We start from the raw sequence: 57,459 nt of genomic DNA, 5'->3' as shown, positions 1-57,459 counted from the left end.
GGTTTCCAGCGAGATAGTCTTTCAACAAATTTGAATGGAACTGAAAGGGAGAAGAGCCATTGAAACTAAATGTGGTAGGGGGTGAACCGTTGAACGTTCTTGACTTTTGATTCCCTTAAATTTATTCTCAATCTTTCTGTATTATGAAATGTAAATGTGATGTAAGGTATTGTATTGATGTTAATCCCCAGTTTTTTTTTTATCCCAAAATGATCTAAATTAAGATGTTAAATAAATAAATAATCAAATATAGTCCATTAAATATGAAATAAATTAGTGTTCAGGCTTTTGTGACCACACGAACTTACAGTGCCTTGCGAAAGTATTCGGCCCCCTTGAACTTTGCGACCTTTTGCCACATTTCAGGCTTCAAACATAAAGATATAAAACTGTATTTTTTTGTGAAGAATCAACAACAAGTGGGACACAATCATGAAGTGGAACGACATTTATTGGATATGTCAAACTTTTTTAACAAATCAAAAACTGAAAGATTGGGCGTGCAAAATTATTCAGCCCCTTTACTTTCAGTGCAGCAAACTCTCTCCAGAAGTTCAGTGAGGATCTCTGAATGATCCAATGTTGACCTAAATGACTAATGATGATAAATACAATCCACCTGTGTGTAATCAAGTCTCCGTATAAATGCACCTGCACTGTGATAGTCTCAGAGGTCCGTTAAAAGCGCAGAGAGCATCATGAAGAACAAGGAACACACCAGGCAGGTCCGAGATACTGTTTAAAGCCGGATTTGGATACAAAAAGATTTCCCAAGCTTTAAACATCCCAAGGAGCACTGTGCAAGCGATAATATTGAAATGGAAGGAGTATCAGACCACTGCAAATCTACCAAGACCTGGCCGTCCCTCTAAACTTTCAGCTCATACAAGGAGAAGACTGATCAGAGATGCAGCCAAGAGGCCCATGATCACTCTGGATGAACTGCAGAGCTCTACAGCTGAGGTGGGAGACTCTGTCCATAGGACAACAATCAGTCGTATATACACACAAATCTGGCCTTTATGGAAGAGTGGCAAGAAGAAAGCCATTTCTTAAAGATATCCATAAAAAGTGTTGTTTAAAGTTTGCCACAAGCCACCTGGGAGACACACAAAACATGTGGAAGAAGGTGCTCTGGTCAGATGAAACCAAAATTGAACTTTTTGGCAACAATGCAAAACGTTATGTTTGGCGTAAAAGCAACACAGCTCATCACTCTGAACACACCACCCCCACTGTCAAACATGGTGGTGGCAGCATCATGGTTTGGGCCTGCTTCTCTTCAGCAGGGACAGGGAAGATGGTTAAAATTGATGGGAAGATGGATGGAGCCAAATACAGGACCATTCTGGAAGAAAACCTGATGTAGCCTGAGACTGGGACGGAGATTTGTCTTCCAACAAGACAATGATCCAAAACATAAAGCAAAATCTACAATGGAATGGTTCAAAAATAAACATATCCAGGTGTTAAAATGGCCAAATCAAAGTCCAGACCTGAATCCAATCGAGAATCTGTGGAAAGAACTGAAAACTGCTGTTCACAAATGCTCTCCATCCAACCTCACTGAGCTCGAGCTGTTTTGCAAGGAGGAATGGGAAAAAATTTCAGTCTCTCAATGTGCAAAACTGATAGAGACATACCCCAAGCGACTTACAGCTGTAATCGCAGCAAAAGATGGCGCTACAAAGTATTAACTTAAGGGGGCTGAATAATTTTGCACGCCCAATTTTTCAGTTTTTGATTTGTTAAAAAAGTTTGAAATATCCAATAAATGTCGTTCCACTTCATGATTGTGTCCCACTTGTTGTTGATTCTTCACAAAAACATACAGTTTTATATCTTTATGTTTGAAGCCTGAAATGTGGCAAAAGGTCGAAAAGTTCAAGGGGGCTGACATGCATGCACTGTATGTAACGTAATCTAAAGGCAGTTCCAGAACCTCGCCTCTCCAGACCGGGGAGCACACCGGCACATGCTGGTTCTGTAGCCTTTTTGAGAGAAACTAGTACTGGTACAGTAACAACAATGGGCTGTCCGAGAAGACTACAACTCCCAGACTACAACTTCAAGCTTATTTCTCACACCTGTCCAGTTGGAGATAGGGCAAGTCAGGCCATCAGAACCATGAGTCAGTCTGGGTATCCACTTTAGCCAGCATTCCCTCCATGACCTGCCAGGAGGGTGATGTCTGACTGTAACCCACCCAGCACCTATTGCACCTGAGTTACTGCTGCTGCTATATCAGCCTCTTCCATCTCATCCGGGAGTGCTGAGGAGGACCACCAAGGCCCTCTGTCATGCAGTAGTCTCCAACCCTGGTCCCGGAGAGCTACTGGATGTGCAGGCTTTTGTTCCAGCCCAGCAATGATTCAGCTCTGAGGTAGAGGAACGTAGTGATGCCCAGTGCACTGCCTGTAAAAGGGACTAGAGAGACAGACTATAGAGATGGATATTTACGGTGACACATTGATAAGCAATGTAGAACACTGCCATAAGCTCAAAGCACAAACAGACTGGACAACCAGGCATATTGCCCTTTGCCCTTTAGCCTCTGCACTTCAGGACCAGTACTAGACATGTCCCAAGCCAGGCTCCTCCGCAAAACATCATCCCAATAATAATGTAGAGGTACTTTCCTTATATTTGTGCGGTACGCTATTCAAACATGTTAATGGCAATACAAATAGCTGACACGAGGATACAAAGGCGACAAACCAGCTCACGTTATTATATAGAGTCAAAGACAGTTGGGCTTGTGATAATATTTCCATCATTTTGTATAGCAAGAGAAGGACAATAGGGCCAACTGCTTTCAGGCATACTCGGCTTATGAAAGCTAGTTGGTCATCTAGCACCATTGTCTTTTATGCGCCTGACACACTGACTAATATGTCACGTGGACTAATATCAAAGAGTTACTAAATTATCTCTGTATACTATTTATCATCATTATTGTCATCATCCTCATCATCCTCAAAATCTCTGTCAACAACCCACAGCTCTCACGTTGCTGGTTGTGGTTGTTCCCAGTCGAGAATAGTGAGTTATCTCATGGTTGCTCTCTACATGGCCAATTAGGAGCAGGCCCCAATCTTGAACCGCATTAGGTTACTAAAATATAAGCTGTATACCAATGGGGGGTTAAGGGAAATATAAAATGATCGAGAGAGAGAGTGAGATGAGGAAGGAAGGAAAGAGCAAGGCAGCAAAAACAGCACTGTTCACCAGACATTGGGGCGGGGAGGAGTGTGGCTCCTGGCTTTCACTATTGCCGACAATGGAAGAAAGAGGGGCATGATCTGTTCAACATACATTTTAGTCTATATACACAGCAATTACACACACACAGAACAATGATATATTTTACATTTTTACGCATTAATGATGACTGATATGGCAGTTGTTTGTCCTGTGTCACATTATCCACAAGAGCGAATACAACATAGCCGCTTTCCATCCATCTCATACCACGAAACGCATCATTGGAATCAATAACTGATTTTTGGCAGCTAGGCAGACAGAATGAAAGAAACGGAAACCAATCAAACATGCCTTTAATCGCATCCCCGATGGTGTTTCAGTGCTGAAAATGACGCGTTTGGACATGCTAGGCATAGATATACCTCCATTTCTGAATGTATGGAAGAAAAAAGACGATTTGATAAAACACAAACAGCCCCAGACAACTACTACTACATTCGTATAAACGAATAGCCTCGACGCACTACCTGTATTTGTCCATGATTTTGAGACATGCCTATGTTCATAAAAACATCCGCAGTTTGCATTAAGATATCTCGATGGTTAACTCTCATCATGGCATAGGATATAGGCTACTCGGTGTATGGACAACAGAAATACACAGAACGGGTTCGAAAATTGCATGTCACACATTTTGGATACAATTTAGTCCAGAGACAAACAAGAGACAAGAATGGTGATAAGAATATTCTCGGAATTGGTTGCTTCCTAAAGGTAGCATATAGGCTACGATTTTTCGTTTATTATAGGCTTATAATAAACTAGGCAATGCATATAACGGCTACATATGCTGTTAAATGTAGACAACATTATATTTATCTCTCTCTCTCTAGGTATCACCTCACCTAACTGTATGCAAACGCAAAAGGGAGCGAGCGCGCGCGCCCTAAATAAATCGCGGTGTGTGTTGCTAACGCACCTGTCAATGCCTGACATTCCGAGCATTGAATCATTTATTTGATTTATTTCCCTCCCTCCAAAACGCTTTCCCCCTCCCTTCCGACAATACAATAAACATAACTGGTTATCGGCTACACACAAACGCGCACACATTTTCACGGACTCATTTGGACCGTTACAATAACGCGTGCATATTTTCTCAATTCATGCCATAAAAAAATGGGTTGCGAGGAGTGGTGGAAGTTCCATCCTTACCACATTCACGCGACATCCATATTGTTCAAATCTGACGTTAAATATTCTTCGGATCCATCTCCGCTGATTTTGCCTCTTTCAAAAACCCGGATATATGGTTCCCCCCGTCTCACTCCTTTCCACAAACGGCATAAGGGAGCGGGGAGCAACACTACACCACCTTACCATAGCATCCCCCTCTGTCGGATTGGAAGGTAATGGGTCTTAAAGAAACATTCTCTCAGCATTCTCCGCATCTCTCTGTGATTTACGCGCGCGCGCGCACACACGCACGTACACACACACACACAGGCCAAACAAACACCTGATTAATTATAGTCTACAGTAAATGGCTATGAGAGACAGCTAGGCCATGTTGACAGACAGACAAACTTAACCATCGTACATGGACCACACCATGCATAATGGAGACTTGTGACATCCTCAATATGATACGAACGGAACGAATGAAAGTGAACAAGGTGTGCATTAGGCCAGTTGGCACATAGTTTATAGCCCTTCTTAGACACATATCACCTATGTTCTGGTGTCACAAATGTTCGCGATTTGACTGCACCAGATAAGTCATTTTTGTGATGGTGTAACCACATCAGAATTAGGCCGCAGGAATGAGGAGATGCGGTGCAAACATCAAAAGCTACACGCTACTTGTACAAACAACACTTTTAGTTTTGAACATAGGCCATGATATTTGTATTTTCACTCACGACACCAATCAAGAGTGAATATATAACAGAATGTACATTTCTAAATAGTTGTTTGTGCCTTGATCTGACCTGGCCAGTTCTTTGCATAGCAATGAAATTTAGATGACACGTATTTATGTTGCTAATATTATGCAGGAGTAAGTGTTTTTTTTATTTGAAGACATACACGACACAAAAGTATGTGAAACTATCCATTCCGTGCCGAGCATGGTAAGAAAACCAATACAGACAATACAATATGACAAGAATGCTATTATATGTTTATTACATCAAGTGAGCAGTTTGTACATTTAGTTACCGTGTTGTTTTATGGATATGTTGACGTGTGAGTAGAACCACATACCATGTATATACAGTATACTAGCCTATGTTCAATTTCATTGCATGTTCCTGTAAAATAAATAAACAAACAAGACATTGTTTGATATATAGGTTTATGAAGACATTGATAGCATATCTCAGGTAAACAGATGAGCCGGGTTGAGTCGGGAAAACAGAAGGTAGGGCTGTCTTTAAGAGCGAGGAAGCCCGGCAAGAGGTGATGTAATGTGTTCTCAGACAATGATGTCATCGACTGAGACACAGCAAGGATTTAAAGTGACAAAGGCTTTATTGAAAACCCAGTTCCATTCTGCGTTAGGCCTGGTCAGAGAAGAGTTAATCAGAGGAGTAGCAGTCTAACGGACCAGTGTTGAGGAAAGAAAGCGCTATTGATGAAACGAGAGGAAATATGTCATATATATATATTCGTAATGTTATAATAACACAGCCTTAGTGCAACATATGGTAATGCCGGACATATGTTTATTAATTAGGACATTTGAGATACAAAACGCGAGCACAATTCATGTTATATAGTGAGAACAATAATACGTGTTATTGGTGAACAATGAACAACCATCCAACTGTGATACATAGGGGTGTATTTGCTCAGTGTTAGATATGTAAACCGGGTGGAATAATTGTGTAACCTCGGCTGTTTGACATGTACTGTGCATGCGTTTATTGCTAGTACTGTACCCTACATTGTATTCACACGGCATATGATCACAGCATATACGCACATGCAGGTCTTGTGGTGAATTCCATTTTCTGTTGGTAGCATATCCTGATTATCGATTTATTTTCCGATCACACACTTTTCCCGGACATAACCTTTAAAATAACTTTAGATGTTGAACTGTTTTCATTGGGAAACATCATCATCATTCTCCTTTCCCAGATATCTCCCTTCTCTTCTCCTCAATACACAATTTCTCTCTATCACTTTCACCCCCCCCCCCCCCCCCCCATCTAGCTCACTCCAGTCTCTAGTCTCTTCCTTGTCTTCCTCCATTTTTGTAGTCCCTCTATAAACTTGTCCGCAGTACTGTTACTCTGCCTCTTCCAAAGGAGGCACTTCGATCCGCCCTTTCCTCCTCGTACAGGCCTAGCGAGTTGGTTTTGGATGGGCTCCGTCTATTTTGGACCGCGTCGTTTCTCTCTCCACTTACACTGCTATTGGCCACCTTCAACTTTCCAGTTCCCTCCTGTTCTACCTTCATATCCACTGTTCCACAATTCTCTTGTCCTGTTTCTGCCCTTCCACACATATACATAAAGGGGTCCTGTTCTGATTCAGGATGATTCCACGATTCGGGATTAGGTCTCCTCCATTCCTGACTTTGCATGATTTTCCCTTGACTCTCCTGAGCGGGTTCCTCTGTTGCTTTGGGCAAAGCGTCATTGTCCGATATCTCTTCATAGATGCATAGGTCATGTCCTGGTTTGGATGAGACGCACGATGTTTGATTAGCATATAGTGGTGCGTTCCGGTCCTCAGATGTTAAATCTGGCTGCTCATTGGTTGTAGTGATGTCTCCACTATCGTCTGTGGCTATACTATGACTTGTGGACGATTCTGAATGGTGGCAACCTTCGATTTGTTGGTCTGTTGGTCTCGCCACCCTATAGGTCACTTCATCTGCTGTTGAAATGTCATTGGTTGTCCCCTCAATCTCTTCTCCCTGATTGGATACTGATTGTCCATCAGTCATTGTAATGTCCGTGTCTGACAGATTGATGTCACTTGTGATTTTATAGAAGAGTGAATGATTTTCCAACATTTTCTCTAAACTTTCACTTACAGAAAATGTGTCACCATTGGAATCCGTTCCTGCATCATGAGATGTTGGATCATTGTCCACATTCAAGGTTTCCTTTTGGCACAATGACTCTATTCCGTGGTCTCGTAAAGGTATGAACTCTCGCCACTGATTGGTTGAGAGGAACCATTCTGCTTTCAGATTGGTGGACAGAGAACTGCTTTCAACGTGATAGGATGAGAGTTCCTTTTGGTCTTCTTCCTGTTCTTTGTCTTCACACCTCTTGAATTGCAGGCCTCCATCAGTTTGGTATACAGTCATCGAGGAGATCTTATTGGAGGAAGTGGATGGTTCCTTTTCTTTTTTACATTTCATGATACCCTTTCTGTCACCGTGACCTTTGTGCAGTGTTTTGTTCCCAATATGACCCTCATGACCTTTAATGTGCCCCTTCCCCTCATCTTCATAAAGAGGTTTCTCTCCAGGGGTCGGAGGTTCTACTGTCCTGTTACTACGTAGAGCCCTCCCGTCACTATGACACCAGCCTCCGCAGACATCCTCATAAGGCCCAGAAACTGAAAAGTACAAACATTTCTGGAATTGGTGTGATTCTCTGACAGTAGAAGAGTGTAGACTGTATAATTACCGAGAGCAACGAAGCAGAAAGCCCAAACTTTCAGCATACATTTATCAAAATAACTCTTATCACATCAAGCCAGCATGAGTGTTTGTACCTAGGCATTATGAGTGATTCAGAGGGGTTGGGTTAAATACGGAAGACACATTTCAGCTGAATGCATTCAGTTGTACAACTGACTACCTATCCCCCTTTCTCTTACCTGGCATCTCCCGGCTCTTTCTGGCCTTGTCATAGGTCTTCTGTGTAGAAGGGGTGTTGTGGAGCTCCTGTCTCTCCATCCTGGTCAGTGGGTGTCCGGGCACCACGGCACTCTCTCTGACTGCACTAAGTGAGAGAGGGGAGGAGATTCAGAGGGAGAGAGAGAGAGAGAGAGAGAGAGAGAGAGAGAGGGGGGGGGGGGGGAGAAGAGAGAGAGAGAGGCACAGGGAGGCGGAGGGACAAAAATAGGAGGTGGAAGGAAAGCCCCTGAGATTAAAGCTAGATTCGTAGATGCATGCAAACTCATAAAGAAAACACATGACAAGAACGTATAGCAACACAGAGACAGGTATACACAATCTATCGGTGGAGGCTGGTGGGAGGAGCTATAGGAGGACCGGCTCACTGTAATGGCTGGATTGGAGTAAATGGAACAGAGTCAAACGCGGCTTCCATGTGTTTAATGTGTTTAATACCGTTACATTTATTCAATTCCAGCCAGTCATCAATGACCCCCGTCCTCCCATAGCTCCCCCCACCAGCCTCCACTGCAATCTATCTATGTACAGTATAATATATAGAGTAATTGATATCCCTTCTATTAAAAGTGTCTCTCTACATAGTGAAACACACTGAGCTGTCACAGAAGGGATTCATCATAACCTAGCATAAACACACACGCACACACACACACACACACACACACACACACACACACACACACACACACACACACACACACACACACACACACACACACACACACACAATGAACCCCACCTCCGGATGACTCTCTCCCTGATCCTCTCCACACGTCTCAGTTTGGCCTCTCTCTGCTCAGGGGTGAGGTCAGGGTCCGGGGCAGATGTTAGGAGAGTGGCGTGTCCCTCAACCTGTGACATGAAAGCCACAATCCTGAGTCTTTGTCTGTATTTCATGTGGCATTCATAAGTTTTATTCTTTCGGGAATCAATGGGTGTATATCATTACTTGAAATTGCAGTTGAACAGAAGGAAATCTTCCAAATTGTGACTTTGAGCTTTGTGGCATGCTTAGCTGTACAATAGTAAAAGGTGAAACTGTCATTAGGGATGACCTAATGTCACACACAGGAGGCTGCTGAGGGGAGGACGGCTCATAATAACGACCCGGAACGGAGCGAATGGGATGGCATCAAACACCTGGAAACCATGGAAACCATGTGTTTGATGTATTTGATACCATTCTGCTCCAGCCATTACCACGAGCCCGTCCTCTCCAATTAAGGTGCCACCAGCCTCCTGTGGTGTCACAGTTGTTTGGCGATCACTGGCTAATTAGTTTGTAAAAAGGCTTTATTAGAATGTGACTCGTGTTTCATAACCAAAATAAGAGATGAGATGAAATGAACTGTACTCATCTCACCTTCTCTTCCTCCCTCTGACATCCTCCCAACACTTCTCTTGTAGTGTCATGACCCCTATCCTCCTTTCTTACCCTGGGATCAGATGCCCCGCCTCCATTAGAGGCCACACCCCCATTGCCCACAACGGCCCAGTCTTGACCCTGCTGGGGCCTCAGGGCCTCCACAGCAGACTCTGTGTTGGACGCCTCTTTCCAGGGTTCCTCTCTGGAGGATCTGGTGGTGACATTGTGGCTCTGCTGGGCCCTAGTTGCATTGAGCCCATAGGAGTTCTGCTCTTGCCTCGCTGAAGCTAGCTCCTGTAGAGCTCTAGCCAACCGTTTGGCCGGCGGCTGCTCCTGGCTCATCTCTCTCATCTCTGCCTGGGACCAATTGGAATTTTTATCAGGCATCTCAAATAACTGCCTTCTAGGAGCTTTCTGGGGTATTTGCTTGCTTTGCTCTGTCAATCTTCCTGGAGGAATCTGCTCAGGCAGCGGAGTGGCCAACTCGGGAGGGGGGTCCTCGACAGAAACGCGTCGGGCAACCAGAGAGGATGGCAAGACGGCTGTGAGGACTCTAGTCACCCTCAGAGGAAAGGGGGCCTAAAACAAAAAAATTACTCATTCACATGTTTAGGCCTGCATATATGCATATATGAAGTTTATTTCCAAATAATATTCACAAGTTTTTCTTCATGTGTGTGTAAAATATTACTGTTCTAAGATTGTTTTATTCATAGATTAACAATTTTTTTTTTTTGCAAAACTCTACACATCTATTGTTTAGCTGGAATGGAATGTTTGTATACTGTATATTGGACACGGTGCCTTCAGAAAGTATTCATACCCCTTGACTTATTCCACATTTTGTTGTGTTACAGCCTGAATTCAACATTGATTGAATCCATTTTTTCCCTCCCCAATCTATACACAACACCCCATAACGACAAAGGGAAAACATATTTTTAGAATTGTTTTAAATTGTATTGAAAATGAAATATCTCATTTACATAAGTATTCACATCACTGAGTCAATACGTGTTAGAATCATCTTTGGCAGCGATTACAGCTGTGTCTCTTTTTAGGTAAGTCTCTAAAAGCTTTGCATACCAGGATTGTACAATATTGTTCAAGCTCTGTCAAATTGGTAGACCGCTGCGCCACTCGGGAGACCATTCTGTTTGTTTTTTTATCCCCCCCAAAAAATCCCTAGTCCAAGCCGATGACAAGCATACCCATAACAGGATGCAGCCACCACCATGCTTGAAAATATGGAGAGTGGTACTCAGTGATGTGTTGTGTTGGATTTGCCCCAAACATAACGCTTTATATTCAGGAAATAAAGCTAATTTCTTTGCCACATTTTTTACAGTTTTCCATTAGTGCCTTATTGCAAACAGAATGCATGTTTTGGAGTAGTATTATTCTGTACAGGCATCCTTCTTTTCACTCAGTCATTTAGGTTGGTATTGTGGAGTTACTACATTGTTGTTGATCCATCCTCAGTTCTCCTATCACAGCAATTAAACTCTGTAACTGTTTTAAAGTCACCATTGGCCTCATGGTAAAATCGTAGAGGGGTTTCCGTCCTCTCCGGCAACTGAGTTAGGGACGCCTGTATATTTGTAGTGACTGGTGTTGGATGTGTTGATACACCATCCAAAGTGTAATTAATAACGTCACCATGCTCAAAGAGATATCAAATGTCTGCTTTTTTTAATTTTTTACCCATCTACCAATAGGTGCCCTTCTTTGCGAGGCATTGGAAAACATCCCTGGTCTTTGTGGTTGAAGCTATGTTTGAAATTCACTGCTTGACTGAGGGACAATGCAGTCCATGCAACTTATGTGAATTGTTACTTAAGCACATTTTTCCTCCTGAATTTATTTAGGCTTGCCACATTGTTTACTCCATGTGTAACTCTGTGTTGTTGTCTGTTCACACTGCTATGCTTTATCTTGGCCAGGTCGCAGTTGTAAATGAGAACTTGTTCTCAACTAGCCTACCTGGTTAAATAAAGGTGAAATAAATAAAAAATAACAAGGGAGTTGAATACTTCTTGACTCAAGACATTTTAGCTTTTCATTTTTTATAAAAAAATATATAATCATTTCTAAAAGCATAATTCCACTTCTGGGTTATTGAGTGTAGGCCAGTGACATCACATCTACATGTAATCCATTTTAAATTCAGGCTGTAACACGACAAAATGTGAAAAAAAAGTCAAGGGGTGTGAATACTTTCTGAAGGCACTGTATGTGGTTGTCTCACCTAGCTATCTCAAAATCAATGCACTAACTGTGAGTCGCTTCGGATAGAGAGAGTCTTGCAAAATAACTAAAATGTCAAATGTAAATGTTTTACACACAGATCTCATATTATTGATCATTTGATTTGAATTCTATGGATATATAGCGTCTTGGAATGAAACTTCATATTAACATACAGTAGTGTGTACACTGAGTATACAAAACATTAAGAACACTCTTTCCATGACAGACTGACCAGGTGAAAGCTATGATCCCTTATTGATGTCCCTTGTTAAATCCACTTCAGTCAGTGTAAATGAAGGGGGGGGGGGGGGGGGGGGGGCAGGTTAAAGAAGGATTTTAAGCGTTGAGACAATAAAGACATGGACTGTGTATATGCGCCATTCAGAGGGAGAATGGGCACGGCAAAACGGTAGTGCCTTTGAAAAGGGCGTCTGATAGGATGGCACACCGGTTTGTGTCAAGAACTACAATGCTGCTGGGTTTTTCCCCACTCAACAGTTTTCCTGTGTGTGTCAAGAATGGTCCGCCACTCAAAGGACATCCAGCCAACTTCACACAACTGTGGGAAGTATTGGAGTCAACACGGGCCAGCATCCCTGTGGAACACTTTCGACACCTTGTAGAGTGAATTGAGGCTGTTTTGAGGACAAAAGGGGGGGGGGGGGGGGGGGTACAACGCAATATTAGGAAGGTGTTCCTTAATGTTTGGTATACTCAGCGCACTGTATATATGCATACAATGTTGGATCATAGGTTCACATACATATTGGATCATACATAAATCCATTACACACTAATCCTCATAGAACCAACCTCTTCTTTCGGTTCTGAACTTTGATACTGGGTTTGGCTGGTGGGACCGGACATAGGCGGTTTCCTCCGACTGGCTACCCTTTCCTGATGTCTCCTCATCCTCTCAATCTGCTCCTCTTCACTCATCCTTCCCTTCTGAGGGGATAAAAAGGAGGCTCTAGCACAACGTGTACGACTCCAATACACAGAAGTCATGACTGGTTGTCACGAACGACTGAGAATGCCCGAGCATGCATTGGTAATAGTGCTAATAGAAAATCTGTGAGACTGTGTGTTTGTGTGAGGGAGAGGGAGAGAGAGAGAGAGAGAGGGAGAGAGAGAGAGAGAGAGAGAGAGAGAGAGAGAGAGAGAGAGAGAGAGAGAGAGAGAGAGAGAGAGAGCGAGAGAAGAAAACTACAGCGAGAACCACAGAGTGTCTCTGCTTCCCTCTGTTGACTGTCAGGGCTATTGCAACATGCCCTAATTGTAAGGAACCTGATCAAGACAATAAAAAAATGCAGTTTGGCATTTACTGAGATGACTCACGTACTGAAGGAAGCTCTGCAGAGTTGTCACTAGCTGGCACAGCCGCAAAGTCATACAATCCTAGTTTAAACGTAACCCTAACCACAAGGTTTAAAATCATGGCGCTTGCAACGCCAGGGTTGAGGGTTTGAATCCAACAGGGGACCAGCATGAAATAGTATGAAAAATGTATGCACTTGCTACTGTAAGTCGTTCTGGATAAAAGCGTCTGCTAAATGACTAAACATGTAAATGTAAACCTTAACCACACTGCTAACCGTCATGTCTAACCTTATATTACGACTAAAAAGATCATTTTTGTTTTCGTGAATTTGTCGATGTAGCCCATTTTGACTTTGCAGCTGGCCCATCAAGCGTAAACCACCCAGTCCTACCCCCAGGGCAAAACTCATGACAATAAGAGTCAACCTTGTTTTGGAATTTGGCTTTGAATATATCTATTTTTTAACCTGTCAGTTACTGTATTCGTATTCCATCAAGTGATTTGCCTTTGAAAAAGTTGCACATGGTGGAGACGTAGATTAATTAGACCATCTTACTTTATTTGTGGTGTCTGGTGTGGACCATCTTGAACTAGACTGAGATTCTGTGGGTGACAGAGATCGAGGGAGTGAGGGAAAAGGAGTGTATAAGAAATAGTCATTGATAACATGAAGAAAACCTGACCAAGAAAGTACAGTACAATGTACCACCATCAGAAGGGACGATTGTCTCCAAGGCAATTAAATAACCATTAAGTCTATGCTGCTGTTTGCCATAGTTATACCATAACGATAAAAAAAGTGTTCTTCGGCTAGTCCCCATAGGAGAACCCTTTTTGGTTCCAGGTAGCACCCCTCTGTGGAAATGGTTCTAAATAGAACCGAAAAGGGTTCTACGTGGAATCAAAAAAGGGTTCTTCAAAGGTGTTCTCCTATTGGGGACAGCCGAAGAACCCTTTTTAGGTTCAAGATGGCACCCGTTTTTCCCCTAAGAGTGTAGATAGGTAGTTCAAGTACTTGATAGTCATAGACATAGTCATAAACCCCATATCATACTAGCTACCTGATGTCTCTCTCTGTGTCCTGTCACCATGGAGATCAGATTGGCTGTTTCCTCTTCTGTCCAATGGATCTCCTGGGCCACCGTAAATGCCCTGGAGTACATACACAGAGATCACGGAGGGAGTTTCCACTATTGCTAGATCTACAAAATGGAGTGCAAGTTCCCAATTTGGGACAAGGGTAGAAAATCAGGATGCAACCTATGTCTCTCTCTATACTCACCTCGTAGTTCGGATTCACCCACACATGCCCCTGGTCTCTTCCCTGATTGGTGTCTTGGAGCTCCTGGGGTAAAGGGGGGCGGGCCGGAGGCTCTGATTCCACCCCCTGACAAAATCATAAACATCATTAACCAATCAAAGCTCATTGTTTGGTATCATTACACCAACAGCGCCCTTATAAGAACATTGAATCATATACCTTATCCAATATTCCTTTGGATATATTGACAGAGTGCAGAGACCCCACTCTGACTTGGTATCATTCCACAGCACTATAGTAACCTACTAGGGCACTGGTATTGTGGTATGGTAGTCGTACTGTACCGTTGGCAGTCCACTCGGCATCCTCTCTGTTGGAGATCCAGGAGTCCCCGGGTGGGAGGATGACTTCTGGAATACTCCTGTGGGAACTGAGAAAAAGACACACACAAGGTGAAGAGAATAAGTTGAATCAAGAGCCATACTGTACACTGTATCTCTACATACCTGCATCTGATTGCTCCCTCTTCCAATGTGTACATACCCTATTCGTTCCTAAGCATGAGCAATATGAGGAAATGTTCAGACAAAGTAGGAGTGTTTCTGACAGTTACCTGTGTGCCTCTGGAAGCCCAGCAGGACCCGGAAGTTATCCCTGTTGACCCTGAGTCCAGAGAGGATGTCATCCATCATCCACAGCTCTCTCTGGGCCTGGGACTGCTCCTGAGGAGGGGTGAGAGGAACTTTGGTTATTCTAAAAAATTTAACATGGCCCTTCTAACCAGTTCTTTTTAGAACATAAATAAACAAAAATGGCCACATTCATCAAGCTGGGTAAGATATAATTATTAAACATGTTTATAATAATTAAGGTTTCTTCCTAGGTTCTGGCCTTTCTAGGGAGTTTTTCCTAGCCACTGTGCTTCTACACCTGCATTGCTTTCTGTTTGGGGTTTTAGGCTGAGTTTCTGTACAGCACTTTGTGACATCGGCTGATGTAAAAAGGGCCTCATAAATACATTTGATTGATCGAAATTTGATAATATTAACAACGTTGTTGATCGACGAAAGACCGAACTAGGTCAAAGGTAATTCAAAGGCCAACTCAATTCTAAGTAACTTCAAACCAAGTCTTTGGTGGATGGCCCCATAGACTTCTTTTCTGGCCCCATAGACTTCTTTTCTGGCCCCATAGACTTCTTTTCTGGCCCCATAGACTTCTTTTCTGGCCCCATAGACTTCTTTCAGGGTACATGGAAAAATAGAAGTTTCAACCACAAAAAAGTGACAATGACATTTTATTTGGTCCCTTCAAAAACACCCATTGTTCCTAGGCCGTCATTGAAAATAAGAATTTGTTCTTAACCGACTTGCCTAGTTAAATAAAGGTCAAATAAGTAAAAAACACCCATTGAAACACCTTATCCCTGGAACAACATTTTAGGCTAGTTTCACACCCTCAGCATATCATCAAATAATGTGCTCAGAAGGAGGAGTTCTTGGCTGATTCGTGTGATTTAGCCTGCATTTTGTGATGACGTCGGTCTATCAGGTTCAACGAGCACCTTTATTAGGGCTTTGATTGATAACAACCTTCAAGGGATGGTGAGAGCCAGATGTGGCAGATCTTTCCAATGCTGCAGTACAGTACATTCCTCTGAATACTACGCATTTTCTGTAGTATGTTAGTACCCTATTAGCACATATTTGTTTTTATGATGGTGATAACATGGACCGTCACACTATTGTCTATTTTAGGACACATCGGGGGGGGGGGGGGGGGGGGGAATCCTCAGGCAATCATTGTGTATTTCATCTTTCCCAAAATGTTTGGTTTAAAAAGCATGCTGGCGGTGCTTTTTGTATTACTGTGAAATAATAAAACTGGACGGGGACAAAAATAGAATTTCAGAATGTCGCGGGGACCCGTCAGGAATATATACCTTATGTGGGTGAAACCGACCATTGTGGGTATGGGAAACATTTTAGGAGTTGCAGTGTACATACTGTAAATCCAATTCAAGAACATTGCAATAATATGAATGTTATAAGAGAACGAGAGAATCTGTAAAGTGTGACAAAACTGAGGAGTCTATACTTGTGGCATCCCGAAATTGCAGACGTGCTGCAGGTGTGATCGGAACACAGACAGCTCGCTCTCCATCCTCTCATACTGGCTCCACACTCTATCCATTTCCTGTACCAAAAAGTAAACAAATGTACTTCAATTCGGGGTTAAGAAATCAAGTTTAGGTTCATAATATGATCTTGCTGATGTGGATATCAATTAACATTTTTGTTCAACGCTGGTACATTATAAAAATCATAAACAATTCCTATTTTTTTTTTAAAAATTTAAAGGTATCAGTTCCATCACCAATGAGACGTCGCACATCCTTGCTCGGATAGTGACCAGTTCTTCCTGGAGCAAAGCCTTCTGGGTGAGTGCTCCTTCCTGTCCTCGGAGTCCTTGGTTCCTCCACTCGTCCAGTTGCAGCCTGGTCATCTCTAAGGCGCACTGGACACTGTCCTAGAAGAGAGGGAGAGATGGGAAGGGTGAAAAAGTGCGACAACAGGCGCTACAATGGAAAATGTCACTAGATGAAACCATCGACTACACAGTCAAGTCAAAGTCAAGTCAAGACAAAGTGTGTGTGAAGTGTCGAGTGAATAACAACAATATGCACTATTGTCATATCGTAGGAAAGTGAGAACAATTGTGTGGGCCATGAAAAGGAAACTGTAAGCTGAAGGTACTGACCTTGTCAACTTGTAGATGGGCCAGCTCTAGAGAGAGAGACTGGAGAAGCTTGTCACACCCACACAGTCTAGTCAGCACAGCCTAACACAATCAAAAAAAAAAAAAAAACAGTTCATCAATCAAACACAGTTCAATATGGAGGGGGGGAGTGCTGAGGAATATTTTTTTTACAACGGGAGGTGGAGGTGCTGACGAGTATTTTTCTCCACTAATACAGGAGTAATAAAGGCCTAGTTTACACATTTTGCGGACATCCATTTAAAAAAATGAATTGTTTAAAGATTTGTCAGCACCTCTACTCCCTGAGGCCATGGTTCAATTAGTGAAAAACTACAATATAGAAATCATTGAAACAATAAGAAGGATATATTGACTCATTAAAGGGCACAAATACAAATATTCTTACGTCTGTTTCACTCTCAAGAGGCCTGACGGGCGGCGGCGTCTCTTTCTCTTTGAACAGCTCGGACTTGGAAGACTGTAAGCAGAGAGTTCATGACCTAACCAATTCGTTTTGCAGACTGATTTTGACACACTTCCTCCTATAACTCGAATGAAATCCCAAATCACACAAGGTATCACGTATGACTTCCTTGTGAATAATGGAATGTATGTGTGTACCATTAGAAAGTGTACCCCTAAATGCCCTTACTCCCAGCTTGAATAAAAGGGAACCTTGGGTAAAGAATATCCTTGTTTGTGTGTACATGTTTGGGTTTGAATCAAGTTTGCTTGAGTGAGTGTTTTCTTTTTGTGTTTTGTAGAGCCATCGTCTCGTAATGCTACACAAAACATCGAAATATTTTTTGAGACAAGATATACGTTCAGATATAGTATCTCTCTAAGTTCAATTATTATGAAATGAGTTTGCCCATGAACTCTACAGTCGTTGACACATGCTTTATAGTGCATGACAAAACAGGCTGTATGGCTACTGCCATTATTCTCCTTTGCAGAAATGCAATGGTGTTGAAACATAACCTTCGACCTCAACAGAGTGTAGTAGGCAATTCATTTCACAATCACCAACAGCACATTGATCTGAACACACTGAAGCTATGACAGCCTCGTTTTGCCAAAACTGCAGCTAGCATGTGGCACGAACAGAAAACACATAATTGTCAAAACAACGTATGTGACGAACAGAGATTGAAAAAAAAAAGACAAATACCGAACACAAAGGATATCACTAGACTAGTTTTACGGTTATTGGACTCACTCGCCAGTAGCTAGACAACGACAGGGCGGACAGACGGCAAACATCTCTCTAGGACGCTGGCTGTTCCATAGACCTCCAGTCATTTCACGTAAACTAGCAACTGCGCAGGAATGGTATCCACTAGTTCATCTGACTCTAGGAGGATATATAACTATCTCTTGAATAGTACTGAACATGAAAGTGTTCCCCTAAATGCGTGCAAGCCAAGTGTGATTATTGGTATAACTTATCAGCAGTGCAGGTACTAAATTACAAGTCTATGGTATATTGTCATCTAAAGTGTTACAGACAAAACACAACATTAACAAGTAACAACATAAAAAGCTAGTCAAACACAGACCACAGACAAACAGACCACAGACAGACGGGTTGTACCATAGGTGGCGGTAGCAGACAGACAGACATATGGCTGCGATGGTGATGGTGGTGGTGATGGTGGTGGTGTGGGGGGTGAGGAGCATGGGGAACTCTTGAAGATGGGGGCAAAGGGGGCAATAAGTCTGTTTCCCCCCCTGTGGAGTAGCTCTGAATAGAGAAACAGGGCAAAAATATATAGAATACAATACGTAATTAAGAATATAGAGGTATACAGGCAATATACAGTAACATGGCTTATTATACAATGTCTACATGCTAATATGGATGGTTATACAAATAAGTTTTACAATCAAGTTATACAATTATTTACCTATAAATGCAGTACGATGAATTATAATGTTATTACAATTACATACTGTAGGTATGTATTAACTCTCTGTGTACAGACAGTGTATATTCTTTGTTGATGTACAGCGCATTCGGGAAAGTATTCTGACCCCTTGACTTTTTCCAAATTTTGTTACGTTACAGCCTTATTCTAAAATGGATTAAATACAATTGATTTCTCATCAATGTACACACAATACGCCATAATGACAAAGGAAAAACATGTTTTAGACATTTTTGCAAGTGTATTCAAAATGTAAAAAACTGAAATACAACATTTACATAAGTATTCCCGAAGTCACTCCTGCATTGTCTTGACTGTGTGCTTAGGGTCATTGTCCTGTTGGAAGGTGAACCTTCTCTCCAGTATGAGGTCCTGAGCGCCCTGGAGCAGGTTTTCATTAAGGATCTCTCAGTACTTTGTTCCAATTCATCTTTCCCTCGACCCTGACTAGTCTCCCAGTCCCTGCCCCCGAAAAACATCCCCACAGCATGACACTGCCACCACCATGCTTCACCATAGGGATGGTGCCAGACGTGATGCTTGGCATTCAGGCCAAAGAGTTCGATCTTGGTTTCATCAGACTAGAGAATCTTGTTTCCAAGCGGGCTGTCATGTGCCTTTTACTGAGGATTGGCTTCCGTCTGGCCACTCTACCACAAAGGTCTGCTTGGTGGAGTGCTGCAGAGATGGTTGTCCTTCTGAAAGATTATCCCATCTCCACAGTGGAACTCTGGAGCTCTGTCAGAGTGACCATCGGGTTCTTGGTCACCTCCCTGACCAAGGCCCTTCTCCCCTGATTTCTCATTTTTGCTGGGCGGCCCGCTCTAGGAAGAGTCTTGGTGGTTCCAAACTTCTTCCATTTAAGAATGATTGAGGCCACTGGGTTCTTGGGGACCTTCAATGGTGCAGAAATGTTTTGGTACACTTCCCCAGATCTGTGCCTCAACACAATCCTGTCTCGGTGCTCTACAGACAATTCCTTCAACCTCATGGTAGTCAACTGTGGGACGTAATATAGACAAGTGTGTGCCTTTTCACATCATGTCCAATCAATTGAATTTACTACAGGTGGACTTCAATCAAGTTGTAGAAACATCTCAAGGATGATCAATGGAAACAGGATGCACCTGAGCTCAATGTCGAGTCTCATAGCAAAGGGTCTGAAGACTTCCGTAGGTATTTCTGTTTTAAATTTTTAATTACATTTGCAAACATTTCTAAAAATCTGTTTTTGCTTTGCCATTATGGGGTATTGTGTGTAGACTGGTGAGGATTTTATTTTTTGATTCAATCCATTTTAGAATAAGGCTGTAACGTAACAACATGTGGGAAAAGTCAAGGGGTTTGAATACGTTCTCAAATGCACTGTGAACTGTACATAAGGAGATCTGTTGTGCACGCTCTGTGTATATTCACACTGTTTTGTACCTTTCCGAAAGCTCTTCGTCCGCTTGGAGTATGGTGGAGGGAGGAATATACAGGCGTGGGCTAGGGGGGAAAAAAAGTCAACATGGAGAATGAGATAATTAAATAATGAAAAACCCAACCTTAATCCCAACCTTAATCCCAACCTTAACTAACTTCTTCTTTAATTATGTAGTCTTGTCTACGCTTTAGCTTTACCTTGTCACAATAACACGCCACGTGCTCATTGAATCCTTCTATTATTTGAGTCTCTGCCCGGCATCTAAACCTTTTCAGGTGTAGAATAACACCACAAATCAACGAATCGTGTCCTCCTCACCCTGTTGATTGTGTGCCATCTGTCAGTCCCTGGAGTGTGGGGGGCGGATTTAAACTCCATCTTGGGAGACGCAGGGGTGTAACACAGGGTCTGTGGCGTCATGGGAGGATCCTCCTGGGGTCGAATGTCAACTCGCCCGACTGGTGTGTGGGGTCGCGATCCCAATTGACCTCTGGGGGTCAAAGAACCTGTCCCCATGAATTCTGTGGGCTTGGGTGGTGTGTTAGGACCAGAATGGAAGGGGAGGGAATCCTCATCTGTCCGGTCTCTCCTTCTGCTGCTAAACTCTGTTGGACTGGGTGTTCTGGGCGATGGGCTAAGTACACAAAATAGCACAGAAGTCACCACCCCCCCCTCAGACAATTCCCCCAGAATAACCGTGCGACTTTCTAAATGTGCTTGGTGACAGAGACAGTGGCAGGTGACAAGTGTCTAGACACTGAGGCTGCTTGCAAATCCTCCCGTTCTACCTTCGTCGCACGCTCCGCCTCCCTCTTGGCTCCGAATGGGGTGCCCCTATTCTCCCCCTGGTGACCTGACTTGGATTCCTCTGTGATGTGTTGGTGTGCGCAGCATTACGGGGACCACTGAGAGAGGGGGAATGAGGGAGATCCACAGACTCACTGCTGCCACCTATCTGCGTGAAGTCCTGATAACTCGAGCAACGCCTGAGAGAACGCAGAAAAGGAAGGATAATACATTTATTTTAAAAAATTAAAAATTATGATCGGATTATATCCTCTTTATAATGAAATACAATACAGTTCTAACTGAGTCCTGTGTTATTATTACATAAAGGTTTTATTTAAGGAAATCCAAAGATGAAGAAGTGTCCAATAGAGCTCTATACAGGTACCTGTTGATGGAGCTGTCTGCTTCCATACAGGCGGACTGACTGAGTGCTCTGACCCAGCCCAGCATGTCCTCCTGAGTGTCTGCACTGAAGAAGTAGGAGCGCATTCCCTGGTGCACCACCTAATGTCATATTAATATATTATTTTACAGTGTACACACACACATATACTGTGTATACAGTATAAGCACACACAGATGTGTGCTTACAGAACCTACAGTCGACATAGTGGAAAGTGGAATGTATACGGGGTTACTTACTTTGAAAGTGTTTTTTCTGTTCTTGCATTCTCGCGGTGTGCAGAAGAGAATGTTGTAGCTGGGTAGTGGGATGCTACCCAAAACAGATTCTTCTCTGCTGTCTAGAAGAGAACGAGTTGAGAGAGAAAAAGAGATGAGAGAAGCTGGAGAAAAAAGCTGGACGAAAACGGCACTATTTATGTCAGGTACACACACGACAACAGTATTCTTTGCTTGCCTTTGTAGTAGAATAAACAGTAGTTAGACAGGACAAACCATCTTCTCTTCCACAGTTTCAGCCCAGAGCTGTCCTACATGGGACAAAACATTTATAAGAATTATACGATTTACAATGACAAGCAGAAACACATTCTGACGCAGCTATGAGCGTGACTAAACATTAACAATTCAATACAATGCCTGTTTAATTGCTACCTTGCAGTGATCAACACATGATCATGGATGTTCTGTTTACTGAACAGTACCTTCTTATTGAGCCAACCTCTTATCACCACGGGGCAGTTGGGGTCTCTCTTCGCCGCCCGACATCTCTTCCCAAACGTTTGCACCCTGTCATCGCCGTCCTGTAAGAGTTTGAGAGAGAACCAGTGATAACTGTGCTGATGAAATAACCTCAGTAAATGTTGATCTTCGTGGCGTTCGGTGGCGTCAATGAGCGTTGAGCTTGTTGAAACAAAAACTAAGCAAAGGTGGTTCAGGACAGGAGAGACAAACCTTGCTTCTGACAGGAAAAGAGGAGATTGTGACCACACTTGAGGCATGGCTCATTCTGTCCTGGTCCTCCATTCTGTGAGAGAGATACAGAGAGAGAGAGATACAGAGAGAGAGAGATACAGAGAGAGAGAGATACAGAGAGAGAGAGAGAGAGAGAGAGAGACAAAGAGAGAAAGAGAGAAAGACGGATAGAGAGAGAGAGAGAGAGTGAGAGACAAAGAGAGAAAGACGGATAGAGAGAGAGAGAGACAGAGAGAGAGAGAGAGAGAGAGAGAGAAGGAGAAGAAAAGAGGAATAGGAGATGAGGGACAGGAGAGGAGATTAGGAAGGTAAACATTGATTAACAATTTTATGCACTTCAGTGTCCGTATGAAAGATTTGCCATGAAAGAATGATACGGTTGATGCCTAATTTTACATAGTCAATACATGTACATGTGGTTCTCTTCACTACCTAAAAAAAGGCAAACTGTGATCATAACAGCAAGAGGCCCATAATGGTTTGTACTACACAGCTTTTCTATGAAGAACTGACAGTGGCAATACCAACCAGAAGACACCAAGCAAGCACAAACACTGGTAAGTATCAAATCAACAGCAACAGTCAATGGCGATAAGTAGGCCTAAACTTGATTCTCAATAACAACGAGTGTACTCAACAGGCCTTGCCTCACCAGACACAACCAACATTACCAACACACTACTGCATACAACTAAACAACTATACAAACCAAACAGTGTGTTACTCCCACAAATGAATTCCCATCAAAAAAACAATGTAATTTGCTACCAAGTACAAAATGTGACATGTAACAAGCACATATCCATACCAGAACTGTTATCCGCTATCCGTTCCTTATGGGGGGGGGGTACCGTAGTGTACTTGCCCAACCCTTTCCCCCAACTCTCTCTCACAGGGTTCTATTCTGAGCCCTCACAGGCCCTGCCGCCCCATGGCGAAACTGACAGGTGACAGCTGCTTAGCCATGGTAGCAGGTGGGGTTCTGGGTAGTGTGTGAAAATCAATATGGCGCAGAAAGCAAAGATGGTATGCGAGACATGCGGGGGGAGCGCAAGACGGCAGCACTAGACTGCACTGCTGAGGAGGACAGGAAAGGGGAATATAAGAAAAGGGTGGACATGGGGGATGGGGTAACATGTTGAAGACAAGGAAGCAGGAAGTCATTGGAAATCCGTCCGTTTTGTGTACGTTTTGTTATGTCACTGTTACTGAATCCTGTTCCTAGCTAGAAAGTTCCATAGCCGCAGTCGTGGGAGACCCCAGTTATTCCGAACGGTAACATTATTCATCTACGCGACTATCAACAAACTGGAAAATAAGCGAGACGTAGAGTGAGAGAAGACAACAAGAAGCCATTGTCAGGGGATGTTGGCCCTTGCCAACCAGGGTTTATGTGGGTGTGGTGAAATATTTGGAGAATCTCCTTCTGACCTGGTGGGGGTCGCTTGCTAGCTTGGGGAACAGAAACGGAAAATGCTAAAGAGCGCTAGCGAAGACAAACAGAGTGTTTGTGTGCCACACAGAGTGGGCTTTGTGGGCCTTGCGCTCAAGGAGCCGGGAGCATCATGAGAATGCCGACAACGATTATGTTGAATAAATCACACAAGGAAATCATCTCTTTCCCATCTAAACACAATATCTCACTAACGGAGACACTTGTATGCTGACAGTGTTCACCAAAGTCTGAAAATCGTGACCTTCAACACTCAACACACTAGTGATGACCCTCTTGATTTATGAAGATCTTATAATGACCTTATTACCGGTAATGAGAGGGGGGGGGGGGGGAACAAATGGCTTTGGACGGCAGCATAACGTAGTATGACTCTGAAGCCTATCAAACAAACTAGTTTATGGCAAAACACAATTGTTACATATAAAGTGTTTTTCAGCTTAGCTCAAAATAAGTTTGGTACCATGGTCACAAATTTCAACCACAAACAATGGGTCATGAACAGAATATAACATTTCAAAACACAGATGACCTTACTTGGAATTCATACAGAGTATGAGTTACTTTATGAAAATACAAGTAGGAGACGTATTGTAACACAATATCAATACAATAAGGGCATTGTAGATCAACCAGAATATAACATAACATAACAATCACTTGATTTACTGAGAAAATGGTAAAAATCCCGAGGACCTGTTTCGTCAACACTATAAATAAGGACAGGTGTTATCTGTCTAAATCGACTGTTTGTCATTTATCTATCGATATTACAACTACTCATTTCCCACAATGAATTGTGCACTGTGACTTTTGATCAAAATATCAATATGTTAATTAATAATAATAAAAGTTCATTTGGGTACATTTTAAGTTTGTAATTTAGTTGTTTTTTTTATAGTAAAGAAACACCGTACAACTGCTTTTGAAATTGAACCGAATTAAATATGACCAGTCTGTTTTTTTTTTATTGTTGGTCAAATTAAGACTCAAAAGAGTTCTCAACATACCATCTCATATTAATTTCTCAATGAATCATAAAGATGCCATATTGCTGTACCTGACCAATCGTGTCTGCCTGCTGGCTGTCTCAACCTCCATTACTTGGCTCTAGTCCTGAGTCCTCACAGCATCTTCCCAGGGTTGGCTGCTCTGTCCTGGCTATCACAATCGCCTGTTGCCCCTTCAGTCACAACACTATCCTACTCTACTGTACTTCAATATCCTCATGTGGTAATCTCTCTTTCTATCTCTATCCCAAATGTTCTTCTGTGCTGGGTTTATCTGCACAATTTGTTCGGCAATCTACCTACGCTGTCCATTGACACTCAATCTGCCTTTCTTCCTTCTAACAGTGGGCTCTCTGTGTGCTCCCTCTTCCTCCCTCCCTCCTTCCTTTCCTCCCTCCCTCCCTGCCCTTGGCAGTCTCTCTCTTTCGCTGAGTGTGGGATTGTGACTTAGGCATTTTTTTTAAACAGCTGTTCTCTCTCTTTCTTCCTCTCTGCCCTCAGTGACATTTTATTGCTATTCCCCAGTTGATCAGAATCTAGGTTTGTGCTAAGGAACTGGGGACACTGATGTGCACACTGTTACAATGAAGTGTTTTGTAACAGTAAAACTAGTGGCAACTGAGCTGCCACCAAGGTGTTCTGAAACATGACATGGTGTGTTGTAACACCACTATTTTTTTGAAACATTTTATTTAACCTTTATTTTAACTAGGCAAGTTAGTAAAGAACACATTCTTATTTACAATGATGGCCTACCAGGGAACAGTGGGTTAAGAGCCTTGTTCAGGGGCAGAAGGACAGATTTTTACCTTTTACCTCCTTCTTCTGGAGTTTGCAAATACTGTAAGTATTGTAATACTGTAAGCAAATACTGTAAATACTGTAAGTATAGTAATACTGTAAGCAAATACTGTAAATACTGTAAGTATAGTAATACTGTAAGCGAATACTGTAAATACTGTAAGTATAGTAATACTGTAAGCAAATACTGTAAATACTGTAAGTATAGTAATACTGTAAGCAAATACTGTAAATACTGTAAGCTCTTATATTGTGTGCTGTTAAACTTCTCATTGGTCATTACAGAAGCTCAAATGTACAATATTATGTTCAAACAAAGGATACGAGAAAATATAGTTTTGTAAAAACACAAATTATACTTTTGTCCAGCATAATAATGAATGAATACAAAATCACTTTTTCAAGACATGACTTTTTCAAATAATTTATATTTTCTTTGCAAATGATCAAATGACAACAAAACATTAACTGGGCTTTCCCATTTTTATATTGATAAAGTCAGACGGTTCAAAAATCTGTAAGGCATTTATCATATTCATATTATTCAAAATCTAGGCACATAATAATAATTAGGTGGGTGCTTACATTTGTCCTATTTCACACATGTACAAGCGTGAATTTGACTTTTTTGTTGTTGCATATCCCACTTCCCCCTGAGACACCCCCGGAGAGTGGGTTCATGGCCAGGGATCAACCATTATTGACAGCGACCCTGGAGAAATTAGGGTTGCGTGCCTTGCTCAAGGGCACATATACAGATGTTTCACCTAGCCGGCTCCTAACTGCTAGGCTACCTGCCACCCTTAATATGGCATTACATTTCACATTCATTGGGGGAAAAAAATACAGGCAATGACTGCTAATGTTAGCAGTAGCACTCTTAAAAAACGTGTACAAACATTCAGCCCGGAGTTCAATGCCTGGAGTTCAATGCGATGCACGGAAGGTTGTTCAGATGTTGTTCAGATGCACAACTTCCGGACTTGTTTCCGTGCGGTTTGTTGCTACTTTGCCAACTTGCCTTTTTTTTACTTTTACATTTTTAATAGTTGTTTTATATTTGAATTTTTCCCTCACTTTACTTTTTTTCATTCAACTTTTTCACCCTTGGCGCTTTATCTGGACGTGGTTCCACAGGACCTCCACCAGCCAAAGCAAAGTAGTAACATGAACATGATGCCTTCTAATTGCCGTCGCTGTACTCATAATATACAGGACTATCGCCTAATGGTGAGGACAGCCGCGCTGCAAGCCCAGCTTCAGACGCAATCGTTAGGCAAGGGTAATGTAAGTGTAGGAAAGGATGGAACAGCGTCTGTGCCACCAGTAAGTACGGATAGTAGTATAAATCCCCTTGCACGGTCCCAGCAGCCGGACAACTTTCTCATGGCTTCGGGAGGGAAATGCTGTAGGAATGCTCGCTCATTCAACCGATAGAAACTTTCAACAGGTTCTCCCCATTAAGCAACGAGTCGTAGTTAGAAGCCAAGTCTTCTCTTGTCTCTACTCCTCCCGTTACTCCCATTACGGGGTTTGAGCGCCGAAGCCTTCCACCATTAGCTCTGACAAATTGAAAACCCTAGTCATTGGCGACTCCATTACCTGCAGTATTAGACTTAAAACGAATCATCCAGCGATCATACACTGTTTACCAGGGTCAGGGCGATGCTGCTGGCTGAGGCTAAAACTGGCGAGTGTAGAGAGTATAGGGATATTGTTATCCACGTCGGCACCAACGATGTTAGGATGAAACAGTCAGAGGTCACCAAGCGCAACATAGCTTCAGCTTATAAATCAGCTACAAAGATGTGTCGGCATCGAGTAATTGTCTCTGACCCCCTCCCAGTTAGGGGGAGTGATGAGCTATACAGCAGTCTCACAACTCAATCGCTGGTTGAAAACTGTTTTCTGTCCATCCCAAAGATAAAGATAGAAGATAGAATTTGTAGATAACTGGCCCGCTTTCTGAGACTCACCCACAAACAGGACCCAGCCTGGCCTGCTGATGAGTGACGGACTAATTCCTAGCTGGAGGGGTGCTCTCATCTTATCTATGAACATAGACAGGGCTCTTACTCCTCTAGCTCCACAATGAGATAGGGTGCAGACCAGGCAGCAGGCTGTTCTGCCAGTTTAGTGGAGTCAGCTCAGCTATCCCCCATTGAGACATTGTCTGTGCCTCGATCTCGGTTGGGCAAAACTAAACATGGCGGCGCTCGCTTTAGCAATCTCACTGGAATAAAGACCTCCTCCATTCCTGTCATTATTGAAAGAGATTGTGATATCTCACATCTCAAAATAGGGCTACTTAATGTTAAATCGCTCACTTCCAAGGCAGTTATAGTCAATGAACTGATCATAATCTTGATGTGATTGGCCTGACTGAAACATGGCTTAAGCCTGATGAATTTACTGCTTTACATTTTCTTTTCTAAACTTTTATTTAACTAGGCAAGTCAGTTAAGAATAAATTCTTATTTACAATGATGGCCTACACCGGCCAAACCCTAACCCGGACAACGCTGGGCCAATTGTGCGCCGCTGTATGGGACTGCAAATCACGGCCTGTTGCGATACAGCCTGGAATTGAACCACGGTATGTAGTGATGCCTCTAGTACTGAGATGCAGTGCCTTAGACCGCTGCGCCACTCAGGAGCCCAAAATGAGGCCTCTCCTCCTGGTTACACTGGCCACCCCTCAGAGCCTGGTTCCTCTCTAGGTTTCTTCCTAGGTTCCTACCTTTCTATGGAGTTTTTCCTAGCCACCATGCTTCTACATCCGCATTGCTTGCTGTTTGGGGTTTTAGGCTGGGTTTCCGTACAGCACTTTGTGACATCGGCTGGTGTAAAAAGGGCTTTATAAATAAATACATTTGATTGACTGATGATTGATTGAATCACAGTACAGTTCAATGATATGATTGACAGTTGACAGTTCAGTTGGCATTAGTCTGTCATCCTTGTCTTGATCATCTTTGGTTAGGATTGGCCAGCATGTGGGTTAATTAGCATCTATGTTTTTCTGAAGGGAGACAAAAATGACTATTATTATATAATTAAGTTATGAGCTGCTTTAATATTAATAAATTGCCATATGAATATGTACAATAATTAAATATATCAATAGCAGTATGACAAATGCATATGCATGAATGTCAAAAGTGCAATTCAATAACATGTGGTGTGGTAGGCTAGAGCAGACTAAATTGGCAGTGGCTATTTGCTGTAACATTTACACTATACAGTGCATTCAGAAAGTATTCAGACCCCTTGACTTTTTCCACATTTTGTTACGTTACAGCCTTATTCTAAAATGGATTAAATTGTTTTTTCCCCTCGTCAATCTACACACCATACCCCATAATGACAACGCAAAAAAAAAGTTTTTTTAGATGTCAAAAATAAATTTACAACTGAAATATCACATTTACATACGTGGAAGTATTCAGACCCTTTACTCAGTACTTTGATGAAGCACCTTTGGCAGCGATTACAGCCTAGAATCTTCTTGGGTATGACGCTACAAGCTTGGCACACCTGTATTTGGAGAGTTTCTCCCATTATTCTCTACAGATCCTCTCTTGCTCTGTCAGCTATTTTCCGGTCTCTCCAGAGATGTTTGATCGGGTTAAAGTTTGTGCTCTGACTGGGCCACTCAACAACATTCAGAGACTTGTCCCGAAGCCACTCCTGCGTTGTCTTGGCTATGTTCTTAGGGTCGTTGTCCCGTTGGAAGGTGAACCTTCTCCCCAGTCTGAGGTCCTGAGCACTCTGGAACAGGTTTTCATAAAGGATCTCTCTGTACTTTGATCCGTACTGCTTTCCCTTGATCCTGACTAGTGTCACAGTGCCTGCTTCTGAAAAACATCCCCACAGCATGATGCTGCTACCACCATGCTTCACTGTAGGGATGATGCCAGGTTTCCTCCAGACGTGACGATTGGCATTCAGGCCAAAGAGTTCAATCTTGGTTTCATCAGAACACTCCAGGCGGGCTGTCATGTGCCTTTTACTGAGGATTGGCTTCCGTCTGGCCACTCTACCATAAAGGCCTGATTTGTGGAGTGCTACAGAGATGGTTGTCCTTCTGGAAGTTTCTCCCATCTCCGCAGAGGAACTCTGGAGCTCTATCAGAGTGATCATCGGGTTCTTGGTCACCTTGCTGACCAAGGCCCTTCTCCCCCGATTGCTCAGTTTGGCTGGGCGGCCAGCTCTAGCCTTTTCACGTGCGAGTTTCAAATATCTCTAACCATTGCCCCTGCGTGAGTTTTCTCATGCGCGTGACGTCGGAATGCTCTCACTGTTCCAAAATGTGATTGTTACTTAACACGACAGTTATCTGCGCAGCCCTCAAACCAAGGCGCGCTGCCTGCAAATTATCAATAGGCTGTTTCAACCTGTCAATTTCTAATTATTTTCTAACTAGTTTTATTTTCTAACAACAGTTTGGATTGAGGTGTGTTCCACCTCCTCGTTAATTTGCATATGACGTAGCCCATTTCACTCTTGTGGACAATTTATGTTTGGGGCTTTACTGAGCGGACAAACTTCTCTCTTCAATGTGAGCCCAAGCACTTCCCAAGTGTTTCCCCAGATCAAGGATGAAGACATTGTGCATCTCTGGTCAGAACAGGCCTTGCACAAACGTTTTCTGACAGCACATTTTCTGGCTGGCGCTCGCATTGCCTTCGTGGTTGTTTGACTTACAAATTGGACTTTGGACATGTGTGCGTTCCTATCAAAGTAAGTGGCTTATTTTCTGTATATCGCGTTTGTAAGGGTTTTCGTCCTCCTCTTCTGACGAGGAGTAGCAAGGATCGGACCAAAATGCAGCGTGGTATGTATCCATAATGATTTAATGATTTAATGAATACAAAATACAAAAGAACAAGAGAATCAAAAATGTAAACCGAAGCAGTCTCGAATGGTGAAACGGAAAAATAAACACCCACGAAACACAAGTGGGAAAAGGCTACCTAAGTATGATTCTCAATCAGAGACAACTAACAACACCTGCCTCTGATTGAGAACCATACCAGGCCAAACGCAAAAACACAACATAGAAAACGGAACATAGACAACCCACCCAACTCACGCCCTGACCATACTAAAACAAAGACATAACAAAGGAACTAAGGTCAGAACGTGACAGTACCCCCACCAATGGTGCAGACTCTGGCCGCAAAACCGGAACCTATAGGGGAGGGTCTGGGTGGGTGTCTGTCCGCGGTGGCGGCTCTGGCGCTGGACGTGGACCCCACTCCACCATAGTCTTTGTCTGCCTCCTCAACCGCCTCCGTGGCCTCTTTCGAGCGGCAACCCTCGCCGCCGACCTCGGACTGGGGACCCTAGCAATGGGTCCCGAATGGACAGGAGATTCCGGCAGTGCCAGACAGGCGGGAGACTCCGGCAGCAGCGGAAAGGCGGGAGACTCCGGCAGCGCCGGCGTGAAGGACGACTCCGGCAGCGGTGGAGTGAAGGACGACTCCGGCAGCGCCAGAGTGGCGGGGACTCCGGCAGCGTAGGAAAGGTGGGAGACTCCGGCAGCGCCAGAGTGGCGGGAGACTCCGGCAGCGCCGGACAGGTGGGAGACTCCGGCAGCGTCTCCCGCAGTGCCGGACAGGCGGGATGCTCCGACAGCGCCGGACAGGCGGGAGACTCCGGCAGCACTGGGCAGGAGGAAGGCTCTTGCAGCACTGGACAGGCGGGAGCACCTGTAGGGAGGAGACGGAGAGACAGCCTGGTGCGGGGGGCTGCCACCGGAGGGCTGGTGCGAGCACCGAGCCTGCCCAACCTTACCTTGTTGAATGCTCCCCGTAGCCAGGCCAGTGCGGCGAGTTGGAATAGCCCGCACTGGGCTGTGCTGGCGAACCGGGGACACCATGCGTAAGGCTGGTGCCATGTACCCCGGCCCGAGGAGACGCACTGGAAACCAGATGCGCTGAGCCGGCTTCATGGCACTTGGCTCGATGCCCACTCTAGCCCGGCCGAGCTATGTACGCGCACCGGGGACACCGTGCGCCTCACGGCATAACACTGTGCCTGCCCGGTCCCTCTCTCTCCACTGTAAGCATGGGGAGTTGGCGCAGGTCTCCTACATGACTTCCCAACTATCCCCGTGTGCCTCCTCCAATACATTTTTGGGGCTGCCTCTCGGGCTTCCAGCCGTGCTGCAGTGCTGCCTCCTCATACCACCGCCTCTCAGCTTTAGCTGCCTCCAGCTCTGCCTAGGGGCGGTGATATTCCCCAGCCTGTGCCCAGGGTCCCTTACCGTCCAGAATCTCCTCCCATGACCAGGAGTCCAGAGATCGCTGCTGCTGCCCGTTACCACCCTGCTTGGTCCTTTGGTGTTGGGTGTTTCTGTAAGGGTTTTCGTCCTCCTCTTCTGACAAGGAGTAGCAAGGATTGGCCCAAAATGCAGCGTGGTATGTATCCATAATGATTTAATGAATTCAAAATACAAAAGAACAAGAGAAGGCTTGTATTTGATATGATGATCTGTGAGGTGAAAACATTTTATTTGCTTTGTGATTGTCAAAAACGGTAAACGACTTGTCAAGTCATGTGCTCCGGTTTTTGTATACACTGTAACAAGTACATCAATGATTTGTAATATGCTGGAAAGTGGCTAAATTAAGTTAATATTTTTCAGGCAATGAGCGCAGTCATCTGTTTTTATAGTGAATTGCATTCTGGGATTAGGGAGTTTTTGCTTGTCAAATGTAAACCACCATGGCTGCCGTTATAAAGAATTTAGCTGCTGTTAGCTTAGCTGACACTCGTTTATTTTCTAAACAGCATTACATTAGTCTCTTGTGCTCACCAGATGTGGTACATTGTGAACTAGTCTAGCTGTTACATTGCTAACTTATGTTTTGTTTGTTGTCAGCGCAACCTATTATTTAGACTGGTTTATGGAATGAGTTTGGCTGTGGATGTGTTCCGTGTGAAGCTTGGATGATGAAGTTTGCATTTATCTTTGACCTTTTATTTTACAATAAAAGGTCAAATTGAGGAATAAAGTTTAAGACCTTTATTTTCCATCAGTACACAAAAAATATTTAGATGCTGTTCAGAAAACGATGGTGTTTAGACCCGTTTGTTGTGTCGTACGTTCTGTTGATACTGTTCCAATCACGTATTTGAGATCATACGCTGCAGGGACCACTCAACAATGATCACAAATACGTGATTGTATGAGTCAAAGGACTAAGAAGAGTCTTGGTGGTTCCAACATTTTCCCATTTAAGTATGATGGAGGCCACTGTGTTCTTGGGGACCTTCAATGACCCTTCCCCAGATCTGTGCCTCGTCACAATTCTGTCGGAGCTCTACGGACAATTCCTTTGACCTGATGGCGTGGTTTTTGCTCTGACATGCAGTGTCAACTGTGGGACCTTCTATAGACAGGTGTGTGCCTTTCCAAATCCTGTCCAATCAATTTAATTTACCACAGGTGGACTCCAATCAAGTTGTAGAAACATCTCAAGGATGGTCAATGGAAACAGGATGCATCTGAGCTCAATTTCGAGTCTCAGAGCAAAGGGTCTGAATACTTATGTAAATAAGGTGTTTCTAAAAACCTGTTTTTGCTTTGTCATTATGGGGTATTGTGTGGAGATGAGGAAACATTTTTATTGAATCCATTGAATCCATTAAATCCACAAAATGTGGAAAAAGCCCTGCTAGAGCTGCCCCGGTCAACTGTAAGTGCTGTTATTGTGAAGTGGAAACGTCTAGGAGCAACAACGGCTCAGACGCGAAGTGATAGGCAACACAAGCTCACAGAATGGGATCGTCGAGTGCTGAAACGCGCAGCGTGTAAACATTATCTGTCCTCAGTTGCAACACTCCCTACCGAGTTCCAAACTGCCTCTGGAAGCAACGTCAGCACAAGAACTGTTTGTCGGCAGCATCATTAAATTAGTTTCCATGGCCGAGCAGCTGCACACAAGCCTAATATCACCATGTGCAATGCCAAGCGTCAGCTGGAGTGGTGTAAAGCTCACCACCATTGGACTCTGGAGCAGTGGAAACACGTTCTCTGGCGTGATGAATCACACTTCACCATCTGGCAGTCCGACGGACGAATCTGGGTTTGGCGGATGCCAGGAGAACGCTGCATAGTGCATTGGGGCAGGTAGCGTTTCATGGTTCAGGCTAGGCCCCTTAGTTCCAGTGAAGGGAAATCTTAACGGTACAGCATGCAATGAAATTTTTTTGACGAGTCTGTGCTTCCAACTTTGTGGCAACAGTTTGGGTAAGGCCCTGTTTCAGCATGATAATACCCCTGTGCACAAAGTGAGGTCCATACAGATATGGTTTGTCTAGGTCGGTGTGGAAGAACTTGACTGGCCTGCACAGAGCCCTGACCTCAACCCCCTCAAACACCTTTGGGATGAATTGGAATGCAGACTGTGGCTGAATGGAAGCATGTCCCTGCAGCAATGTTCCTACATTTAGTGGAAAGCCTTCCCAGAAGAGTGGAAGCTGTTGTAGCCGCAAAGGGGGGACCAACTCCATATTAATGCCCATGATTTTGGAATGAGATATTCAACAAGCGGGTGTCCACATACTTTTGGTCATGGACTCTAGTATGTGGGGCAATCATTGAACACTATATCAAGCTCATAAAACTAGAAGGCTAACAAACCAGCAGTATGAACTGAAAAACAGGCCTTCATTTGCATAAAAAACAAGTGCACGAAAGGTGCAAACATTGACATTGTGCCAATTTACAACTACATGTAACATCAAGAAAATTGATCAATTATTCAAAATGGCTGTTTGATTTGGATTATCATTGACCATTAGCAGCCAAAATGTTACACAAAACAAACGTTCTTGTCGACTAAATTCCTCTTCTGTTTCCTTCTTCAATGTAATGGCAATTTGTATTTACATTGTTATTGACACAAACTTTTTGGCTTTAGAGTTTCACTTGGGTGTTTGATGAGCTCTTTCCTGTCTTAGTTGGTGAAGGACCTAAATACAGGGGAGTCGCCCGCAAACGTGCCTGTTTTTATTCTTGACTATAGAGTTTGCAAGAGGGCACACCTGATACCAATGCCCTTTTTCCACCTCCATGCCCAGACTGGGGGAATTCTGAACAATATGGCAGCAAAATGTTTGAAAGTCACATTTATCCTTTAATCTCATATTTGTCTTCTGATATGGGGCCCAAATTCCTCACATGGCTGTGTGGTTGAGTAGGTACATTTCTAAATAAATTTGCCATCTTACTGCCCCAAAAGTTGGGAGTTAAATTATGGCTGTGGTGGTCATGAAATTTTGTTAGGTGGCGATTGTCAAGCAAATAACTGCCAGTCTCACGGCTGAATTTACATAATCACATTTAGCGTCTCCTGTCTACCACGCATAGCCTACAAGCCACTGACGCAGACCTTGGGAACATTATTTTAAAAAGTCTAATAGATCCATGTAAAATATTCTACACCATCACAATAAATCCATTATTTGTTTTTGACAGGTCTAAAAAACATGAAGAAAATGTAGTCTATTTCAGAAGAACAGAATCGCGTACTCTGAGTTATCCTTATGTTAGGCCCTGATGGCTGTGGGCTACACTAGTTAATTTAGCAAACAAGATTTGCTTCGAATTCCATGGCATTAATTTATATTATTGACAAGCACTTGAAAATGCCTCGAATTTCCAGGCTGCATATCCTTTATGAGGCCAAATAATCCCTCTAAAAAAAACATTCCTTTTGCGACCAGTAGCCGTAATGCCCTTGGGCTGAATTTTATCATTATAATTCCTTTCTCCCCACTCCTTGCCTCTCACTCCCATGTCTCTCAGTCACGTGATTGAGTGTTTCTCAAGGCTACAAGTGAAGACAGAGACATCGGGGGACGCAACTGCACGTGTCCTTATCTAATTCCGAGGTGCATACTGAAGATATTGGAAGAACTGTCTAGTGGTGGAAAAAGTACCCAGTTGCCATACTTGAGTAAAAGTAAAGATACCTTAATAGAAATGACTCAAGTAAAAGTGAAAGTCACCCAGTAAAATACTGCTTGAGTGAAAGTATTTAGTTTTAAATATACTTAAGTATCAAAAGTAAATGTAACTGCAAAAATATACTATCAGTACCAGGGATGTTCTCTTGATATGTGCATGAATTGGACCATGCTCTTGTTTGCTAAGCATTCAAAGTGTAACGATTACTTTTGGGTGTCAGGGGAAATGTATGTAGTAAAATGTACATTATTTTCTTTAGGAATGTAGTAAAGTAAAAGTTGTCAAAAGTGTAAATAATAAAGTACAAAACCCCTAAAAAAAACAACTAAGTATTTTTACTTAAGTACTTTACACCATTCGAACTGTCCACGTTTACTTTTCGTCAGCCAACAAGATGAGTAGCCCTAATAAACACCAAAAGCACAAGCCTATGTCAATTTACTATCCCCCATAGTGCAAAAGTTGACGTATTCTGTGCGAGAATTAAATATTCCTAACATAGTCTGGGACAGTTGTGGGATACGATAGATCCCAAGTTAATACAACCACTGGCATCAATAAACCTTTTTAAAGCAATGAGCCTGACACAACAGATGAGAATGTTTAGCTTAAAATATTGATAAACTATTACTGTAGGCTATTTCTTCCCATTATAGGCACAGCAATGTGCACACGGCAGTAGGCTAGAAGCGCAAATGTTCCATTAGCAGTAAAACACCATTCTCAAAAGTGACCACAAATGTGATTATGCATGTAATGCTTTTATTACAAAGCTGCATTTTTATGGTGAAAAGGATCTTCCCTAAACTTGAACTTAACAGCGCTGGGTATATATTGTCAGTTGGGCTCTAAACCCCTTGTAAAGTGGATGGATGTGCTTCATTTTAAGAAGTTATTTGGACACTTTAGTTGTGATACAAACCTTATCAAAACATATAGGCCTATGGGGTAGGTTACATGAGCTGTGTAACTATGATTTGAAAAAGTCCCCCCCCCAAAAAAGCATGCACTGTTTGCCTTAAACGTAAACATATCATTCAGGCTAATATTGTCAACTATCACAATATTCATGATTTAATCTTGTCTTTACATATACTAAATAATACATTTGTGAAATTTGTTTTGATTTGGAATGGACCATTATCATGCACCCATCTCAGAACGGGCAGCATGAAAAAACATGTCATCTATGCACTTAAATTGTGAATGGAGAACGCCTTTCCCGTGGTTCATTTTCATGCCAGCCAGGTAGGCTATAATGAATGTACTTAATATTAGGAAGGTTGATAAATAAATATAGTAGGCATAGTCTATAGAAAGCTGATGAGATCATCCTTTTTTTAATAGAGGCTGCCTAGACGTGACTATCATTAATGTGAGGACTGTTATTTTATCAAATCAATTAACTGTGTTTAATTATCACATGATTCAATTAATCGTGTCACAATTAACTCATTAGTAACTTGGGGCACCACGGGAAAATTTATTTAACAAGTTACTATCTCCCGAATTAAACTCTTATTAGATATATTCACATCTATAGATAAGTCACTTATTAATGTGTTATTACCTCATCAGCTTCATGTTGTGGACTTTGTGAATCTGCAGAAACACTAGCCTAAGTAATAATACAGAGATACACAGATTGGCTTAATTATTTATTTACTAACTAACTAAATAAACACACACACACTGTATAGATTATTGATTACTAACATAGGGCAATGAGAAGTCCCTAGTGGACAACAAAAACATGACAGTTTGATTACACAATGAAACGGGGTGGGGGAAAGAAAGAGCGGGAGAGACAAAGAGGGTGGACTTATCATACATTCATTTGGAAAATACGCTCATCATAAATATGGATATTTAGCACCCTAACAACCGCTCATTCGGATTTAGAAATGCAACATACATTTACACTTAGATGTCTTTCTCTGTCGTCTCTCTGTTGAAACCACTCGTCTGTCTTTGGCGATTAGTTTGAGGGATGTAAGACTCTGGTTTGTCCACCAGAGGTCACAATGTCTGGTCAAGTTTCCTAGATTATTTTACATATACAGCTGCAGACTGTGAATGTGTAGTCTTGTCTTCAACTTCTTCACTCGTTGAGAGTTGAGGGTCTTACCATTTTTGGTCTTGTAGTTTTAAACCATTTGTCACGTAGACTGGTCTCAATGGTTGATTATTCAGGGTACAGCTAGGAACACTTTACACACCGGCAGCAACCCGGCATGTTTTGGTCTAATGTTCATTCTTCAGCGATTCCTTTTAAAAACACTCGCCTTGGAGGGCAGTTCCATCACAGTGACTCAATTTCTGTGCCCACTTGGGCGTGGTTACTGACAGAGCAAAAGTCTATATGAAAAACAATTATCTCATTCAGAAGGCTAAAATCACATTGTTATATTTTCAAATGTATTCTTATACCTAATAAATTATTTCATACAACAATTAGATGCAAACCTGATAACTAGAATGTGAGATTCAGAGATACATGTAGTTATTTAGTTATTGATATTACAAAATAATAAACTTTTGACAGGATTGTTCTTTAAATACCCCCTGACCATTCCAAATGTTTGGATTTCAAAACTAATGTTCCAAAGTCCAATAATTTGATGTTGGAGTTTTTAGCAAGAGTCTCTCTCTACACGCAAAGGATGTTTTACTCCATACTGCAGAGCCAAAGGGAGAGTTTCTGCAAGGTATTTACGATCCGGTTGTTAAGTCATAAAACCGGACCAACTTCCCCCTCTCCTATGGGAGAGAGGGGTTTGGGCTAATCTGGCACCCATGATCCTCACCCAGGAGATAGAGTCATGACAAGGCCATCACTCTTTTTTCTCACTCAATTGTATAGCCTATAGAAATGTTGTGCAACATGAGCTCAAGTGTTTGATTCGATTTTTGAATACATTTGCATTGATGTCAGAGTGATTAGAGGGACAATAGAGTGCAGAGTACCAGGCAGTTAGCAAGTTTGGTAGGCTACTAATGACCATCATCAGCATCAGAGCTTGGAGAAGCCTAATTACCGTGACTAGTCGGTCACATGGAATTTGACTGCCATCATGACTCGTGACCGGCGGTGTCGTAATATGGTCACCGTAACAGCCCTAGGTTTAATTCCTGCTTCTTTATTTCCCACTTTCTCCTGCTTCTAATCTGTCCGAAAAAAATTAAGATGAGATTTGAGATGATTTAACATGGATTTTTAAAAAAAATGTAACCTTAAAGAGGAATAGAAACACTAGGCAGCTAACTGTAACTGTAAATTGCTATATTTGCATCACTGGCAGGAGAGAACATTTTTGAACTCCCAAAAACTGCTGAATTTACAGAGTAGCTCCGAGTCTGAGAATGAGTTTATTACAGAGAATGAAATCCTGTGAGTTGGGGAGCCAATAAACCTACTGAAGTCGTTCATGTTTGAGCCGATCAATTCCCCAGATCAAAGAGTTTTATTCTCATAGGAGTAACAACACAGAAACACATCAGCTAGAGGGTCGGCCTAGCCAAACACAAATTGGTGTGGGAGTAATGCCAGATAATGGCTAGAGTATGAGTGTGTGTTTTAGAGAGATGGTGGTGATACAGCACAAAATCCCGGCAGATGGTGGCTGTATTACATCCAGTCAGAGGTTCCTGTCAATCTGTCTAGATGGCAATTTATTTATTGGACGTGTCACTAATCCTTATGAAGGACTTCCTGGCAGAGGAGCTTACTCGACCAATCAGCAGCCGATATGCCAGTTCAAATATTTGTGACCTTTTGCTTGATTATAAATCGTTTAAGGTTAATATCAGTAGTGGGTAGGAGCTCAATATACATAATCAGTATCCTTTAATGATGTTTATCAACAGCTCTATTTGGCGTGATGGTAACACAATTACCTTTAGATTAGACGACTGGAGTTTGAATCGCAGACAGCGTCATGATTCATGAAATCTCATTCTAACCAATAATGGGGCGTGCTCGTTATAAATACATAGTGATTTATTTTCGGTATCAGACTAACTTTTCTTATGATTTTGTTTGCAGAGCATATACTGTAGCCTGGCAGTTTATCAGTTTGCCCTATGGGCACAAGGGAGAATTGGACAAGGTGTGTGGCGTCTCATCCCTGCGTTTGTCATTTCTTCCATAAGGCGCGCACACCCAGACGCAAAGGCTTTTTCATAGGGTTTGAGTTTGAATAAAACCAGTTAATTTAGTAAATCTAGCTTGCTGTACTTTTTCTCAAGACATAGACCTAATGCCTGCGCCTTATGTAAAAATAGTATTAGTTAGCTTGTCCACTATAACAACAGGTTCAAGTGTAACCAGATAATCTTGCTTTGAAGATAAAACTACTTTCAACCTGCACTAATCCTGTGTCCCTGTCACTAGAGTAGTGACTTCAATTAGCTTTGGCTTCCATCTATTGGAAAGGAATGGTAACTACACTGGACAGCTAGTTGGCAGAGTCAAACGTAGACTTTTAATAATATATGCCATTTATCAGCCGCCTTTATCCGTTTTGCTTGACTCAGAAGTCAGCGATGTTGATGATGGTTGGTCGGTAACCCCTACACTATAACCCTCAAAATGTAAAACGGATGTGCAAGCAGAGGGCTTCAATGTAGGCCTATGACTCTTTTCCATAAGGAAACTCCCGGTTGCCACATCAAAAGTGCCCTTCATCGCGAAGTCTGCCTCCGCAAAGTGCTGTCTGCACATCCTGTAGCTCGAGCTGGCACATCCTTCCTCTTCAGGACATGGAGCCACAAGTTGTGGTGGGTCCTTGGGCAGCCGATGGTAGCTTACCAGGGGATTTTTTCGGAGACAATTCATACAGCCTGGTGCTATCTTCGTTGTCTGGTACCTAACCTCACTTACTTCGATTCACTCTCCGCGCGAAAACTCCATACCACAGACAATTGGATGATTCCTGCCAGTGACGCACTGGCATCAGTCATTACTATGGCAAAATGAATTGCTCAAATTATTATTTTATATATTTAACCAGGCACGTCAGTTAAGAACAAATTCATTTACAATGACAGCCTAACCCGGCCAAACCCTAACGACGCTGGGCCAATTGTGCGCCGTCCTATGACTCCCAATCACCAGCCGGTTGTGATACAGCCAGGAATCAAACCAGGGTCTGTAGTGACGCCTCTAGCACTGAGATGCAGTGCCTTAGACCGCTGCACCACTTGGGAGTCCAACTTAAACCTTGTCGATGATCAAAATACTAAGTATAGAGATGTTTAGTGTTAGGATTGAATAGATCTGTTTGCTTAGATTTACTTGCTAAAGCGTTTCCATTCCCATTTAAATCCATGTTTTATTGAACCCATGTTAAGTCTACTTATCTCAAGTCTGAATCGGGCCTAATGCGCTGAATGCAACAAGGATTGTTCAGCACAGTAATTTCATCCTGAAGATTGGCTAGGTGGACTAAATCAGTGTTTTGGCAAGCAGGAGACCCAGGTTCGCACGCACCTTCACACATCCCAGCCAACTTTTATACTTGTTACCCCTGTTATAACTTACATATACATATATGTATATACATATACAGTAGCCCTAAACATTTTGATTGTAACATAATTTATCATCTCACAATGGGCCTGGCAACTGTAGCCTATAATAAATACCATTGTCTACCCTAGGAAAAGTACAAAAATCATCATAAATCAATATTTACGTTATAACCATTGGCATTTCAAAACCATTTGATTGTATGAGACACAGTCTGCCAAAACATCAAATCAAGGTTTAGCGGTTGTGTACACAGTTGTACAGATGTTAACACAGGATTATGTTTCAAGCCCCATCAGTGCAGCCATATCCAGCAATACAATAACAATACACACAAAATCCAAAAGTGTAAAAAAAAGAACAAGAAATTAAGACATATCTGAATGAGTTTTTCGTGTTTTGATCCTGCCTTATACATCCACTGAAACAAATGGTTTTCACAAGATTCTCTTTAAAACACCAGTATTACGATTAAGAACCTCTTCCGATATTTCAGAGTACTCCCATAGCGTTTTGAAATACACTGCTCAAAAAAAATAAAGGGAACACTAAAATAACACATCCTAGATCTGAATGATTTAAATATTCTTATTAAATACTTTTTTCTTTACATAGTTGAATGTGCTGACAACAAAAACCACACAAAAATTATCAATGGATATCAAATTTATCAACCCATGGAGGTCTGGATTTGGAGTCACACTCAAAATTAAAGTGGAAAACCACACTACAGGCTGATCCAACTTTGATGTCATGTCCTTAAAACAAGTCTAAATGAGGCTCAGTAGTGTGTGTGGCCTCCACGTGCCTGTATGACCTCCCTATAACGCCTGGGCATGCTCCTGATGTGGCAGATGGTCTCCTGAGGGATCTCCTCCCAGACCTGGACTAAAGCATCCGCCAACTCCTGGACAGTCTGTGGTGCAACGTGGCGTTGGTGGATGGAGCGAGACATGATGTCCCAGATGTGCTCAATTGGATTCAGGTCTGGGGAACGGGCAGGCCAGTCCATAGCATCAATGCCTTCCTCTTGCAGGAACTGCTGACACACTCCAGCCACATGAGGTCTAGCATTGTCTTGCATTAGGAGGAACCTAACATTAGAATGAATTTATTTTAATTGACTGATTTCCTTTTATGAACTGTAACTTAGTAAAATCGTTGAAATTGTTGTGTTTATATTTTAGTTCAGTAAACATTGGGTTTATGTTCAAACACCCTCCAAACCACAGATCTCAGCTTAGGTGAACTACTTTTCATGGTTTCACTACACAATGGTGTTTTGAGTCTTTCTAGTTTAACCGTGCACTTGGTTGACCCTTGTTACTCTTGTAATATCACTGTCATTGTATCGAGTTGGTGTTTTACTGCACTGTTCCATTATACAATGAATGCTGTCTCAACATCCAGTTTAGACTTCATGGTTCCCATACTATCAAGTAGAATTTCCTTCCAGAGAGAGGTTCGTGAGAGGCATAGGAGAGTCCAGAGCCTTCTATTATAATACATTGTAATAAAGGGCACCCGGGGAAATTGATGTTTAAGAGAGTTAAAACAAGGGAATATGACACTATTATTTTGCTTTCAGTTGTGAGAAAAAGTGTGTGGTTTTAAAAAAAGGGAGTTAAAGAACAAATTCTTATTTACAAAGACAGCCTAGGAACAATGGGTTAGCTGCCTTGTTCAGGGGTAGAAAGACAGATGTTTACCTTCTCAGCTCAGGGATTTGATCTAGCAACCTCTTGGTAACTGGCCCTAAACTCTAACCACTAGGCTACCTGCTGCCTTGACATCATGACCAAGACAGGGAAGGGAGGGTCAAATGAGCAAGAGTGGAGCCTTTCAGCCTGACCACTACTGATGCTGCCGGAACAGTGGTATTATCATACAATAACACATGAACAGGGAGTGTATTTTTAGGCCACGATAAGAGGAGAAAAAACAGGAACACTTACCAAATCTAATATTCCTCCTAGTGAACAGACAGTGTCTGGCTGCTTGCCTGGTCTGACGGAGGTGGTTCGGGGAACGGACCATACACGAAGGATGAGTAACCTGACTTGCATTAGCTCCCCAAGCAAATGCTCAGGATTTAGCTCAGTTGGCTTACACAGTTTTGGAGTGGGGAATTCAAGGAGTAGGGCAATCAAGGAGTAGGGCATTCAAGGCTTAGGGCAATCAAGGAGTAGGTCTGATGTGATGTCATCGGCCTCCCACTTGCTGATGGAATAATAGAGAACCGCCTATTGAGATGTGCCTTTTGTTAAGTAGGTGTTAAATGAGGTGAAAAGGAGACCGGAGGGTGTCTTTATTAACGCAATAAATAGTGTGTGGATTGGTCAATTTTGCAAGCCCAGTGCAACACAAAAAATCCTGATATACAAACTGCTGCTTTGTTTAGCATCCAACAGTTAGTGCCCTTTGACCTCAGAGTCATTACCCCAGATGTCTACAGATTTTTTTTAATGAATCTTTATTTAACTAGGCAAGTCAGTTAAAAACTTCTTATGGCTTAGATCCCGCTAACGGGATCGATATGACAGTCAGTGAAAGTGCAGGGCATCAAATTCAAAACAACAGAAATCTGGAATTAAAATTCCTAAATTCCTTAAAGATAAACCGATCTCCGATTTCAAAAAGGCTTTACGACAAAAGCACACCAAACGATTATGTTAGGCGAGTACCTAGTCACAGAAAAACACAGCCATTTTTCCAGCCAAAGAGGAGTCACAAAAAGCAGAAATAGAGATAAAATTAATCACTAACCTTTGATGATCTTCATCAGAAAGCACTCCCAGGAATCCCAGTTCCACAATAAATGTTTGATTTGTTTGATAAAGTCCATAATTTATGTCCAAATACCTCCTTTTTGTTAGCGCGTTTAGCCCAATAATCCAAATTCATGAGGCGCGATCACTAGGTCCAGACGAAAAGTCAAAAAGTTCCGTTACAGTCCGTAGAAACATGATGTATAGAATCAATCTTTAGGATTTTTAAAAAAACATAAATCTTCAATAATGTTCCAACCGGATAATTCCTTTGTCTTCAGAAATGCAATGGAACGCAATCTAACTCACGTGAACGCGCGTGGTCAGCTCATGGCACTCTGGCAGTCCTCTGACTCATTCAGCTCCCATTCCCCCCTCCTTCACAGTAGAAGCATCAAACAAGGTTTTAAAGACTGTTGACATCTAGTGGAAGCCTTAGGAAGTGCAATGTGACCCCATAGACACTGTATATTCGATAGGCAAAGAGTTGAAAAACTACAAACCTCAGATTTCCCACTTCTTGGTTGGATTTTTTTCTCAGGTTTTTGCCTGCCTGTTATACTCACAGACATCATTCAAACAGTTTTAGAAACTTCAGAGTGTTTTCTATCCAAATCTACTAATATCTACTATGCATATATTAGCAACTGGGCCTGAGTAGCAGGCAGTTTCATCTGGGCACCTTATTCATCTAAGCTACTCAATACTGCCCCCAGCCATAAGAAGATTTATTAAAAACAAATTCTTACTTACAATTGTGTACCGCCCTATAGGACTCTCAATCAATGAAAGGTTGTAATACAGCCAGGAATCGAACCAGAGTGTCTGTAGTTGTCACGATCATTGTAGTGAGGAGACCAATGCGCAGCGTGATATGAATACATGTTCTATATTTAATGAAGAAAGAACACTGAAACAAACTTACAAAACAACAAACGAACGTGACACTATATAATCTAAATGTGCAGACACAGGCAACTAGACATAGATAATAACCCACGAAATACCCAAAGAACATGGCTGCCTAAATATGGTTCCCAATCAGAGACAACGATAAACAGCTGCCTCTAATTGAGAACCAATCTAGGCAACCATAGACATACATAAACACCTAGATGGTAAACAACCCCATAAACCTACAAAACCCCTTGACAGTACAAACACATACATCACCCATGTCACACCCTGACCTAACCAAAATATATAAAGAAAACAAAGAATACTCAGGTCAGGGCATGACAGTAGTGACGCTTCTAGTACTGAGATGCTGTGCCTTATACCACTGTGCCCCTCAGGAGCCCCGAGATATCCATAGTGACCAAAGCAAAGGAAGGCAATCAGTCCTCTTCCTGCCATTTGCAATCCTTCCCTTTTAACATTGTACAACTAGACAGTACATCACCATCCAAATCAGTCTCTTTGATGGATAGCTGCTTAACTACTTACCTATGTAATGTCCCTAAACAGTTGCCTGTAGCAGAAAGGGGAAAAGTAGACTTCTGTGATAATCCCTATAGTTCGCAAATGTTTACTGTACGTGCACGTAGTGATAATGTCAGGAAATCTTACCACAAACTGCAATATTTCAAATAGTCGGGAGGACACAAGAACTACCGTTGAAAAGTTTGGGGTCACTTAGAAATGTTGGGATGCTGGCCTTCTAGGCAGAGTTCCTCTGTCCAGTGTCTGTTCTTTTGCCCATCTTAAACTTTTCTTTTTATTGGCCAGTCTGAGATATGGCTTTTTCTTCGCAACTCTGCCTAGAAGGCCAGCATCCCCGAGTCGCCTCTTCACTGTTGACGTTGAGACTGGTGTTTTGCGGGTACTATTTCATGATGCTGCCAGTTGAGGACTTGTGAGGTGTCTGTTTCTCAAACTAGACACTAATGTACTTGTCCTCTTGCTCAGTTGTGCACAAGGGCCTCCCACTCCTCTTTCTATTCTGGTTAGAGACAGTTTACGCTGTTCTGTGAAGGGAGTAGTATCACAGCGTTGTACGAGATCTTCAGTTTCTTGGCAATTTCTCGCATTGAACAACCTTCATTTCTCAGAACAAGAATAGACTGACGAGTTTCAGAAGAAAGTTTTTTGTTTCTGGCCATTTTGAGCCTGTAATCGAACCCACAAATGCTGATGCTCCAGATACTCAACTAGTCTAAAGAAGACCAGTTTTATTGCTTCCATCATCAGGACAACAGTTTTCAGCTGTGCTAAGGTAATTGCAAAAGGGTCTTCTAATGATCAATTAGCCTTTTAAAATGATAAACTTGGATTGGCTAACACAACGTGCCATTGGAACACAGGAGTGATGGTTGCTGATAATGGGCCTCTGTACACCTATGTAGATATTCCATTAAAAATCAGCCCGTTTCCAGCTACAATAGTCATTTACAACATTAATGTCTACACTGTATTTCTGATCAATTTGATGCTATTTTAATGGATGAAAAATGTGATTTTCTTTCAAAAACAAGGACATTTCTAAGTGACCCCAAACTTTTGAACGGTAGTGTATGTTTGGAATACCTTGCATAATACTGGACATCAATGCCCAAAAGAACGATGTCCCAAAGTTACATTGCTCACCTCTACCCATTCGGGGGTATGGATTCTAGAGAATTCGTTCAGATTTACAATTTAAAATGCTTTAGCACTCTGCTATGGAATTAGCACTCTGCTATGGATTAAAAGTTTTGGGTTTGATACATGCTAAAAAATATGAGATAAACATTTTTATTTAAGCTTTATTTAACTCGGCAAGTCAGTTAAGAGCAAATTCTTATTTACAATGACGGCCTGTCCTGGCCAAGGCCTAACCCAGAAGACGCTGGACCAATTGTGCGCCGCCCTATGGGACTCCCATTCACGGACGGTTTTGATACAGCCTGGAATCAAACCAGGTCTGTAGTGACGCCTCTAGCATTGAGATGCCATGTCTTAGACCGCTGTGCCACTCGGGAGAACTTTAAAGGTAAAAGACTAAATCCATTTATTGAATTTCCCTTTGATTAGCAGCAGTGGCTGAGGAGGAAGAAGAATCACATGTGACATTCAGCTACGCGTTCCTTTTTGATTGGAGGTGAACCTGGGGTCCATTTACGGAAAACCATAGACCAGCAAAAGGAGCCATTCCCCTGATATGAAGACCCGATCCAGCACCCAGCCTAATGATATAATCCTTGTCCTGCAAAGTTGTTATACATCGTCTTAACAGTAGATGAGGCTGTTGTCTTGACAGAGGATTGGAAAGCCAATGTCCATACAACACCAACTATGTACCATTGCTCTTGCTCAGTAGATAGGGAGTCAGGTGTAGAGTAATTACAGTGTAGGTACGCATTTGTACAGTGTAGGTACACATTTTTAGCTAGTACTTGCCTGTTTACATAGCTAGTACTTGCCTGTTTACATAGCTAGTACTTGCCTGTTTACATAGCTAGTACTTGCCTGTGTTACGGTTTTCTTGAGGTGAAGGAGAGGCGGACCAAAATGCAGCGTGGTTTCTATTCATGGTTCTTTAATGAAGAAACTATACATGAATAGACTAACAAAACCAATAACCGTGAAAAACCTAAACAGCCTCTCTGGTGCAAACAGAGACAGGAACAATCACCCACGAAACACTCAAAGAATATGGCTGCCTAAATATGGTTCCCAATCAGAGACAACGATAAACACCTGCCTCTGATTGAGAACCACTTCAGGCAACCATAGACTTTTCTAAACAACCCCACTATACCACAATCCCAATACCTACAAAAACCCCAAGACAAAACACACCACATAAATAACCCATGTCACACCCTGGCCTGGCCAAAATAATAAAGAAAACACAAAATACTAAGACCAGGGCGTGACAGCCTGTTTACATAGCTAGTACTTGCCTGTTTACATAGCTAGTACTTGCCTGTTTACATAGCTAGTACTTGCCTGTTTACATAGCTAGTACTTACCTGTTTACAAAGCTAGTACTTATCTGTTTACATAGCTAGTACTTATCTGTTTACATAGCTAGTACTTATCTGTTTACATAGCTAGTACTTATCTGTTTACTTAGCTAGTACTTACCTGTTTACATAGCTAGTACTTATCTGTTTACTTAGCTAGTACTTGCCTGTTTACATAGCTAGTACTTGCCTGTTTACATAGCTAGTACTTGCCTGTTTACATAGCTAGTACTTGCCTGTTTACATAGCTAGTACTTATCTGTTTACATAGCTAGTACTTATCTGTTTACTTAGCTAGTACTTACATGTTTACATAGCTAGTACTTACCTGTTTACATAGCTAGTACTTACCTGTTTACATAGCTAAAGGGGTGCATATTATGCCAGCAGCATACCACCCTGCATCCCACAGCTGGCTTGCCTCTGAAGCTAAGCAGGATTGGTCCTGGATGAGAGACCAGATGCTACTGGAAGTGGTGTTGGAGGGCCTGTAGGAGGCAGTCTTTCCTTTGGTCCCCCCCAAAAAACATTGCCCTGTGTAAGGTGCCATCTTTCAGGTGGGATGTTAAACAGGTGTCCTGACTCTCTGTGGTCACTAAAGATCTCATGGCACATATCGTAAGAGTAGGGTTGTTAGCCTCGGTGTCCTGGTGAAATTACCAATCTGGCTGTCATACCATCATGGCCACCTAATCATCCCCAGCTTCCAATTGGCTCATTCACCCCCTCTCCTCTCCCCTGTAACTATTCCCCGGGTTGTTGCTGTAAATGAGAATTTGCTGTCAGTCAACTTACCTGGCTAAAAAAATGTAGAAGAGTAAATTAACTGGGTGTGGTGAGAGTGAGTGGACATTAGGCTATTGTCCAACCTAGTCCTAACGGGCCATAGGCACAACAGGAGAGCACATTTTACATCGCTAAGCCTGTGCCAGTGTAACTACCATTAACATGTGTTACCTTGTAATGAGCTAGTAAGTGCTTCTTGGAAAACAGAATAAACCGTGGTAAGAACTACGGAATTTACAACGCTGCCCTGGAATCATTCCCGTGTAAGTTTTAGTCAACTGACAACATACATTTTTGACGGCGGAGCGAATAACCTTGGGTATAACATTGGGCACACTTGGCTACTATAGAGTGCATGCACGGCCTCATAAATAAGAGAGTGCATTATCAAGGTTAGCTGCGGACCTGTTGTTTAGCAGCAGCTAATGAGCTATGTCATGGTCAGAAACACGGACAATTTAGCGCAGTAAGCACAGTGGTACGTCATAGTGCTCTCCCCATGCCCTTCATTATCCCTTCAACCTTTTTCGATGTCAAATCAAATCAAAGTTGATTTGTCACGTGCGCCGAATACAACAGGTGTAGTAGACCCTACAGTGAAATGCTTACTTACAGGCTCTAACCAACAGTGCAAAAAAAGGTGTTAGGTGAACAATAGGTCAGTAAAGAAATAAAAACACCAGTAAAAAGACAGGCTATATACAGTATATACAGTAGCGAGGCTATAAAAGTAGTGAGGCTACATACAGACAGCGGTTAGTCAGGCTGATTGAGGTAGTATGTACATGTAGATATGGTTAAAGTGACTATGCTTATATGATGAACAGGGACACAATGCAGATGTCCCGGTTAGCCAACGTGCGGGAGCACTGGTTGATCGGGCCAATTGAGGCAGTGCATCACCAGGCAGTGATGCAACCAGTCAGGATGCTCTCGATGTTGCACCATTTTGTTGTGCAAATTTAAAAATAAATGTACCGAAATATCACACTTCCATAAGTATTCAGACCCTTTACAAAGTGCTTTGTTGAAGCACCTTTGGCAGCGATTACAGCCTTGAGTCTTCTTGGGTATGATACAGGCTCGGCACACCAGTATTTGGGGAGTTCCTCCCATTCCTCTCTGCAGATCCTCTCAAGCTCTGTCAGGTTGGATGGGGAGCGCCGCTGCACAGCTATTGTCAGGTCTCTCCAGAGATGTTCGATCGGGTTCAAGTCCGGGCTCTGGCTGGGCCACTCAATGACATTCAGAGACTTGTCCCGAAGCCACTCCTGCATTGTCTTGGCTGTGTGCTTAGGGTCGTTGTCCTGTTTGAAGGTGAATCTTCGCCCCAGTCTGAGGTCCTGAGCGCTCTGGAGCAGGTTTTCATCAAGGATCTCTCTGTACTTTGTTTTGTTCATCTTTCCCTCGATCCTGATTAGTCTCCCAGTCCCTGCTCCTGAATAACAACCACCATGCTTCACCGTAGGGATGGTGCTAGGTTTCCTCCAGATGTGACACTTGGCATTCAGGCCACAGAGTTCAATCTTGGTTTTATCAGACCAGAAAATCAAGTTTCTCATAGCCTGAGTCCTTTAGGTGCCTTTTGGCAAACTCCAAGCGGGCTGTCATTTTCCTTTTACTGAGGAGTGGCTTCCGTCTGGCCACTCTACCATAAAGGCCTGATTGGTGGAGTGCTGTAGAGATGGTTGTCCTTCTGGAAGGTTCTCCCATCTCCACAGAGGAACTCTGGAGCTCTGTCAGAGTGACCATCGAGGTCTTGGTCACCTCCCTGACCAAGGCCCTTCTCCCCCGATTGCTCAGTTTGGCTGGGCGGCCAGCTCTTGGAAGAGTCTTGGTGGTTCCAATCTTCTTCCATTTAAGAATGATGGAGACCACCGTGTTCTTGGGGACATTCAAAACTGCAGACATGTTTTGGTACCCCTTCCCCAGATCTGTGCACAATCTTGTCTCAGATCTCTATGGAAAATCCTTCAACCTCATGGCTTGGTTTTTGCTCTGACATGCACTGTGAACTGTGGGAAATAAAAAAGACAGGTGTGTGCCTTTCCAAATCATGTCCAATGAATTTAATTTACCACAGGTGGACTCCAATCAAGTTGTAGAAACATCTCAAGGAGGATACATGGAAAAAAGGATACACCTGAGCTCAATTTCGAGTCTCATAGCAAAGGGTCTGAACACTTATGTAAATAAGGTATTTCATTGTTTTGTTTTGTTTTTGTGTAAAAATGTCTAAAAACCTGGGTTCGCTTTATCATTATGAGGTATTGTGTGTATATTGATGAGGACATGTTTTTTTATTTAATCCATTTTAGAACAATGCTGGAAAATGTGGAAAATGTTGAGGGGTCTGAATACTTTCCGAATGCATGACATATTTATGAGCTTCCAGGGCTGTGTTTCATGTCATACATGTTACCTATCATTGCATGGGCTTTGAGTTACCACTAAAACACGCTCACACATACAGGCACACATATGTACGGCTCTGGAATTAATGAACCCTTATTCTTAGATCATCGATGTTGTTTTTCCTGTCATAAGGGTGCTACTGTCACACTAACATACAGCACATAGTAGCCTAAATCTCATTATAACGGGACTACTGTATGGCTCACCTCTATGTACTTAAGTAGGTGTTAATTGCACATACAGTATGTACACTCAGTGGTCAGTTTATTAGGTACACCAGTCAAGTCCCGGGTCGGACCTGCCTTTGCCTCCAGAACAGACTGAATTCTTTGGGGCATAGAAACATTGCTCAATTGGTATCAATGGAACCGTGTGCCAGGAAAACATTCCCCACACCATTCCACCACCGCCACCTGCCTGTACCGTTGACACCAGGCAGGTTAGGGCCGTGGACTCATTCTGTTTAAGCCAAATCCTAACTCTGCCATCAGCATGGCGCAACAGGAACCGCGATTCGTCGGACCAGGCAATGTTTTTCCACTCCTCAATTGTCCAGTTTTGGTGATTGTGTGCCCACTGGAGCCACTTCTTCTTGTTTTGAGCTGATAGGAGTGGAACCCGGTGTGGTCGTCTGCTGCAATAGCCCATCTGTGACAAGGGCCGACGAGTTGTGCGCTCCGAGATGCAGTTCTGCACACACCACTGTTGTACTATTATTTGGCCGTTTGTTGCCTTCCTGTAAGCCTCCTGTTCTTCCTCCACCTCTCATCAACGAGCTGTTTTCCCTCACAGGGCTGCGGCTGACTGGATGTCTTTTGTTTGTCGCACCATTCTCGGTAAACCGTAGACACTTGTCATGTCTGAAAAGCCCAGGAGGCTGGCCTGCAACCGGCGCACCAGGCACCGATGATCATACCACGCTCAAAATCGCTTAGGGCACTCGTTTTTCCCATTCTACTGTTCAATTGAACAGTAACTGAATGCCTCAATGCCTGTCTGCCTGCTTTATTTAGCAAGCCAAGGCTTTGTGTAAGAGCGAACCATTTCTGTGAACGGGTCTGGTGTACCTCATAAACTGGCCTGTATTGTATTATTTGGACTGTATTATTTGTGATGTGTTGGATTGGATAATTCTGTAGTCTTGTGGGGAACACAACTCCAACCCACTCATCCAAATAACTTTTACCAAACTAAGTGCTATAAAGCTGTTTATATGCAGTGTGCATCTCACGATGGGTTCTTTGCAGTTTGTTAGCGCTTGGTGAGCGGATTAGGCATTACTGGGTGAACAGTGAGCACATTACCGGAGACCCATCAAACAGACACTGTTAAAGAAGGTTGAACAGTGCCTCTTCTACCTCAGGCAACTGAAGAAATGTGACATGGCCCCTCAGATCCCCAATAACTTTTACAGATTCACCATTGAGAGCATCTTGTCTGGCTGCATCATGGTCTGAAATGGCATTTGCAAAGCGCACTCAACCACAAGGCTCTACAGAGGGTGGTGTGGATGGCCCAGTACATCAGTGGGGGACGAGCTGCCAGCCCTTCAGGACATTTACACCAGGATATGTCTGAGGAAGGCCTGGAAGATCATTAAGGACTTCAGTCACTCGAGCAACAGACTGTTCACCCCATTACCATCTGGCAGACGGTACCGGAGAAACAGGCTCCGAGACAGCTTCTACTACACTGTTGAACAGCTAACCTTAGCTGTCTACCTGCTCAGATCTGCTATTTATCTGCACCTTAGAGACTACTTGCATTGACTCTCCACACATCCAACCCTACATACACATACACATACATTCACACAAACACACACACAAGAATACGCACGCACGCACGCACGCACGCACGCACGCACGCACACACACACACACACACACACACACACACACACACACACACACACACACACAGTAACCACTACTGTACTATTTATATACTATTTGTTAAACTGCTCAACCAAGACACTATTCACTTTATTACCGGTAAATAACAGTCATACTTGACATACAGTGCCTTCAGAAAGTATTCATACCCCTTGACATTTTGCTGTGTTGCACCCTGTATTTAAAATTGATTACATATATTGTTTTTCTCACCCATCTACACACAATACCCCATAATGACAAAGTAAAAACATGTTTTCAGACACTTTTGCAAATGTATTGAAAATGAAATACAGAAATATCTCATTTACATAAGTATTCACACCCCTTTGCTTTTACACTGAAAATTGAGCTCAGGTGCATCCAATTTCCTTTGATCATCCTTGAGACATCACTACAACTTGATTGGAGTCCACTTGTGGCCAATTCAATTGTTTGGGCGTGATTTAGAAAGAAACACACCTGTCTATATAAGGTTCCACAGTTGACAGTGCATGTCAGAGCAGAAACTATACCATGAAGTCTGAGGAACTGTCCATAGATCCACAAGATAAAATTGTGATGAGGCATACGTATATCTGGGGTAGGGTATGAAATCATTTCTAGTGTGTTGAAAGTTTCCAAGAGCACTGTGTTCTCCATCGTTGGGAAATGGAAGAAATGTGGAACTACCCAGACTCTGCCTAGACCTGGCCGTCTGACCAAACTGAGCAACAGGGCAAGAAGAACCTTGGTCAGAGAGTTGACCAAGAACGAAATGACCACTCTGTCAGAAGGTTCCTTGGCTAAGATGGGAGAACCTGCCAGAATTACAACACTTCACCAATCCGGGCTTTATGGGAGAGTGGCCAGACGGAAGCCAGTCCTGGAAAAAAAGGCTCATGACAGCACGTCTGGAGTTTGTAAGAAGGCTTGTGAAAGACTCTGGGAACATAAGGCAAAAGATTCTGTGGTCTGGTGAGACAAAAATGTAACTCTTTGGTCTGAATGCAAAGCGCTATGTCTGGAGAAATCCAGGCACAGCTCATCACCCATCTAACACCATCCCTACCGTGAAGAGTGGTGGCAGCATCATGCTATGGGGAATGCTTTTCATTGGTACGGACTGGGAGACTGGTATGGATAGAGGGAACAATGAAAGGAGACAAATACAGGCAAATCCTTGATGAAAACCTGTTTCCGAGTGCAAATAACCTTAGAGTGGAGGAATATTTACATTCCAACAGGACAATGACCCCAAGCATACAGCCAAAGCAACGCTGGAATGGCTTCAGAACAAAGAATGTGAAAGTCCTTGAGTGGCTCAGCCAAAGCCCAGACTTGAATCCCATTAAAAAATCTGTGGAAAGTCTTGGAACTTGCTGTTCACCGCCCAAAAAATAGTTCAGATGTGAAAAGCTGACAATCATACCCAAGATGACTCAAAGCTGTAATCACCACCAAAGCTGCTTCTACAAAGTCTGGACTCTGGGGGTGTGAATACTTATATAAATGACATATTTCTGTATTTCATTTTCAACACATTTGCATACATTTCTAAAACAGGGCAATATGGAGTATTGTGTGTGCATGGGTGGGGAACAAAATCAATTTAATATATTTGAATTCATGCTGTAACACAAAAAGATGTGGAATAAGTCATGGGGTATAACACTTAAAATAAGGGCTGTGTTTTGTGTAGGCTTACCCCCCCCCCCCCCCCCAATAAAAAGAAACGAAAATGCTCATTAGCTGCTAATGCGGCTATCATAAAGGTCTACAAATGCCATGATGATCTGTACGAGACTTGACGAGTCGGGGAAAAGGTGATCGGGGAAAAGATTAAATTGATTGACAGAAGACCTGTTAGCAAAAGTGTCAGCTAGAGATGACATGCAGGAGCTTGCAGGGATTTGTCGTCTTGCATGACGTCTACTTTGACGCTATTTAGCATTTTCAAATCTGAGATTAAATAGAGCCGAATATATTGATAAAAGTCACCTTGTCCAAGACTGATAGACATGTTTATCAAAATGTCAGGCCAGGGTAAGCCTACACGGCCCTAATTTCAAGTGTATCTAAAATCCCCTGTGGTGAAAATAATTGGCGGAAAAACGATTGGAACACTTCCGTTTGACCGCTAGGTTTTATGGGTATTATGACAGCTCCACTGTGGGGCTTTATAGAAAAAGGTACACAACCCCCCGAGCCAATTTTACATTGAGTTCAGATTTTCAAAGTTGCCCATCCCTGTTTTAGAGGGTTTCTCAGGCGTGAGGACCTCGAGTTCTCATACTGTAGGTCACATAAGTTTTCCTCATTAAGGAATAGTCATTTATTTTGGGGCTAGGGATATCCAGGTGAGTCTGTACAATCAATCACTGATGTAGATGAGTGCAGTGCAGAGCCAGAATAAAGACTAGCAGATATTGTGTAAAATTCCGTCAAATGTGTTGTATTGTATGTCTGATTTTAAGTATCCTTCTTGTGATAATTTGAGATAATTTGTACTCTCTGGCTGAAAGTTTGGTGACTATTTTAAGTGTCCACTTTTGAAGCTTTAACTATGTGCATATAAGTTGCTAATTAGCTTTTGTTTCATCATGAAATATGAGTAGTTCATTTGATAGACTTTTCAGAAATTGACATACAGTAATTATATAACAAAATGTAATGTATTTTAGTGATCAGCAATTTACAAGTACCTTATTTGCACTTATGCTTAACTTATGGACACACACCATGTTTTTGTTGTATCAAGACTCAAATTAACCAGGATAAAAAGCATTGCAATCATAGAAATGAACACTTTATACAGAAATAAATTGAGAACAATCACCACATTCATAAATATATTCACATAGAAAATGGTGCAACAGTGTCGTACAGATACATTAAGAGACCAAAAATAGCCGAGAAGCTATAAAAACTAGGCTAGAAGCTATTTAAGCTTAGAGGCCTTTGCAGGAGTTTAAATTCTTCATACACAACACGCGTCATGATGTTTTTGTCTCAACCATTAGCTAAGGCAGCATTTCCCAAACTCCGTCCTGGGGACCCCAAGGGCTGCACATTTTGGTTTTTGCCCAAGCACTATACAGCTGGTTCAAATAATCTAAACTTGATGAGTTAATTATTTAGCTGTGTAGGGCTAGAGCAAAAACCTAAATGTACACCCCTTGGGGTCACGACGACCGAGTTGGGAAATGCTGAGCTAAGGTATTCCCCAATTCGTGACTACAAATCTAACTCAAGACCAGCTTTTCTTCTCATCCTCCAATCCTTGTTTTCCCATAGCTTTTATGTCCCTTTTCTAGAGTTTAGGGTCTTTTCAAAACACCTTATATTCTCCCTTTCTTTGTTTAAACCTTTCACCTGTGTAATACAAGATATCACAAATGTAACATTTGTCGTGACTACCCCCTGTCGTTTTATAAAACATTTTTTTTAAAGTATTAATAATGAACTTCCCCCTCAGAAAATTATTCTGGTTTCTTCAGTGTCATGCAGGAAGACTGCACCCCAACCCAGAACTCTGGCAGAATCTTCGGCTTAATAGGGCCCTCAAGTCTATTAAGCAGCTTCACCTCCTTCTCCTCTCCCTCTTTCCCTTCTTCCACGAGGTAGAAGCTCACGACGCCGACAAGCAGGTCGACATACACACCAAAGGTGGAGCACTGTGGGATGTCCCAGTTGTCCTTGATCCTCGCTTTGAACCACACCTGGTAGCAGGAGCCGGACCAACCCAAGCGCCAGAATTCCTCATTCTTCCCCAGGCCACTGGGCGTCCCAGCATTGACCCTCCTCGCCTCCCTGCTCCCTCATATGTGGTGCCGATGACCACCCATCATGTGTACTCCACCTCCCAGTAGCCCCTACAGCCCCAAATCCCCTCTAAGAGAGGAAGATAGATACGATGATAGATAAGACAACAGTGCTGTTCGTGATAAGGGTAATATAAAAATAACACTATGCAAACGTGTATTCATGTGCTATAATATGTGCATTATACTGCAGCGCGAGCATTGTGAGGAAACCCATGTGCTTTAGGAGCGGCAGGGTAGCCTAGTGTTGGACTAGTAACCGGAAGGTTGCAAGTTCAAACCCCCGAGCTGACAAGGTACAAATCTGTCGTTCTGCCCCTGAACAGTAGACTGTCATTGAAAATAAGAATTTGTTCTTAACTGACTTGCCTAGTTAAATAAAGGTAAAATAAATAGGAAGAAGAGTTGCCTGAGGGGAGTATTCATGTCTTTTTGGACGGTTCACATGGTATCATCTCCCCTACGAGGCACATTGGCCCCGTCCTCAGAAATCCACAGCATC

The 57,459-nt window shown here is 42.7% G+C and overlaps 1 protein-coding gene across 11 annotated transcripts; it reads right to left on the bottom strand.

Moving 5' to 3' along the window:
• Positions 1 to 5,365: 5,365 nt before the first annotated feature.
• On the bottom strand, positions 5,366 to 45,014 carry si:ch211-234p6.5 (pleckstrin homology domain-containing family A member 4). 11 transcript variants are annotated; one of them, XM_036946521.1, is made up of 24 exons: positions 44,865 to 45,014; positions 22,547 to 22,619; positions 22,297 to 22,395; positions 22,050 to 22,122; positions 21,833 to 21,933; positions 21,576 to 21,694; positions 21,190 to 21,387; positions 20,720 to 21,035; positions 20,404 to 20,463; positions 18,642 to 18,791; positions 17,454 to 17,525; positions 17,048 to 17,128; positions 16,664 to 16,816; positions 16,385 to 16,483; positions 14,901 to 15,009; positions 14,632 to 14,717; positions 14,309 to 14,413; positions 14,088 to 14,178; positions 13,583 to 13,629; positions 12,519 to 12,653; positions 9,453 to 10,034; positions 8,829 to 8,941; positions 8,050 to 8,174; positions 5,366 to 7,785 (listed from the first exon to the last, which is right to left on the bottom strand). In XM_036946521.1, the coding sequence occupies exons 2-24, from the start codon at positions 22,616 to 22,618 to the stop codon at positions 6,476 to 6,478; spliced, it is 4,296 nt and encodes a 1,431-aa protein (XP_036802416.1). In that variant the 5' UTR covers position 22,619; positions 44,865 to 45,014; the 3' UTR covers positions 5,366 to 6,475. The 11 variants fall into 11 exon arrangements, with proteins under 11 accessions (XP_036802416.1, XP_036802419.1, XP_036802414.1 ...); XM_036946524.1 differs by lacking the exon at positions 44,865 to 45,014 and adding an exon at positions 25,081 to 25,432 and having other exon boundaries at positions 9,525 to 10,034; XM_036946519.1 differs by lacking the exon at positions 44,865 to 45,014 and adding an exon at positions 25,081 to 25,432 and having other exon boundaries at positions 12,519 to 12,650.
• Between the last annotated feature and the right edge of the window lie 12,445 nt (positions 45,015 to 57,459).

This window comes from Oncorhynchus mykiss, chromosome 16 (genome assembly GCF_013265735.2).
Source record: "Oncorhynchus mykiss isolate Arlee chromosome 16, USDA_OmykA_1.1, whole genome shotgun sequence".
NCBI lineage: Eukaryota > Metazoa > Chordata > Actinopteri > Salmoniformes > Salmonidae > Oncorhynchus > Oncorhynchus mykiss.
The sequence above is the reverse complement of the archived record's forward strand: the minus strand, read 5'-3'. Positions and strand labels throughout refer to the sequence as shown.

Coding starts and splice junctions, on each gene's coding strand:
- si:ch211-234p6.5 (XM_036946518.1), bottom strand. CDS start 25,121: ATGGAGGTTGAGACAGCCAGCAGGCAGACACGATTGGTCAG. Junction 17,129..17,453: donor CTCTTGAGAGTGAAACAGAC/GTAAGAATATTT, acceptor TGATTGTGTTAG/GCTGTGCTGACTAGACTGTG. Junction 15,010..16,384: donor GCAATTTCGGGATGCCACAA/GTATAGACTCCT, acceptor ACCCCTCCTCAG/GAGCAGTCCCAGGCCCAGAG.